Genomic DNA, 72,089 nt, shown 5'->3' with positions numbered 1-72,089 from the left:
TTCTTAGATCTACACTCATAAAAGGAAAGGCAGCTTTCGAGGGGTTAACAATCACTTTAATCAAGCACATGTATCATTCCTTTAACCAAGCACATATATAATTCCCTACTTCAGGGGAGTCAGCACCCTGAACTTCAAAGAAAATACAGAGAAATTAAAAGTCAACAGACATGGCTTCCTCTGTCTGAATTCAGCAGACAGTTCCAACTGTCTGACCATAGTTACCAGAGAGGGAAGCACTACATCTGGGTTCTCAAAGTCAGTGGGCTCCTTTAGCAGCTTCCCAGAGTTCCCATCTGGCCAAGCAAACACTTCTAGTCAGTAAGCCCCAAAGTAATCAGCAGATGTGGCTTCCTCTGCTTGACTATAATTCAACAGATAGGTACAACTGTCTGACCATCATTACTAGAGAGGGAAGCATTGACACCTGGGTTTTCAAAGCCAGGAGGCTCCTTGAAGTGGCTTCCCAGATTTCTCATCTGGCACTCAAACCTTACAAAAACTAAGCTCCAAGGTAGAACCTCAACTCAGAGTATTTATACCTTTTTTTAGAGTCAGAGGGCATCACAGCCCTTGGGAACCAGTGCCTCATTAACAAAAGGCTTGATCCTTCCCACAAATCTTCTCTAATCAAACTCTCCTTAATGGGTAGGCAAATTAATGGGTAGGGAAGATCTTTAATCACATTAAAATAATTAACATTACATATATATGTATATACTGTTTCTAATTAAAGAAACTTTTGTTTCTGTACTGTACTCTTTGTAAAGACTCAATTCATAAAGGCAAGATTCAATCACAGGCACTTGATTATAATTAAGAAAAAAACAGCAAAAGATCCTATTTTGATCGCCATCACATGATATCATAAAAAAAGCCACTCCTTTCAGAAAGTGGAATTGTAGCTGAAATTTCAGGGAATCCAGAGAAATCAGGAGCCTTAGATGAGAAGGGAGAGAATTCTAGGCATGGAGACAGCTAGTAATAATGCATGAAGTAGGTGGAGGAGGTGGAGTGTCCTGAGCAAAGAACAGCAAGGAGGTTAGTTCATTGGGATGTAGAGTAGGTGGAAGAGAGTAAGATCAAAGGAGACTGGAAACGTAGGTGGAGACCAGGTTATAAAGGGCTTTAAAAATTTCCATCCTTCATTTTTGAAAATGGTACAGAGTGTTTAGCTATGACTATTCAATCCAATGAGGGTTCAGAATGTTCTACCATAGGTTGAGCACAGATAGCCTGTTAGAATATTTGGAATGGAGATGTCTCTGAATTTGTGCAACTCACATTTCCTTTGTCATATTGCAATTTTGCTTCATCTACAGAGTACAACTCTGGCTGGTCTTGTGCCAGAATCTCCCATGTCTCACAATGGGATATTAAAGTTCTTCAGAGAGATCTTGAGATTATCCTTGTATACTTCTGACCAATTTGTGAGCATTTATCTTGTGTGAGTTCTCCATAAAATAATCTTTGAGGTAAACCAGTATTTGACATTTTGGCTATGTGGCCAGTCCATCAGACCTGCACACTCCACAGAATGAGAAGGGGTAGAAGACTTGGGATTTACATTGGAGGTAGTGTAAATAACTCCTCTGATTTACTAAGTCACAGATCCTGCAAAGTTGTAATGCAAGGAGAGTTATGTTGTGGGTTAGGGAAACAAGACCTACACATGTACTACAGGGTTGAGGGATAGGTAGCAGGAGAATAGGGACTCCTGAGGAAAAAAGAAAAATAACATTTTTTTTTTTAAATTCAAGAAGCTTATCTCTGGATCAAACAACATTAACTACCTTTAAAAGGTTTGTTAAATGTTCAAATGTAACTACTGCATGTTAACAATTGTCTCATTCCAAACCTTATGTAAATTCACAGACACAGGAAAAAAAATCACTATGGGTTTTTTACATTCAAGTGATACTAATTTATAATTGTACTAAGCATATTTTATCTTTTGCTATGCCACATAGTAAGAAAGAGCTGTCACTCAGTGAAGGTAAACAGTTTCTGGCACTTTTGCTGGCATAAGAATCTAGTATGTTTTATAAACTCCAAAAAGCCATCACTTCCACTGACAAGCCCTACTCAGCATTATTGTTAAATACTTTATTTACTATGAAATGTGCTTCAATTATAATAGATACATTTGGATCATTTGCAAGTGAATATGAAGCCCTGACTGAACCCAAACATCTGGAAATAGTTAGGCTTTGTGCTACTGCAATCCTATTCAAATATATGGCACATTTATTTTATTCTTTTAAATACAGGAAGCTACAGCCTTAGAGTTGTATAATATAAAAAACACTTTTACCAGTTTTCACTTTTATTTCCCCTAGTTAGACTACATTCTTACATATATAAGGCAGCTGGATAGTACAATGGATAGAGCGCTGGACCTGAAGTCAGGAAAATCTTAGTTAACATCTAACTTCAGATACCTACTAGCTCTGTGACTCTAGGCAAATCACTTAACTGCTAATGTGCCTCAGTTTCCTTATCTGCAAAATGGAACCTACATCCCCAAGTTGTTGTAAAGATAAAATGAGATAATATTTGTAAAGCACTTTGCAAATCTTAAAATGCTAACCATATTTATGCTAATTATTATATACATATATATTATGATGGAATTGTCATTCTTTATGACTCACATAACCTAGATTATGTTACACTAAACAAGAGAAAATTTTTGCTGCTATTGTTACTCTTTTTCTCAAAGCTCCTTTAGTATATATCTTTTTTCAGGTATTTTCACAACCTTGTTAGGTGTATCTATTACTCCTTTTCTAAGAGATGAGGAAGCAGGACTTCAGGCATTGAATGCTTTCAACAGCGAAAACATCTAGTTTAGAATATGTTGATTCAGGTTTTCAGTATCTACCTTGTGATACCACAATGATGAATATAATTCAAATGGAAAAATATACCAGAATGGAGGATGGAATCCTCCCCAAACTAATCATCATTTAAACTGATACCTTATAAATGAAAAAATGTCTCTAAGTGATCCAATTAAATGGACAAATACAGTCACTTCGTCAACTAAATTATGTAGTCATTTATTTTCATGAAAACGAAACAGCTGATTGATCAAATTTTCATGATTCAACAAAGGTATTGTATACGATGACTTGGAATTTTAAGCTTTAGAGGAATAAATACATGTAATTATTTATACTCTCTAAAGTTCATATTTAGTTTAATATGATAAAACTGTGATTAGAGATTATTCAAGAAGTAGTAATCAATCTAAAATAGATCTGGCATTTTCCCATAGTTCAATTTAAATGTAACTGTGTGTCTATACTTTCTTTTAAGCAAGATGACAGATCTATCTATGGATCTCTCTCTCTCTCTCTCTCTCTCTCTCTCTCTCTCTCTCTCTCTCTCTCTCTCTCTCTCTCTCTCTCTGTCTCTGTTTCTCTGTCTCTGTCTCTCTCTCTCTTTCTGTTCTCATCTATTTATAAGAGTCAGCATGACAGAGGGAATAGACGGCTAATCTGAGAATCAGGAATATCTGAGTTCAAGTTGTGTCTCTGATACCCTAGCAGTGTAACTAAAGGCTTTCCCTTAACTTTAACTTTAATATCACTCAACCAATAAATATTTATTAAACATGTGCTATGCTTAACACTGGGACACTGTCCTAGGCAATTCTTTAAGAATGTAAGTTACAGATGAATTGATCAAAAAGTGGTGATGATGGCGGAATGAAAGGGAGGGGATGAATTTTCACTCTAATAGTTTCACATACCAATAAAATCACAAGAATGGAGAATGCTACACACACACACACACACACACACACACACACAGAGGATCAGATACTTCTACTACTATAGCTACATAGATAAATATGTCATGTATATAGTTACACCTGCCTATCTGATTTTTATTTCAGAATATAATGTGTTCTTTCAGGCTATATCTATGTCTTTATAGCTAGGCTGTTATAGACCTGAACAGAATTTTTATAAAGCATAACTTCAAACATACCTTTGAAGTTGGCTTTTTCTCTGAGTGCTTACATATGCTGACTAGTGTTTTTTAAAGCATCAATTACATTAAATTCCACAAAAATTTACCAAGCACATTTTGTTATATATAAAGCAAGAGCTCCATATTAGAATGTAAGCTCCTTGCTGGTAGGGATTGATTTATGCACTGTATTTTTATCCCCAAGGCTAGCACAGGATTGATTAATTTGTAGGTTGATTAATCTGTTCTTTGTGCACTATCTAAGTGGGTCTCATAAGCTTCAGAAAGCATACAAAATAGAAATCAGTTAACAAATATACCTCACTTCCTATTTTTTTCCATGCTATATTTATCTTAAAGTTTTTAGTTGTCTGAATTTCAGTATTTTTCTTTCTTTGGGAGATTTGTCCTCCCTTTCTTTTGCCCCATAGTACTATTAATTTTATTAGGTCTTCTGTGGTTGTTAGTGCCATTGTTTAATCACACATACACACTTTTTTATTATGTTTTCTTATTTTAAGATTTTCTTTCTCTTTCTTTCTTTTTATTGTTATGATGCTATTGCATTGGACAAATTTCTTCCTTTTCTGAGATGATAAAAGGGAGCTTACCTTGGAGAGGATCACTTAGCCATTTTAACATCATAGGATAATGGATTGTAAGGTGAAAGAGCACTCAGAGATCATCTAGTACAGCCTTCTCATTTTAAAGAAAGCTTAGAGTAGTTAATAACTTGCCCAAGGTTACACAGGTAGTGAAAGGAGTCCATTTTTTTCTTTCAAAATACTCTTTCAGATCAAGAGATAATAAAACAAAATATAAAGAATAAAATAAAGATGAGAAGGTGAAACATCTTGTAAGAAAAACAAATGCTCTGGAGAAAAGATTAAGAAAACATAAGAACAATCAGACAACCTGAAAACTATGATAAAACAAAGAATCTTGATACAATGCTACAAGAAATAACTCAAGAAAATTGTCCTGAAGTGTTAGAACAAGAGGGGAAAGTAGAAATAGAAAAAGTCCCCCAGTCACCACCTGAAAGAAATTCTATGGGAAAATCCATGAGAATATTTAAGTCAATTTCCAAAATTCTCAGCTCAAAGATGAAATATTACAAACAACAAGAAAAAATGATTTATATATGACAGTGCCCTGACTAGAATCACACAAGACCTAGCAGTGGAGACACTAAATAAAGGACCTCAGTTCTTACAACACTATATATCAGAGAGCAAAAGTATTGGGGTTCTGACCAAAAATATCATACTCAGAAAAGCTTAGAATAATTCTGAATGAACAAAAAGGACATTTAATGAATTGTCAGACTTCCAAGACTTTGTTAAAAACAAACCTGAACTTAAGAGATTTGACATACAAGAGCCAAAAGAAACATAAGGTAAGTACCAAAGACAAATTGCAAGGGACTCAGTGAGGACAGTCAGTTTACCTTTAATGTATATAAAATGTAAAACATGTGTCTAATATAGTTTTTAGTAATTGGGTAATACATAAGAAATATTGGGGTAGATCTGAGCATGATATGACTTCAAAAAGTAAAACCATTCAGGAACAGCTAAAAAGAGTAACTATACAAATGAGGTACAAGACAAACAATCAATGCAGAGGAATAAGACGGGGGAGGAGGGCCATTAGTTCTGGAAACCTACTTTCATCAGGGATCAAGAGAGAACAAAACATATACGTCTAGAAGAGTATAAAAGTCTCCTAAATTTAGAAAGAAATAAAATGCTAAGGAGATAGGGAGGGGGGAAAGGATAAAGGAGGGATCTTTAGAAGGGAGGGTAAGGGAATTGGTCAAAGGGGTATATGAAAGGATATTTAGATTTATGAGAATGGAAGGATAAGGAAGGGATCATTGCTGGGGTAAGCTAAATAACAGGAGGACAAGGTAGTGGGCAGAAGTAAAGCAGAGGAGTCAGGAGGGATAGGAAATAAGATACACATAAACATAAAAATACAGATTAGGATTTAGGGAAAGCATACATTTATGTATATATGAGTACATATATATGGGTATGTATATATCTATTATATCCACATTGAATTGTAGTGGGGAGGGAGGGGGGAAATTAACAACGTAAAAAGTGTACAGCAGAGAAAAAAATAAAAACTACAAGGAAGCAAAGATAAGATGGACAGCTCTCAATAAGATGTGTGGTATTTATTATATAGTCTTTCTTGAAATGAAAATTCATTGCTATAAATTTTGAATCCTCTCTTACATTCTGCTGTGCACATGATATTTTTTCTTTTCTTATTTGATATTTGAGTTTTAATATTTAAATTTATAATGTCTCTTTTTATTTTTGCATTATATATTTATATAAGTTTTAGTATTTAAATCTAAAAAAAGATAAAAAACATTCTTTCAAACTTTTTATTAATCTAAATTTCTCTTCTCTTTAATCTGAATTAATGAGATTTTACAAAGGAGAAGGTCCAAGGCAGTAACCAGGTCAAAGAGAAATTTCTGATGAATGGTGAAGCCCTCTAAATGTCCCTCTTTATGTATGACATTTTACTGATTGCACCAAGCTCTAGTGTCTTGCAGACTCTGTTGGAAGAGATCAGTTTATCACTCAAATGAGATTGGTTGGCCTACCCACACACGAATACTCAAGTGGATGAAGAATGCAACGTGTACTTGTATAGACACCTTATATAGCTTGCACAGTATATTTGGGATAGAAAGTACATATGGACAGTAAACTGGAAAGGAGAATGAAAGCAGGATTACTTTCAGAAACTGCAAAGCTCTTCTACTCATTCCAAATTCCCATGAAAGCAAAAGTCTGTCTTTTTGATGTTAACATTTTATGGATATCACAATATGAATGTGAGGTGGGGACATCATTGTCTCCAAAGAACCAGTCACACAAAAGGCAATGGACAGGCACATGGTGGGTGTCAGTGGGCTGCAACATATAACTAACAAAGAACTTTGAACAAGAAAAATAAAAACAAGGGTAAGGAACATCACCAAGGAATTATATGAGAGGAAGAGAAGATGAACTGTTCACTTGGCAATAGTGAAGGATGACAGGTAAGCATTCAGAGTGTGCCTTTGATATTCTTTCTATGTCAAGAGAAAGAATGGAAGGCCTTATTTCTTGGAGAGTGGACACCCTGTGACAAATTTTGGAGATAACATGGATAAAGGTATCATACTTTGGGTAGAATGGATGAGTTGCAATCAATATCATTCATGGAGAGAATTCCTGGATCAAAGAGATCAATGATCCATTTGAGTTTTGGAGAGAGTAAAGTTTTATTGTATACAAAAGAGTTAGCTAAATCTTGATTTCGTCCATTATACAATAAATATATGTCTTCAAAGTAGGTCTACCCTAGATGAAAGTTCTATGGCCAGGTATCTGAGTAGCCTTTCTCTGCCATCTGAGGTATTAAGGGAAGTTAAATTGCTTCCAAAGATCCTCTCCCAACTTAAGTTACAGTTTTTCCCCTTTTATGTCTTCTGACTCACTATGAATGCTATAGTAAAATAGTTTCTAGGTTATTGATATATACAGGAATTTCACTAGAGCATAGCATAATGGAAAACTTTGGAGGCAGAAATCTTAGAATCATTGCTTTTAAAGTTAGAAGAGATAGGGTCATCTAGTCAAATTTACTTACTTTATAGAGGAGTACTGAGAACTGTGTGGTTTAGTGACTCAACTCAAGCCTAGTGCCAAGTGTAAGGCCACATAGTCAGTAGCAGATTTTGCATTTGAATTAAGGTCATCTGACTGTAGCAAATCAGTGAGCAAGATTTATTAAATGCCCAGTAAATGTCAAGGATCCTGCTAAGTCCAGGAATAAAAACACAAAGACACTGTGACTTCCTGCTTTGGTGACATTGGGTAAGTCCCTTCCTGCTCCTAATTCAATTTCCTGACCTATAATATGGGGGGAGAGAGGTGAGGGTTGGACCTATGAGTTAAATCCTATGAGTTTAATCTTATGTGAAAGAATTATGGGTTGACAATTATGTTCAGATTAAAGATGTATATATGGTTTCATATTATTCAAATAGTTTTAGAACATTAATTATTTTCAATTTCACCCTTTCTTTTATTCCATTCTGATGGTCAGAAATCTTATCAATTCACTTGGTGCTAGTGGAAACAGTACTTTTCTAACTAGATCCTGTATTTATCCCTTTTTAGCTTTAGCTTAAAAGTGATCTTAAAAGTGAATCAGAAACATTCCCTTGAGTTTATCTTTTTTCTGTTGTTTTTTGTTGTTGTTGTTGTTCATGCATATAAAGCTTTCTGGGTTCATTATCCTCTCTTACTTTGGGTGAAGCCATGATGGGAAATGAATTGACTTCAATGAGAGGGACATGGCAAGAGTAGGAGAGGAAAACATTTATCAGTATAAAGGACCACTAGTCAAAATAGTCAGGAACCAACCATTATACTGTGGGGAAATAGAGACACATCCTTTTGACAGGGAAAAACAGAAGGAAAAAGGCTTAGGCTAAATAATAGGTAGCACTTATATAATGATTTATGGTTTGTAAAACATTTTACACATTTTAGCTCAGAGATGGGGAACCTGTGGCCTTGAGGTCACATATGACCTTCTAGGTCCTTGGGTGTGGCCTTTTTATTGAGTCCAAATTTTATAGAACAAATTCTTTTGTTAAGGAGATTTGTTCTGTGAAGTTTGGATTCACTCAAAGCACTGCACTTGAGGACCTAGAGGGCCTCACATGGCCTCAAGGCTCAGGTTACCCATCCCTGTTAGCTCATTTGACCCTCACAATAATACTGCAATGTAGGTGTTATTATTAGCCCTATTTTATAGATGAAGGCTGAGAGGCGAACTGACTGTCCAGGATGATACAGCTGGTTGGGTGGTTGTAGGCAGTCATTCTCAAGGAGGACCTAAATGACATTGCTAAGTTGTAGTTAAGGTATAATGTATCCGAATGTGACTCATCAGATCAATATGAGCTCAGAAGGTTCTGTCACAGGTTGGACAGAAATAGTTCGTACGAACATTCAGAGTAGAGATGTCTCTAAATTTGTGCATCTCCCATTTCTTTTGAGCTACTGAAATTCTGCTTTGCTCATAGAGCACAGAACCTTTTTTGATGTGAACATACTACACCAGGTACTCCTGTGCCAGTGTCTTGCATTTCTTACAATCAATTCCAAAGTTCTTCAGAGAGACCATGGGAGTGTCCTTGGATTGTTTCTTCTGGCCTCATGTGAGCGCTTGCTTTGTGTGAGCTCTCTATAAAATAGTCTTTTAGGCAGGTGTACATTTGACATTTCAAGAACATGGCCAGCACATTGGAGTTGCACTTGCTGCAGTAGAGTTTGAGTACTTGGTGGTTCAGCTTGAGAAAGGACCTGGGGTGTCTGGAAACTTATCTTGCCAAGTGATTCTGAAAGTCTTCCTAAGGATCCTAAAATCCTAATCTTCCTAAAACAATTCAAATTGAAGCTTTTCAGTTTCCTGGCATGGTACTGGCAGACTGTCTGGGTTTCACAAACATATGACAATGAGGTCTGACAATAGCTCCATAGACCTTTATTTTGATAGGTAGTCTAATATCTCTCTCTCCCATGCTTTCCTTTGGAGCCTCCCAAACACTGAGCTAGCTCTGGCAATGTGTGCATCAACTCATCATCTATGTGTAAAAACAACCCTGGAAAACATAAATCCTGGGATACAAACACAAAGGCCCTGTCACTTCCTGCTTTTGTGACATTGGGTAACTCCCTTCCTGCTTCCAGTTCAATTTCCTGATGTATAATACGGGGGTGAGGGAGGAAGAGAAGTAGGGGGTTGAACCTACGAGTTAAATCCTACGAGTTTAATCTTATGTGAAAGAATTATGGGTTGACAATTATACGTGAAGATAAGATTAAGTGAAGGTAAGTGAACTTATTCACAGCATTCAAAATTTCTCCATTTGCTGTAACCAATGACTCCATGTATGGATGCTGTGAGGCTGGCTGCTGGAGAACCTATATTTTCTTAATGTTAATTGTTAGGCCAAAGTTAGCACAAGCAGCAGAAAATCAATCCATATTCTGGTATACCTCAGCCTCAGAGCTGTATTGAGTACATAGTGACCTGTAAAGAAAAAGTCATGCACAAACTCTTCCTTCACTTTAGTCTTAGCTTGTAGCCTTTTCAAGTTAAATAATTTACCTTTAGTGTGATAGCTAACCTTGCTGCCTTTTTTGCCCTGGTTGAAGGTGTCTGACAACTTCATTGAAAACATCGTGCTGATAAGAATGGGAGCAAGTACATAGTCCTGCCTTTCTGAAGAAGGATTTAAACTCAATTTTTCCTAATTCCAAGTCTAGTGCTATCTGTTCAACACAGGAACCAAGTTTAAACCATCAGTTCAAAATAAAGAGATGTGAAGAAAGTAAAAAAAAAAATTTAGACCTGATAACCTGGGGCCACTGGGCTTTTCTAATCTTATTTATAGTTTGTTGAGTCATTTTTCAGTTGTGTCTGACTCTGTGACCCCTTCTTGGAATTTCTTGGCAAATATACTGGAGTGGTTTGCCATTTTCTTCTCCAGATCATTTTATAGATTGGGAAATGAAGGCAAACAGGCTTAAGCAACTTGCCCAGAGTTACACAGCTAGTAAGTGTCTGACACTGTATTTGAACTCAGGAAGATGAATCTTCCTGACTGCATGCCCAGTACTCTATTCACTGTACCACCTAACTGTTCATTTTACTGATGAGGAAATAAAAGTTTGGAGAGACTAAATAACTTCCTCAAGGACATACATCTAGAAGGCAAAGCAGCAAAGGAAGAATGCAATGCTATATAGTGGAAGGATGTTGGATCTAGAGTTGGAGGAGAAGTATTTCAATTCCAGTTCTGCCACTGCTGCTTATGTGATCTCAGGCATAGCATCTAAGCTCCTCTCGTCTTAGTTTCCTTCTCTATAAAATGATGGGTTAAACTATCTGATCTCTAGGGAAGCTTTTGGCTCTAAATCTACCATCCTAAGAGGTAAAAGATTTTTAAACTTCTCTAGCAAGAATTCCCTTTGAAAGCTGATTATAGCTTGATCTTTCATTTTAGAAAATTATTTTTAAGTTTAGAAAATTATTTTTTATAAATATATCTTGACAAATATGAGATCACGGAATATCACAGATTGTTAGATTTAGAAGATCTTAGAGATCATTTGGTTCAAGCCCCCATTATTTAGATGATGAACCATAGTCTCAAAGAGGTAAAGTAATTTACCAAGGTGGCACAGTGGATAGAATGCCAGGCATGGAATCAGGAAGGCTTGAGTTTAAAACCAGCCTCAGTCATTTACTAGCTGTGTGACCCTGGGCAAGTCACTTAACCTCTTTGCCTCAGTTTCCTGTACTGTAAATGAGAGCTGGAGAAGGAAATGGCAAACCACTTTTGCCAGCAAAAAGGGGTCACAAAGAGTTAGTTACAACTGAAATGATTAAACAACAACATACAGCTAATGAAGGATTTAGTTAGAAGTTGACTCACAGGGCACCTCTCCCTTTAACATTATTTCTACTCCACTATGCCATTCTATTAATTTTCAGAAAGGGGTGATCATTTTGACTTTAAATTCCCATGTCTGGATAGTGCTTGACACATATTAGGCTTTTAATATATCCTTTTTAATCATTTAATTGATTGGTCAATAGCACCATTTATTGGAATCACTCAAATGAACACCAATAATGTCAGACAAAGAAGTAGGTAAAGTCACCACCTACTAAAATTTACTCTTGAAAAGGTTTCTGGGTAATGTAGTCCAGGTATGATGACAGTCAAGTTGATGAAGTTATTATCAAGGAGGTTTTGATATGGAGGCAGAGGTACTGCATATTCTGAATTGTAGTAGCTGGACAGATAAACAAAGAACTTACTATAGACTGTAAAAAAGTTTGAGAGAGGGATATCACTAAGCCAAATAATGTAACGAAGCTTCTGAAGAAGGAAATGGATGTACAAAGTGGTTGGTAGATGTGCAAAGGACAGAACTGGATCAGCTAACTTTGTTGGAGATAAAGATGTTTTGATCTGTTTGCTTGCTTGTTTGCACAGCTATCCAAACCAGCTTTTGTGTATCAGTTGGCCGGATCATTCCGTATGTAGAGATAATGCTGTAGCTGTATACACAACTGCAAGCCACAGATAATAGACGTTAACACTGGCAGGTTTTCCTAGTATTTAGCATATTTTCAGTAGGAGACAAAAGAGACTATGGATTGACTCAAAGGACTAACTTATAGGTACTATGAGGCATGGAAACCAAGGAAGGCATTGTAGTGACTTAGCTCAGCTAGGGTTATGATATGCTTGGCTTTTTGATAAAGATAACCATTAGGTATATATTAATGATATCACTCTCTCTCACTGTAGGCATATTAGTGATACCTTTTTCTCCTAAATTTTTTTATACAAACTATTATTAAGTCCTATGTTTTTCAAATATGCAAGACCTCTACTCTACATCCATATCAAAACCTCCTTGATAATAATTCTATCAGTTTGACTGCCATCCTACCTGAACTATATTACCCAGAAACCTTTTCAAGAGTAAATTCTGGTAGGCGGTCAACTTAGTTACTTCTATGTGATTGCATTACTTTTATTATTGTAAATTCACTCCAAATAACTTGATGAGTTTGCAGCAGGGTAAGTCTTTGCTTAGCTCTTAGACTTGCTGGAGACTTATGAATCTCCTATCCTCTTAGTAAACTTTCTTCCTGTGGAGAGTTTGAACATATCTCCAGATATCAAGTGAAGGATAAGTTTCTGTAATTTTGGATTTTTTGGTTGGTTTAGACTTCTCTAGGAAGAGAAGAGATATAGCCATTTTTTCTGACTAATAAGATGTAGTCTTAACTAGAGGCTACTATTTTTCATCACTTTTTTCTTATTTTCCATTTTATAAGACTCAGTCAAAGGCCAGAGTGAGTGTTGGTACCTGAGAGACACTTATAAAGTGTCTTAGCCCTCTAGAGATCAATTATCATTCTCATCCCCCATCAGCTATGAGTAGGCACAATTGCAGAATAGTGAATGTTTTTGAATCTTAAGTCCTAAACTCCAGGCACTTGGAAATGTAATTACATGGACACAAATGTTCCTAATTATATGACACCCATGTAAAGACAGACAATGTGATCAGAATGGTTCAATTTCCTTGACTTCAGCTTTCAAGAAGACTTCTAGATGGAAGAAGAGTGAAATTCCTAGAAACTAGAATTTGGAAAGAAGTGAGTTCTTCTCTAGGGCAAATATCAGAATTAATTCACTAGCAACCTCAACTTTGAGAGTTCTAGGACTCAGTCTCAAAGGGAGCCAGAGTTCTTGGTTCTTGCTGGCCCATTGTTATGAATAGCATTTTGTACATGTTGCCCACAAAGTTAGAGGAACATCAAGGAACCCTAAGCAGTTTGTAGTATTCAAGGTGGAGGCAGTACTGATTTGATTTGCCTTGAAAGTACTATCTCTTGTCTCTGCCCCTAAGGCAGAGTACAAGGTAGAATTTTGTTGCTTCAGCAAGGCTGAATTGCTTACTCTTGTGGGTGGCAGTTGGTCAGCAGTTGGTGGGGACAGATGTCCTCTCCTCCACAGGGTTTGTTCCCACCGACAAATAGGTGTGAGAACTGGTTTGAAAGCAGGATTAATGGTATAGTGGGCATTGCTATTTTCAGGGATGTTGGGTTCTGGATCCTGGACTATTTCCATCAGGATTTGTGAAGTAGTGGTTGAGAGAGTGGCAGAGGTTTAACTTGGCTAGAAAATGTCACCTTTTTTCTATTCCATTGGGTAGCCTGCTGAAACTTCAATATTTCTTTTTTACTTTAACACAGTTCTGAATATGAAAGTTAAAGTGAGGGAAATTTTTTAATGTTAAACACCTTAGTAACTTGGCCAGTGAAATAACAGATGAATCTAATGGGAAAAAAAATTAGATCTTTGTTTTACCCCCAAATCATATTTTCCAACTTGATGACCTCTGTTAGGCACTAGATCTGACTCTGACTTACTTTTCCTGCTTTTAAAGTCAAATCTTCTTTCAAAGAATTAAAATTTTCTGGTACTGTGCACATTAGAATATTCTTTAAAAGCTCATCTGAACTCTCCTTTTCAAAACCAATCAGAAGTCTGATAGCTAGACAGAAAGAAGGTGACTTAATCTGGCACATCTTTTGGTTTTCTATGACTCTGAATGCTGATGATATTTCCCTTTACTTTACCCCAAACCCTCACCATGGAAGAGCAAGACTCTTGACCTTGAAGATGTCTGACAATGTTCGGGGAGTACGACTAGCTAAGCATCTAAATAGAGTTCTAACCAACGTTTAATGTTAATTTTTTTTTTTTAGCACAGAGCTGAGAATCCACTGCTTTATTGATTTTGATAATGGAAACCTTAAGTGTCTGAGGCACTGCTTTGAAGAGAAAGGACACTACCAACTAGGCAAGGAAGAATGAGTATTCGTTGGTGTTACTAGCTTGAACTTCTTGCAACTCAGCACTATACATATGGAGAACAATTGCTTCATGGGCTCTATCTACTTCTCAATTTTACTTGTCCCAAAACAGAACTGTGGAAGAGGATGGGTGAGATGGGAGAAATAAATGAGTTTTCATAGGTTTCATAAACTCCATTTTGATTTTGGCAGAACAAACATGCTGGGGATTCAGAGCACAGACTATAAGTCCGAATCCCAAAGAGCAAGAGAGTGAAAGTAAGAAGGAGTTAAGGGAAAAGAGAAAGATGGAGAGAGACAACTGACAAAAACAGTTATAAACAGGAGACAGAGACAATGATGGGAGATAGGGGATTTGGAAGGACAAGCAATCCTCAGGAAGATATCCCTTCTAAATGAAATGAGAACTGGTATGGTAAAGTCCCAGAAGCTGGTGAATAAGCTGAGGCAAGCAGTCATAATTTATTTTGCCTTGAACGGCAGCGTGTGCCAGGTTTGAAAAGGAAAGACATGCTACAGAAAGGGAGTGAGTTGCTAGAGTAATTCCATGCTCACAAAGGGGAGAATAAAACAATTTCCATCAGCATAGGCAGTTAGGGCCATTGGCTCAGGGATAATTGACAGGTTTGCCTGCTTTGCTTTCTGGTAGCACCTGATCCTTATATAACGTGATGTGTTCCATTCTTTGAGGGTAACTCTAAAAAGGATCTCGAGCATTGGCTGCATCATTGGGATAAATCCTTTTAATGTGACAACCTAGACAAAGGTCAAACCCTCTCGTGGATCTGTGGGGAAAAAATCACATTAATCTGGGAGTGGGGAAGAGATAAAAAGGCTACATCAGGTTCTTTATAATATATTCTTTCTTTGTCTTTTCAATTCATAGCATGTGTAGTACAGACTAGTCTATACGTGTATTTTGTGTCTTGTCTACCTGCATCAGAAGCTTAAAAGACAAAGCCTACTGCTTTCTTCTTCATCATCTCATTGTATTAAACACACAAAGCCAATCTCTCACTAGCCAACCTGTCCCTCCAAAAAAATTCAGTCAGTTCAGAAGATTAAAGTGTAAATCCTGCCCTTTGGGAGTCTTGCTACCCTTTTACTCTTCTCAATTTCCATCCCCAAGGGCATTTAACATCCCGATTTTGCTTCAACCATTCTGGATCAAGGGTTTCATTCTCTCTCTCTTTCTCTCTCTTTTTATTTCATCCACAAATGAATAAAACAGCATGGCTCAAAATAAAAAAAAACCCACACCACCTACAGACCTCTTATTCCTGGTTTTTAAGCCAGTTATCCATACTTTGAGAGAATTTAAAAAAGCAATTTGAGAAAACAGTTTTAGATTAAAAAGTGAGCACTCTTTATAATTCTTTGAACTCATCATGCAAAGATGAATTTATATTCTTGCACAAACAATAGCAATTCCAATGTTGTCAAAACAACCACCTGAAAAAAGGGGGCTAGGCTGTCTTCAGGATTCCAGAGCAAGCAGTCTATTTAATTAAAAAGAAAATTAACCCAGGGACAAATTGATTAAATCTTTTTTTTAAAAAAATGCTGTAGCTGTTTGATTAATGGAAATTTTTATTTTGTCAACAGATTGTTTCGTACTTCAACAAGTCCAATGTCTCACTTCACTCTAGAAAGTTGAGAGTTATTTCTAGAATTTTACATCCACAGAATTTTACATCCACAGAATTTTACATTGGAAAGAGGCTTTAGAGATCATCTGCTTTAGTCTTACTTCCTGAATGCATTCCCTGAACAATAGGATATAAAAAGAGGTTAGTTGAGTCCCATCTCCTCAGTTCCAAATGCAAGATTTGATTAATTTCACCGAAATGGCTGAATGCTTTGGCCTTCTGTGGATATAGCCTAGGACTTAACTTCTCTATCATCAAAAGAAATATGAAAAAGGCGAAAAGGGAACCTTAACTAAAAGGACTTTTTATTTTTACTGTTTTCTTCCAACTTTTTCTTGCTTATAATACAATGGAAGACTGTCCATTTTTCAGAATTACCTTCCTACAAGAGAGTTTGGTCCCAAAGCCAATCTTTAGTTGGTAATCATCCATGTTAATCTTAAATATTTGCTGGGCTTTATGATGTGGACAAAGACAAAGGAAAGTCAAAGTAGCAGTTATGCTTAAAACATTTTTTTCTGGTCCTCTGAGCATTATAGCTTGATAGTGAATTTTTACTTGAGTTATAATATTATATAGCAATAATTAGGATATTCACAACTATTGGCTACTAGGGGTAAATTTATTTATCCACTAGAGATACATTTTTGGAATGCAAAGGGGAGTTAACAACCAAAATTTATCCAATTAAGAAGGTAGTTTTAGAATTCCAGCCTTCAATACTGAATTATCTATTATTTGGGGGGGGGGGTGGTAGGGAGGAATTCACAGCTATAAATCATTTATAAAAGCAATTTTAACCTCAAAATATACCTAATACTCAAAGAGTTAATATATATTTTCTCCCTAAGCATCATAATTTTAACTGTTGGAGTGAGTACAAGGAAATCTCCTTAAGGGTTACTGATAAGCTTATCCCAGTTTTGGACTGGAATGTACATTCTGACGGGAATATATGAGATTTTCATTATTTGTGTGACTTCAGCTTTTTCTTTTCCCTAAGGTTCTAAAGAAGTGGAAGAGGGTGCAACAAGGAAGAAAAATTGATTTCAAATGATCGATGACTTGATGCTTGGCAGTTACAATATGTTGGGCTTACTGAATGCTGAGTTAGCAATAACATCTATCAACAGGAATTTTTTCATAGAGAAACAATGACCAAAGTCACAATTTTATTGTGTTCCTCTTAAAAATCCCATGTAAGAACCACTACTGAGACATCCAGTCAAAAGAAGAGGAAGAATTTAGTTTGGGGGTGAAGAAACTTCAATTTCCTGAGAAAATAACTGCAGAACTTAAATGATGGATTTATTTTCAGCATAACCAAGTGGCACGTTGCCCCCTAAAATCATCTAAAATAAAATAATTCTTTTGGATTCAGGGACATAAAATTGAAATATTTTTACCATGCATGCTAAGGATGTTTGTGCAAGTGGTTGTTGAAATACAATAGGTGATGTTTCCAGTATCTAAAATAAATATATGAAGAGAGGCAGCATCAAATAGTGGAAAGAAAATTGTATTTGAAGTCAGAAGACCTGAGTTCAAATCTTGTCTCTGTTGTTTAATCCACATGCAACCTTTCATAAGTATGATAACTGCTCTGGACCTCAGCTCTCTCTTCTACAAAATGAAGACATGATCTTGGCAACCTCTTAAGAGACCTTAGTCTCTTCTGCTTTTCACTCTACGATTCTGTGAACCTTTAAGTTCAATGAGATAGAACAACTCAGAAACTTACTTTCTTTTTGGACTCAGGAGATCACAGTAATATTCTGTTTTGCAAGGCTTATATGAATATTGGTAAATTAGTACAGAGTACAATAATCTAATGAAAATGTAGAGGGAAAGAAAAAATCTATGCTTATGAAATGTGGTTAATTTTATTTTTCTTGTAAAGAAATTGATGATTAAATATGAACATCTGTTAAAGACATCACTGAGGATGTTTATGACTAGACAAGCATGTGAAATGATCCTTGTAGCAAGAGTGAGGGAGACCAGATGGAAAAGTCAAGTCCTACACTGGCACCTCAGGTACCACATCTTGTGTATGGTCTTTTCTGATTACCTAAAGGTCAAGGTGCTTCTAAACTCACTTTGCATTTTAAGTCCCAATCGCTCAACTTGTTACTCGACTTATTACATTATTAATTTTTTTATCTCAGGCTCCAAGGCAACAGAAGTACATAAGTATTATGATATTCCTCAAAAATTAGTAGAAATACATGCTCAAATTAATTAACCATTTAGCTTTGAACTCTCACTCTAATGAATTAAACCGAAGAAATCTCCTTAAGCCTATTTCATATGTTCTCTCTTTTTTAAACATCCCAGCCTTATAAATAAACATTAGTGTTATTGAACATGCAATTTTTAAACAGTATAACAAACAATAGAAAACACTGAGGTATTTCAATGATGCATCACAATAAGAAAGATTACATGTAGTTACTTCTAACCATCACTTACAACTGACTTTTATTTCCACTTTCTAAACACAGTCCTCAGAATGGAAGTTAAATTTCTTTTTTAGAAATTCTCTTTTTTTGCAAGATATCAGATAACTCAGTTTATTAGGAAGGAAGTTAATTTAGCTCTTTATTTTTGTACTTAAAATGCCTCCCTCCATTCATGATAGTCAGTAGTCTGTCCACAATGACAGTTAAATTGCCACTTTTCAAAAGAGTCTCATCTCTTAAAGATACAGCAAGAATATACTTTATTTCTGAAATGAGTTATGGAAACAGGTATTACAATTGCATATATTCTACTCTGGTTGTATAACAATAGAAATTACACAGTATAGGGCCCATCTGACCACAAATGATTAAAAGCATAAATCTAAAGATGTAACCTCAACAACAATGTTCAATATAGTAGTGGAGGAGATGCAATACAGAATTCATATTTGAGAATAATTGCCTATGGATGGTGAGCTCTTGCAATACACTGTTGTGGCTGATATTATGTTTTTTTGTGTCAAGACTCAGCATACTGTAGAACCTCCTAGAAGAGTTATTTAATCACTTTTAAGAATTTTGCATTATTATCCTAATCAGGAAAAACAAGTGAATGAAGAATATTGAATGCCAAGATTATTATGCACATTTGGATGAATCAGCTATGTTTTTTCCCCCTTGTAGCATATATTTTGGGACAGATAGTAGAGATAAACAATAAATTGGGCCTATAACTTGAAAAGAGAATATTAGATTGGATTGCCCTTGAAAAATTTCTCTTTTTTTAATTTTTATTTATTTCTTTTTAGTATTCAACATTCATTTCCACAAAATTTTGAGTTTCAAATTTTCTCCCCATTTCTCCCCTCTCCCCACCCCAAAACGCTGAGCATTCTAATTACCCTTATCACCAATCTGTCCTCCCTTCTAACACCCCTCCCTTCCCTCATCCCCATCTTCTCTCCTGTCTTGTAGGGCAAGATAAATTTCTATACCCCATAACCCATATTTCTTATTTCCCAGTTGTACACAAAAGCAATTCTCAACATTTATTACTAAAACTTTGAGTTCCAACTTCTCTTTTTTCCTCCCTCCCCACCCATCCTCACTGAGAAGGCAAGCAATTCAATATAGGCTATACATATGCCATTTTGCAAATGACTTCCATATAGTCGTGTTGTGTAAGATTAACTACATTTCCCTCCATCCTATCCCTCCCACATTTCTTCTATTCTCTCTTTTGACTTTGCTCCTCCCCAAGAGTGTTTACTTCTAATTGCTCCCTCCTCCCATTTGCTCTCCCTTCCATAATGCCCCCCACCTTTTTTATCCCCTTCTCTCCTGCTTTCCTGTAGTGTAAGATAGGTTTTCATACCAAACTGAGTGTGCATGCTATTCCTTCCTTGAGCCAAATGTGATGAGAGTAAGTTTCACTTTTTCCCCTCTCACCTCCCTGCTTTCCCCTTCCATTGAGAAAGGTTTTCCTTTCTTCTTTTATGAGAGATAATTTGCCCCATTCCATTCCTCTCTCACCACTTAATTTTATTTTTTTAGATATGATGCATTCCTATTCAATTCATCCTGTGCTCTCTGTATATATATCTATACATATATATACATATGCACACACACATACATGCATGCATACATACATACATATGCACACACATATACATATACATATATTTGTGTGTGTGTGTGTGTGTGTGTGTGTGTATAATCCCTCCAACTACCCAAATACTGAGAAAAATTTCAAGAGTTACAAATATTATCTTTCCATGTAGGAATGCAAACAGTTCAACTTTAGTAAGTCCCTTATGATTTCTCTTTCCTGTTTACCTTTCCATGCTTCTCTTGATTCTTGTGTTTGAAAGTCAAATTTTCTTTTCAGCTCTGGTTTTTTCATCAAGAATGCTTGAAAGTCCTCTATTTCATTGAATGATCATTTTCCCCCCTGAAGTATTATACTCAGTTTAACCGGATAGTTGATTCTTGGTTTTAATTCTAGTTCCTTTGACTTCTGGAATATCACATTCCATGCTCTTCATTTTCTTTGTGTAGAAGATGCTAGATCTTGTGTTATCCTGATTGTACTTCCACAATACTTGAATTATTTCTTTCTAGCTGCTTGCAATATTTCTCCTTCATTTGGGAACCCTGGGATTTGATTACAATATTACTAGGCGTTTCTCCTTTTTATCTCTTTCAGGAGTTGATTGGTGGATTCATTTAATTTTTTATTTTGCCCTCTGGTTCCAGAATATCAGGACAGTTTTCCTTGATAATTTCATGAAAGATGATGTCTGGGCTCTTTTTTGGATCATGGCTTTCAGGTAGTCCCATAATTTTATTTTATTTATTATTTATTTTATTTTTTTTAATTTAACTTTTAACATTGATTTCAACAAAATGTTGGGTTCCAAATTTTCTCCCCTTTTGTCCCCTCCCCCCACCCCCTAACACCAAGCATTCTAATTGCCCCTATCACCAATCTGCTCTCTCTTCTGTCATCCCTCTCTGCCCTTGTCTCCATCTTCTCTTTTGTCCTGTAGGGCCAGATAACTTTCTAAACCCCTTTATCTGTATTTCTTATTTCCTAGTGGCAAGAACAGCACTCAAGAGTTGTTCCTAAAACTTTGAGTTCCAACTTCTTTACCTCCCTCCCTCCCCACCCATTCCCTTTGGAAGGCAAGCAATTCAATATAGGCCAAATCTGTGTAGTTTTGCAAATGACTTCCATAATAGTTGTGTTGTATAAGACTAACTATATTTCCCTCCATCCTATCCTGTCCCCCATTACTTCTATTCTCTCTTTTGATCCTGTCCCTCCCCATGAATGTCAACCTCAAATTGCTCCATCCTCTCCATGCCCTCCCTTCCATCCTCCCCCCCACCCTGCTTATCCCCTTATCCCCCACTTTCCTGTATTGTAAGATAGGTTTTCATACCAAAATGAGTGTGCATTTTATTCCTTCCTTTAGTGGAATGTGATGAGAGTAAACTTCATGTTTTTCTCTCACCTCCCCTCTTTATCCCTCCACTAATAAGTCTTTTGCTTGCCTCTTTTATGAGAGATAATTTGCCCCATTCCATTTCTCCCTTTCTCCTCCCAATATATTTCTCTCTCACTGCTTGATTTCCTTTTTTAAAGATCTGATCCCATCCTCTTCAATTCACTCTGTGCACTCTGTCTCTATGTGTGTGTGTGTGAGTGTGGGTGTGCATGTGTGTATGTGTAATCCCACCCAGTACCCAGATACTGAAAAGTTTCAAGAGTTACAAATATTGTCTTTCCATGTAGAAATGTAAACAGTTCAACTTTTGTAAGTCCCTTATGACTTCTCTTTGCTGTTCACCTTTTCGTGCTTCTCTTCATTCTTGTGTTTGAAAGTAAAATTTTCTTTTCAGCTCTGTTCTTTGCATCAAGAATGCTTGAAAGTCCTCTATTTCATTGAAAGACCAGTTTTTCCCCTGAAGTACTATACTCAGTTTTGCTGGGTAGGTGATTCTTGGTTTTAGTCCTAGTTCCTTTGACTTCTGGAATATCCTATTCCATGCCCTTTGATCCCTTAATGTAGAAGCTGCTAGATCCTGTGTTATCCTGATTGTATTTCCACAATACTTGAATTGTTTCTTTCTAGCTGCTTTCAATATTTTCTCCTTGACCTGGGAACTCTGGAATTTGGCCACAATGTTCCTAGGAGTTTCTCTTTTTGGATCTCTTTCAGGTGGTGTTCTGTGGATTCCTTGAATATTTATTTTGCCCTCTGGTTCTAGAATGTCAGGGCAGTTTTCCTTGATAATTTCATGAAAGGTGATGTCTAGGCTCTTTTTTTGATCCTGGCTTTCAGGTAGGCCCATAATTTTTAAATTGTCTCTCCTGGATCTATTTTCCAGGTCAGTTGTTTTTCCCATGAGATATTTCACATTATCTTCCATTTCTTCATTCTTTTGGTTTTGTTTTTTGATTTCTTGGTTTCTCATAAAGTCATTAGCTTCCATCTGTTCCATTCTAATTTTGAAAGAACTATTTTCTTCAGTGAGCTTTTGAACCTCCTTTTCTATTTGGCTAATTCTGCTTTTGAAAGCATTCTTCTCCTCATTGGCTTTTTGAACCTCTTTTGCCAATTGAGTTCACCTATTTTTCAAGGTGCTATTTTCTTCAGCATTCTTTTGGGTCTCCTTTAGCAGGGTGTATATTTGTTTTTCATGCTTTGCTTGCATGTCTCTCATTTCTCTTCCCAGCTTTTCGTCCACCTCTCTAATTTTATTTTCAAAATCCTTTTTGAGCTCTTCCATGGCCTGAGTCCATTGGGTGGGCTGGGATACAGAAGCCTTGACTTCTGTGTCTTTCCCTGATGGTAAGCATTGTTCTTCCTCATCAGAAAGGAAGGGAGGAAATACCTGTTCACGAAGAAAGTAACCTTCTATAGTCTTATTTCTTTTCCCTTTTCTGGGCATTTTTGCAGCCAGTGACTTCTGAATAATCTCTTCACACCCACTTTGCCTCCAGACCCACCCAGCCAGCACTTGGGGTCTGAGATTCAAATGCTGCTCCCCAGCCTCAGGGCTTTGTGCTGGGGCAGGGCTGCTCTTCAGTGTGAGATCAAGTTCAGGTGCTCAGGTAGGGGCAGGGCCGCCACACAGGGCTCAGTTCCCTCAGGGGATTTATGCAGAGACCTTCAACAATGGATCCAGGCTCCTGCCTGCTTGGGGAGCCCTGGTCTGCTCCCGCCTCCGCTGCTGCTTCCCGAGGGGGCCTGAGTTATGGGGGCACCCCACTCCCCTCTTGACCCACCAAAGAGACCCTCTCACTGATCCCCATCACCTGTGGGTGGAGGGACCTGAACAACTGCTGGAGATTCCGTCCCTGAAGCCTGCTCAGATCTGCTCCTCTGGGTGCCGCACGGCTGAGGCAGGGCTGGGCTCAGCTCCACTGTACGTAGCGCGAAGGACCTTTGCGAGAGGTTTGCAGGGCTCTCTGAAACAGAAATCTCCTCCACTCCACTGTTCTGTGGCCTCTACTGCTCCAGAATTTGCTGGGAGTTCTTTTTTACAGATATTCTATGGGCTATGGGTTCGGAGCTAGTGTATGTGTGTCTTTCTACTCCGCCATCTTGGCCTAGTGCCATAATTTTTAAATTGTCTCTCCTGGATCTATTTTCCAGTTCAGTTGTTTTTCCAATGAGATATTTCACATTATCTTCTATTTTTTTCATTCTTTTGGTTTTGTTTTGTGATTTCTTGGTTTCTCATAAAGTCATTAGCTTCCATCTGCTCTATTCTAATTTCTAAAGAACTATTTTCTTCAATGAGCTTTTGAACCTCCTTTTCCATTTGGCTAGTTCTGCTTTTTAAAGCATTCTTCTCCTCATTGGCTTTTGGGATCTCTTTTGCCAATTGAGTTCACCTATTTTTTAAGGTGTTATTTTCTTCAGCATTTTTTTGGGTCTCCTTTAGCAAGTTGTTGACTTGCTTTTCATGATTTTATTGCATCACTCTCATTTTTCCTCCCAATTTTTCCTCCACCTCTCTTACTTGATTTTCAAAATCTTTTTTGAACTCTTCCATGGCCTGAGACTATCGCATATTTATTTTGGAGGCCTTTGATGGTAAACTTTGTTCTTTGTCATCTGAAGGACAGAAATAAATACCTGTTAACCAAGAAAGTAACCTTCTATAGTCTTATTTTTTTTCCTTTTTTGGCATTTTTCCAGCCAATTATTTGACTTTTGAGTCCTTTGCCAAGAGGAGGGTATACTCCGGGGACCTGTGAGTTCTCAGTTCCTCCAAGGTGGCACAGTCAAGAGAGAGAAGTTTACTCCTCTCCTGGCCTGTGCACTGTTCTGGGAGCAACTGAAACTTTTCTGCCCAGAATCTGAGAGTAGTAGGATTCCCTCTCCACAACCAGCTCCAGCTCTGCCATGCCAGAACTTCTCCTCACTCCCAGGCTTGGAGACTCATATCAGCTGCTCAATTTCCCCAGGGGCTTTAGGTAGAGGGCAGAGCCTCCACTCAGGGCTGAGACCAGATCAGCTGCCCAATTCCCCCAGGGGGTATAGGCTGAGGGCTTCCTAAATGGAGGCTGCTGCTGCTGCCTCCACTGACTGCCTCCTGGGGCTGGGCTAGGGGAGAACCATGCTCCCTTCTTGCCTAGTGGAAAAAAACTCTCTTGCTGACCTTTAAAGTTGCCTTTGGCATTTGTTGGTTGAGGTATCTGAGAACGGCCACTGTTGGGGATCTGAAGCCTGTTCTGGTCCTGTTTCTCCCAGAGAAGCCAAGGCTGGGCTGTGCTCTGCTCCATGTCTGGTGTGATAGACCTTTCCTGTTGGCCTTCCAGGTTACCTTGGACTGGAAATCTCTTTCACTCTGTCATTCTGTGGCTTTGGCTGGTCTAGAATTTGTTGAGAGTCATTTTTACAGATATTTTATGGGCTGTGGGAGAAGAGCTGGAGTATGTGCATCTTTCTACTTCACCATCTTGACTCCACACCCCCAAAAAATTTCAATGCTCTTTAAATGATCCTCAGCTTCCTATGAAGAGAGTGACTCATCTTTTGATACCAATGTTCTGTCAATTGTTCAATATGGAAGAGCACCATAACACAGCAGTCTCTGAACATTTAAAAATGAATACCACCTGGAGGCAATGGAAAGGGATGTAAAGGATATGAACAGTTTCCAACATCAATCAATCAATCCACAAGCATTTCTTATGCACTTACTTTGTACCAGGCATTGTGCTAATCAAAGAGGATAGAAAGAAGGAAAAGGAAATCTGTTCTCAGGCATCTTACATTCCAGTAGAGAGAAAACATATGCTTAACATCAACTACATACGGATTATATAGAGAAGATGGAAAGTTTTTAGATGGAAAGTTATTAGCTGATTGATAAGGGGGTGGGGTGGGAAAAGCATGGGAGGAGGGAAGGTCTTATAGGATGTGGTACTTCGAAGTTTAAAAGAATCTAAGGATTCTATGAGAAGAATGTTAGAAGTGAGAACATTCCAGGCATGAGGGATTGCCGTAGTAAAGGTCTGGTGTATCTCATGTGTGTGTGTGTGTGTGTGTGTGTGTGTGTGTGTGTGTGTGTGTGTGACTGCAAATAAGCTGGTATGGCTAGACTGTAGAGTGTATGGAGGAGAATAATGTGAAGGAGACTAGAAAGATAGGTAGAGAGCCACTGGAGTTTACTAGTATATGTGTGTGGGAGAAGGAGTCACATGGTCATGTGCTGTTCTCCTGAATTAACAGTGTTAACATATGATCCCCCTGGCTCATAAAGGAATTGAAAAGAAATAGAGTCCAATACATCAATTAAATGTATTGTCTGAATAAAAGGTTTGTAGGGGAGAGAGGATTCTATAAGAGAACTGAAAGTTCAAGAATCTATAAGGGAACTGAAAATTCAAGTTCAAGAGTTCAAGTCAGCTGCTTAAAGGGGAGAGAAAAGGGGTGAGAAAAATATAGTTTTTTTATAGGCTTTTGTAGGGGGAGGAGGTTTTAAGGGAGAACACATTTGTAGATATGATAAACCAGAGTAAGGTGTTTGGAAAGTCTTGAGTCTGCACCTGCTCAAGACTGGTCTGGCTTTTGTAGCTATTTCCAAGTTCACCTAGAGTTCACTTCTCAAAGGATCACTGGTATATCAAGCAGTTCTGAGGCTCAGAAATACTTCTAATTGACTGGTTTTTGTGTAACTCCACTGTTCTGCTGCCCTGTGAAGAAGGAAAGTTCTAGAAAATAGTATATATGACAATATATATGACAATAGAAATGTCGTATTTAGGAAAATAACTTTGGCAGCTCTGCAAGTAGAATGGATTGGTTGAAGAGCTCTAGTAGGTGGGTAAGATTGCAGAGAAGAGGACGGATCCAAGATGAATATGCACTAAACTCATGTTCTGGGTGTCAGTAAATCACAGCCCCCACAATCTAGATTGAGAGATGAATTTTGATCACGTTAACCTCAAAAGAAAAGATGTTGAATATGGCAGTAAAAGGAAAGTCTTAATGTGGCAATAGGGAGCAAAGGGCATTATTCCAGCTTCCCTACCATGAAGGGGGTCAGGGATTGTGAGTGAAGATGCGGCTAGTATTGAAAAGGTTGGCTAGGAAAGCAATGTAGTCTAGAAAGAATTCCAGTCTGATCCTCATTTTTCTCATCTGTAAAATAAGAGAGTTAGAAGAAATGACCTCTGAGTTTTCTTCCAGTTCTAGATTTCTGATTCTATGTCCATCCAGAGAATGTAAACGCCTCAAGGGCAGGTATTATTTAAGGCAGAAAGAACCAAGATAGAAAGTGGTACAAAATGAAAGGATGTTTGTTCATTATAAAGCATGAGTTCCAGAGGTTATAGTGAAAGGAGTGGGCAGAACTTGAAAGGAGCATACTTTGGGATGGTAGAACTAAGGGAGATAAAAATGAAGGAAGAGACCACTGGAATTGCTAAGGGGATTTGTTATTTGGCAGTTCAGGTTCAGAATCACTGAGAAAAGGAGAGTAAAGGAGCCTTATGTATGCTAGCCATTTGGGAATTAGTCCAGGTAGAGAGTATCTTAAACGCTCCCTGATGCGGGCAGATGTTTAGAAGGTTTACAGTCAACCCTCAAGATTCTGGCACAGTTTGACTAATCCTCTTGTTGTATCCTAGGAGGGGTCATGAAATTTGCTTCATGCCAAGAATGAACAAGAAGTGATGTGTTCCCAGACAAGAAGCTGTTATATTCCAGGGCCTGGAAGCCCACAAAGGAGTCAAGAGGCTCTGCGTCCCTAGTATCTGGAAGCTTATTGAGAGGGGAGGAAATGGTGTGTATTACCCAATCTGTTATCAATTAGGAGCAGAAAATAGCAGTATCATAATTCTTTGGCATCTGAAAAAAGACTGGGAAGTTAGGAAATGGTATATTCTGGCCTTCCTCTCTTTTGCCTCAAGCAAGGTCCAGCTTCATTCCTTATATAATCAACAGGTAATTTTTGAAGAACAGAAGTAAAAGATGTCACTAAGGAATTATAAGATGGGAAAAGAAAAAGTCCTATAGACTTGGTGAGAGAAAGGATTATAGGTGCACAGATAGAGTTCTCCTTGACATTGAAATGCAAGGAAAAGGTGAGGAATGTTTCCAGAATGTTAAATGGACTTCCTTGGACTAACTTATGGAAGAGCATGTCCAAGACTAACCTAGAACTGATTGGAATGGATGTGGATGGATCTCCATCAATCTTCAGATCTGACTGGGTTTCTGTTTAATGTAACCGAGGTTCTTAGTCAAGGCTCGCTAAGCAACAGGTAGAGTTGGTTTGGCTTCCCAGCTACTCAAGGCTAGCTTCACGTAATGCAATGAAATTTCTTACAATTTCCATAATTAGATAAAGTTTTCCTGTTTCCTCCTTTTCCCATTTTGTAATATTTTAAAACTATTAGCTGTATATTTTAGGAGATCTACCACTGAATCCCTGACAACCAATGGTGACATTTACTTCGTAAAATGCTCTATTAATAGAATTTAATTTCACAGTAGAAGAAGCTCCATTATAGAGTGGTCCAATGTCTCTCTATATTTGTAGTTCTTTTTGTTAAATGTGAACAAGATGGAGGGACAATGTGATGTAATGAATAGGCTGGTCTCAGAGCCAGGATGAATTCGGTTTGAGTTTGGCTTATGACATATACTTGTGTGACCCCTGTCAAGCCACTTAACCTCTCCATGCTCTGAGTGATTCTCAAAGAGTCAGTTTCAGAGAAAGTGTCCAGCTTGCACCAGCAATGCATATTTTCTCATTTAGTAATTCCCTATATCAATGAAATCACAAATCTAGTCCCTAAACCTATGAAAGGAAGGGAGGAATTGTAGGCATTCATTTTTAATAATGAGGTTGGGTTTTATTTTTTCTGCTTGTAATGGAATCAGCCAATTGGTGATTCCTTGAAGATGATTACTTACCTTGTAGGAACAACCTTTGATTACAGAACTAACCAGATTATCTAATTTAATGAGGTTGTAGTTCACAAAGAAGACTCCAATTGACAACCTTTACATTTGTGGGAAAACTGAATAATAGGAAAGGTGATTGAAATTCTCTCCTGATTGGTGACTGCCTCTCCAGAAACACTATTTCAGAAAAGCACAAGCTATGTTTCTCTCATTCTTTTCTCTAGTTGCCTCTAAAGACATGTTCCCTTTTGTGTATTTCATTCCTCTTCAGGTTTGGAACTATGAAATGGGAACAACTCAACTCTATCGTTCATGGATGGGGTACATCAATCTACTCTTCTCTGTCCCCACCAATGATCTGTGTATCTTTGAAGTGCCCCTCTCCGGTCACAACTCCTTTACATGAATGTCTCTGAGGGAATCTTAGGAAAGAACATAAGCCTCCTGAGGGGAAGGAATGTCTTTTTTTTTATATTTCTCTTTGTGTTCTCAGAACAGCTTAGTGTTCAGCACATATGCGTAATAAATACCTTTTCAGTTATTAATTTGTAGATACCTTCCTACTCCAATGAATGGTGTAACACATATGCTAGGTCATTTGCCAGAGGCTGAGGTGAAAGTGTAGAGGAAAGAAAGACAACATAAAGTGGTGAGAACACACAGAGAAAAATAATGGGAAGAGTATTAAGAAGAATCACACAGAAGATACAGAAAAAACCATAAGATCCTGGAGCTAGAGTTGGAAAGGAACTTAGACATCAGTCAGTCTAATCCCCTCATTTATCCATATGAGAAACTTGAGGCCCAGAAGAGTCAAAGGTCATAGAAGCATAAGTAGTAGAGGCAGAATTTGAGTCCAGGTATTCTAACTGTAATCCCAGAATTCTCTTCACTATAGGAAACCGCCTTATCAAATGGGTCCAAACTTCCTCTATCCTCGAGGTCACTAGACCACTGTTGACTGAGGCCAAACCAAATTGGGGAGAATGTGTGGCCCCAAATTAAATACCATAACTATCATCTCTAAAATGAGGGAGTTCACTGGAAGTCTTCTATGACTGACTACTTTTTGGAGGAAGCAATTTACCTGAGTTAAAATTGCATTGATGTTGAATATGTAATGTGTTAAATTATGCTTAACTACTGTACTTAACTACTGATATGAGACTCTTTTGAGGGTCCTGGAGTTAGCAAGAGACAAGAGCTTCAGTTCTTAGGGATACCCCTTTTGGGACCCTTCCAATAGGAGTCTCACTCTAAGAGTCCACCTAGTTGGCTTCCAGCTTTAAGACAGAAGATGAAAGAGGGCAACTCGACTTCCGGTTTCTGAAGGAAGAGACTCTGGGAATATGAGAGGAGTGGGTAGTCTTTACCATGTCCCTATTCCCAGACTGCTACTCTAGGGACTTCAGAAAGTGTCTCCTTGGGTGAGATCCAGAGCACTCTCTCGGTTGAGTTGAGTTATCTCACTCCCAATTGGAGAACTCCTGTGTATTGTCTAGTGTTTATTCTTCTATATATACTCTCTGTTTCTGCTTTGCTACAATTTGGAAATGGGTTTCTTTGCTATTCTCTACATGTATTCATTATGAAATTGGAATTAGGTGAGGAAGGGGGTCAAGCCTTGCATATAGATTTTAGAGTCTCTCTTCTCCCAACATGACAAACACACCCCAAAGTTAGATTATATCCCCTAGGTGAACAATTTTGAAGGGAGCAGATAGATATACTTCTACCTCTGTGCTCCTCTCTCTCTGAGGAGAACAAAGTGGTGAACCCTGGCCACAACCTTCTATTTCCCCTCATGACAGGAATGAAAGTCTCCCTTGGAGAAAGTCTGGGAAAGAAGAGGCTAGCGATGTCAGTTGTGTCTGTCTGAGTCACACACAAGGACAGGCCCTTACCATGGTGAGCTCCTCTCTACATGTGTGGCTTCTCTATTGCTACGTGCACAAGCCCAAATGTAGCTGTTGTACGTAGTAAAAGTCTGTCATAACATAGTTAACCTATAGGCACAATGTAAGAGCAAAATTTGTTCTTTGACACCAGTATAACAAATCACAATGTGTTTCCAAGTAATTATTACTCCTGCTGCATCCAAACTAATGGAACTGGCAGAATAGTATGCTTTCAATAAACTTTTCTGCCACTTTATCACTCCCAGTGCCATTACAGAGTAGGAGATTGAGAAAGATTTACATTTGTATATATATTCATGATGCTTAGAAAACCAGAAATGATGAAGTGATCCCAGTGTGCTATCATCAGGAAGAATATATTTTACTCTTCCTAAGTTGCTTCTGCATCTTCTAGTCAATCTCACATAAACCCCTGAAATGACTTAGTGGCTCATGGGAGAGCAACACTGAAGCTTCAGATTATAGAAATGTTTTATAGTTTTGTCCATCAATGCCACTATTTTTCCCAATAGCTGATAAAAATCTACCCATAAGAGGAAAATAAAGCTCTTAGAATGATCCATTCCATTTCCAAGTTAAAAAATAAAATAAAAGTAAAGTCAAATGGCACAGGACAAAATGCTTACCCTGTTGTCTGGAATGCTCTCCCTCCTCACTTCTACTGGCTAGTTTTTCTGGATTACTTCAAGTCAAAATCACTTTCTGTGGGAGGACTTTCTCATTTCCTCCAGCTACTATCTTTCTTCTATGAGATTAACTTCCCATTTATCCTGTATAGATCTTATACATACCTAGTTATTAACATAATATCTCCTCAACAGAATGTGAACTCCTTGGGGTCTGGACCCATGGGTTTATTGCTGCTGCTTGTGTGGTTCGGTTTTCCTTTCTTTGTTTCCTTGGCCCTTAGCACAATTCCTGGCAAATATGAAATAATTGAAACATGCTTTTCCCTTGATTGATTAACTGCTAGCATTTATACAGTACTTTAAGATTTACACAACACTGTATTGCACAACAATTATTCCACCTGATTTAATCCTCAGAAGGTTACAGTAAAGTATATATTGTCCTCCCCATTTTACAGATAAGGCAACCGAGGTTGAGAGATGTTAAGGAACTTGCCCAGGATCATATTTCTAGTTAGTGTCTGAGGCAGGATTTGAAATCCCGTTTTCCTGAATCTAAGTCTGGCTTCCTCCACTATATCATTAAACTGCCTCAAGAAGGGAAGAAGAGAAATTTAGAAAAATTAAGGGAACAATGAGTTTGGTTTTAATAAGTGGGCTCTTTGTCTTATATTACCTGATTTTTCTTATGCTAATGTCTTACCTCCATTGAATATCCCCAACTTCTCCTTTCTATTTCTTATCTGTACATTATGGTTTACATGTTGTCTCCCTCAATAGCCTGCAAACTCCTTAAATGTTGAGACTTTATTTTTCTTCTCCTTGCTTTTTCTTCTCAACACAGCACAGTACTCAGCACATAATAAATATTTAATGAATGCATGTGACTTGAGTTGACTTATCTGAATGAAACCAGGCCTTCATATTAATTGCCTACCATCTCCTCACCACACTGATTTATATTTGGACTATCACTTTTTACCCCTCAGACTCTAATCCTGGGTAGCACTGGTCAATGAATTTTCACTCCACTTCCAGGACATTTCTTTACCTGTAAACCTTGGCTCCTTCTTAACTTCCTTTTTTGTATTATATTTCTTCGTTAGCTTATAAGCTCTTTGACAACAGGGCCTAACTAGCTTTACTTGATCTGTATCTTCCATGTCTAGTACTTTGTTTGGTGAACTAGTTACTTAACAAATGCTTTATCCCTCTACGATATGTAGGCAGGGATAATACCTAAAAAAGAATGAAGTATTTTCCTTTTGGACTAGCTACATTAAAGTATACCCATAGGGGAAGAAGAAATATGTCTTTGGAAACAAGGAAAAAAGCTCAGATTCGATTCACCTCTATTGGTTTCAGTTCCTTTAGCTGCAAAAGGAAGTTTTTACCTTTTACAGTTCCCTTTAATGTCTAAAATTCCATGATAGCTAAGGTTATAAAGCCAGTTAGTAGTAGCCAGCTTAAGTTAGTGCTCTTTTTAATTTTCTTGTATAGCCTGGCACCCCACTCTTGTCAAGGGTGTCCTATTTCTACCTGTCTCTATCTCACTTCTAGTGAAGATTCCTTGGGTAGACAGAACTAACACTGCGGAGTTTGAAAAAAATTGCTAAGAGAAAAGCTAGTTTGTCTTTACTGAGTATTTTCACGATGGACTGAAGAAAACAATAGATGATAAAACGAACTTATGTTAGCAATTTTTCACATTGGAAAAATGAACCTAAGCCAAAGATTAATCATTGGCTTGTTCTTTTGTAAATAATTAGTAAATACATGAAAGCTACTGAAAGGCTAAAAGAAATAATTGGAGTTTGAATTGATTAAGTAGAATAGCAAACAAGAGATTATGTCTGAGGATGTTAGTGAGAAAAAAAGATAAAAAAAAAAGTGTTAGTTATGTAGCAGTCCACATAGATCATGGACTAGATAATTCCAAATGAGTTAGTCTATGAATAAATCAGTTGACTATTTATTAAGCATGTACTTTATCTTGAACTTTGCAAATTTCCTCCCCTCTTACATATGTTGTGTGAAGTTTATTAATATTTCTACTTAAGAGTTTTTCTTAGTTTAATAAGAAGACAAAGATCTACTCATGGTTTTATTGCAATGATTAAATTGACTGTGCCCTAGAGCTGAGCTTCTTAAACTTTTCCCACTCAATAGTGTTTCTTAAACTGTGGGTTGTGACCCCATAAGGTATCAGGACGAGGGTTCATGCTGCATAGAAAAAGTGTTGGCTATAGATTCAGAAGACCTGGGTTCAAATCCACCCCTTGACATTTAATTCCTGTGTTACCTCAGGCAAGTAATTTAATTTCCTCAGGCCTCAGTTTCTTCATTTGTAATATGAAGGTCTTAGCCTAGATGATCTCTGAGGTGTCTTCTAGCTCTAGAGACATGATCTCATAATCAAATTGTATTGCATTATTTCTGATTAAGTCACTTAGGATTACATAGAAATTGTATCATGTCTATAAAATATAGAGAAGTGGAAAAAGTATAAACAACCAATCTTTGTCTTCCATTCTTGAACAGGGTCCTCCATTTTGTGGTCAGATCCTTAAGTAGGATTTTTTTTGATTATGGGGTAAAATAATTGAATAGGTGGTGCTGGCAGTGTTGGCTACGATAATATGCATGAAGAATAATACAATTTATGGAATCCTAATAAAGCGACCCTAACTTCCATATGGGCCCCACTGAACAGCAGGCATGTCTTGATTTAACCACACAATCTGGCTTTAACCACACATCAGGCCCCTAGACTCAATATAGTCAGTGCCCCCAGCTACCCACTGCCCCCAGATCCAACTCATATATTTGAACAGGTATTTTCTTGTACTCAACCACAATCACATCATCCATTTAGCCCAAGACAGGACCACAATGCCTACCAATCCATCTTTACCAGATAGGACCATAATAGCTAGCAGAGAGCAACATGTCCAGGATGTTTGACCACTGAACCATAGAAGGGACCCCTCCCTTATTACCTAATTCCTTAACAATTCCCTCCTGCCTTTTTAATATTCATAATTTCTGTTATGTAATCAACATCAATATGCTACAAATTTGCCTGTATTGTCTTTCTAAGTTGTTGGTTCTGCTTCTCAGGGGCATCAATCTTCAATAAATGCCTGTACTTGAATTAGAGATGGTCTGACTGAATTCTTTGACATGGTCCAGCCACAAAACATTACAAAACTGCAAGGAAATGAGAATCATGATGGAAGAGAAGAAAATTTGTCCAGAAGCGTCATTCCCACTAGTGCTTGAAGTGGTACTGATTCTTCCTATCCTTGTACCAAATAGCCCGCATGGAATTGTGAGCTGGTGGAGGTATGGAGACATGGGGTTGATGGTCTCTATAGAATAATGGAGAGGAAGCATACTCTTTTGGATTTCAGTACCCTGGGGCCAAGCCGTCAATAACACCATCCTTTATGGTTTGTCAGTTATATTATTGAGCGCTTATGTGTCAGGCACTCTTCTAAGTACTCAAGATACCAAAAAAATAAAAATAAAAAAGGCAGAACCAGTCCCTGACCTCAAAGAACTCAGGTTCCAATGGGAGAGGATCATAAAAATAACTAGCCACATACAACATTTAAACTGAGTGGATGGAAGGTTATCTCAGAGAATAATACACTAATAGCTACAAGAAGCAAGAGGGGCCTCCTGCAGAAGTTAGGATTTGAACTGTGCTTTGAAAGAAATTAGGGAACCTGAGAAACAGAGGTGAAGGGTAGAGTATTTTGGATATAGGAGACAGCGACACAAGGATAAGAATACAGTATACTATGGTTTGAAGATTAAATAGGATGTATAATTATATTATAGAGTGTATGGAGGGAAGTAAAATGTAAGAAGACTGGAAATGTTGGAAGGATTGAGGTCACTAAGTATATTTAGAAATATATGCCTTTTGCAAAACCCTTTTGTTAGTGTATATACTTCCCACTCAGGATAAACCTCTGCTTTTGGAATTCCGCAACAGGTTGGTAGAGTGTTGTGGCAGGAAGACTTCCTGCCCAAGTCTTTCTGGAAGATATAGCATTTAGTAGTAACTCCATAAACACCAGAGTGGTAGGTATGTACCATCTATCTGGGGATTCTATACTTTCTAGACATAAGCTCTTATTCTTTGAGTTTCTTCTTGCCCCTGTTGCCCCTGGAAGTGACTTTTCCCAGGCTATCCTGGGAGATGAAATATCAATAAAGGCCTTAAGTCATGAGGGCACTGCTGATAATGTTTTTCTATACAAGCCTCCTGCTCGGAACAAGAACTCCTTTAGGAACAGAGAAGCACAGATCACTCAGAGACTGACAGCTATGATGTGGAGAGTCAACACATCCTCAAGGAAGAGGACTATTTACTAAGGTTTCTTCTATTCTTTTACATTTTTTTGTCTAAGGGGGCAGCTAAACACCTGAATTACACTGTGTAATACGCTGTGCATTCACACATTTGTACCTATAGCACATTACAGGGTGTGATATATATTGCATATATATTATCATATACATATTATATAGGGTAATGTATTTTGTATATATATAATGTATACACTATAGAATAAAACATGTGTATTACACATTTATATATGTTATATAGTATAAAATATGTTACATAAATTATAATATACAAATATAATATATGTAAATTATGCATGCTACATATATTACATAGTATAATATATCTGTACACAAGATATACATATATATTATGGATGGAATAAACATGAATATTTCAATATGTAAAAAGATAAGGAAAAATCTTATGATGACTCCTATTTTACCTTGTTATACTTCTTTAATTCATTATGATAGTCAAAGTTTTTACTTTTTTATTCATTTTCCATTTTCAATTTAAACAAGATGTGTTTTAATTAAGCAAGAGGTATCTAGCACAGATCTTTTAAGGGCAAGATTCAAATGTCTGTCACTGGGCAATGGTGAAAAGGCTGAATGAAGATGGAGAGTGGAATCAGAATCTTTCAAGCAAAAGAAATTGTAGATAATTAGTGTTAACTTAAAATAAAATAAAATGTCCAGAACTGTGATATCAGTACTGGGAGGTCCATCAATGCAAGCAAGCAGCTACTCTGCAATTTACAGTCATGCAGTATTATCCTGAGGGCACTGAGAGTTTAAGGAACTCGTCCAGTGTCACACAATTAATATGTGGCAGAGGTAGGAATTGATGCAACTATCTCTTAATCCAGATTATTTCTCTTTCTCTTTGAAAAAAGCCAGTGAGGGAATTTGTTTTGCTTGACCATCCATATTTATCACAAAGATTTCAGTTTTCTTCACAATTGGTTAGGGAATGAGAATGAGGAAATATATACCTAATAAAATTAATTAAAAAAGAAACATGGTTTGCTATGAATTATTTAAAAATATGTTGGCATAAGCATAACACCGATATTACAGGTCATCTAGAATTGAGACCTTGTATCTTCTTAGTTAAAATATAAATTCAAAGACTATTTTAACAATGACTAAAAATTTAAGTTTAAATTTATAGTTTTCAGATAGAGGCAGAATGCTATAGTCAGATTCTGAATAAGGTGACAATATGTTTCAATTAACCAAGACTAGTAGTATCTTCCATTAGAAAATAATAATGTGATATTTTATACTCAGAGTTCTCTATCTCTGCAAAGAAGGAAAAGGTTCATTTTCTCAATTCATTTTCCACTTGTTTTTAAGATCTATGACAATATTTTTAAGCAAACAAGGTATAGAGGTAATCATAAGAGATGAAATTTATTTTTAAAAATCACAAGCATTTGATAAATTTCATGAAATCGAAATGATTTTTTCATGAATAGAATCAATGCAGCTAAGATAAAAAGATATAGCATCTATTGGGAAAGCAATTTTTGTATTAGATATATTTTTGCTAAGGATCTGAAATCCAAAACAAAGATAGTTAATTAAATATAGAAGGCAAAGGGACATTTCCCAATGAAAAAGTAAACAAATGGCATTAATAAGCACTTCTAAAAAGAATAAAATATTAATAACCATATAAAAGATTGCTACACCTCACTAATTGTAACAAAAATGTAAATGACAACTCCCAGTAAGTACCAGGCACTGTGCTAAGCACTAGAGATATAAAGAAAAAGAAAATATAACATGAATTATCATATTAATTAATATAATTAAAATATGATATGACATCATGGTCAATAGCTAGTGAACGTCTAAGGCTAGATTTGAATTCAGGTCTTCCTGACTGCAAGTGTAAGTCTCTATCCACTGTATCACCTATAGTTGCTGAATTTAATTAATAATCTGATGGCACATAACCAGCTGATGATTGTTGCAATGGAATCTGTTCATAGATCTGGTCATTTCCATGTTAAGACATCTTACAGACCTCTAGTTAGTGGGGAAACCCATTACATTCTCATTTCCTTTATGTGTCCCTTAAATAGATCTAATTGTCTTCATGTTTGCCTCTCATCAATTTCCATTCATTTTATCCTTCTGGATGTCAAGCAGACCAATCTAATATGGTCTCCACATGGCAGTCCTTCAAATACTTCAAAGACAACTATTTTCAGTCTTCTAAGTCTTCCCTTCATTAGATGAAAAATGCCCAGTTCCTTCAGCTGAATCTTATGTAACATAGTTTTCCCCAGGCCAATATTCATATTAAAGTCTTCTGCTATCAAAGACTTACATTGATCTGGTTTAGTGAATCTTCTTAAGTTTTTATAGCATTTTGTACCATCCATGACTTCTGCTAAGGTTCATTTCTGATGTCACATTGTAGTTTGGAAGTAATTATATATTTTTTAAATATGTGCCAGATGAGTGTAAACACTGTACACAGTTCTAACAAAATGAAAAAATAACCATGAGTATGGACTGTCATCTGAGGAACAGCTTATTCACATTTGGTGATGCTTAATACTAAGTTGACTGCAAGGTTAATTCTTCACCAAGTCATTCTGGTGGAGGTTATATCCATATTAAAGAAATAATAAAGCCTTGATGTATTTAAATATTATCTTCTGCAGCAGCTGAAATGCTGTTAGATAAGCACATAGTGGGTATTTAGTAAATGTTCATTGATTGAACTTTTGGGAAGTTTATATTATAGAACCTTAAGTATTGATTCTATCCAAATCAGGAAACCTCACTAGCAAAAATAGGTGAGCAGTTGAAAAACAGAACAGATGGAAAGCAGAAGAGCTTATGCAAGCATATGTGTTTTTAATTTTTTTTTTACATTTTTATTTAAAATTTTGAGTTCAAAATTCTATCCCTCCTCTCCTTCCTCCTTCCTGAGACAGTAAGTAGATATAGGTTATACATGTGCAATTACATAAAACATTTCCATATTAGTCATTTTGTCCAAGAAGTCACAAATAAAAGAAAAAAATGAAAGAAAGTGAAAATAGCATGCTTCAATCTGTATTCAATCAATATCAGTTCTTTCTCTGGAGACAGATAATACACTTCATCATTAGTACTTTGGGATTGTCTTGGGTCATTGCATTGCTGAGAATAGCTAAGTCATTCACAGTTTTTCATCAAACAATATTGCTGTTACTGTGTACGATATTTTTCTGGTTCTGTTCACTTTACTCTGCATCAGTGCATGTAAATCTTTCCAGGTTTTTCTGAAATCATCCTTTTTATCATTTCTTAGAGCATAACATTATTATGTTACAATAATATACCACAGTTTGCCAAATATATTTTCTAAAGCAGGAAATGTGGACTAAAATAAGAGAATATTAACTATTCCTTTGGGGGATTGGGAATGGGAAGGGTGGAACTGGCCTTTTCTGTGTTACTTGTCCTTGAAGTGCAATAGCCACTCATGGTCTTGATCCCAACACTAATAGTCATTATGGATTTGACTTGCTCTCTTTTCCTGACCTAAACCGATTTCCTTTTACTTATGTAATCTGATGGTCTTCCACTCCTAGGAGTTTACCACTTTGGTACCAAACAAATCAGAAACCGTACTAACTTAGGCTCAGAACTCTGTGACTCCAGTTATTTATCAGTCACACTGTCCCCAGTATCAGAGACTACATGGAAACATACTATGGAATATTAATTATTCCTAAGAAAGAGACCATCTAGCACTCTTCATTTTCAAAACTAGGAAACAGATCTTTGAAAGGTTTGATGCCTTACCCAAGCCAATACTTGCCATTTGTGAGAAAGTCCATTTATGGGCTCTAGAACCCAGATATCTTTTTCTTCCTATTCTATTGGTCTTTAAACTATGCCACATTGCCTCCAGTATATTAAAATGAAAATATGACAGTGTTGTTATGGAGAAGAAAATATATGTGTACCATCTGGAAATTTGTAAAGCATCTAAACCCTAGTTTACAAATTCTACTCAAAGTAAAACAAACAAACAAAAATTAGTAATCACTTTTGCCATATCTTCACCAAAAATGAGAATATTTAGTATAAAGTTCATTCTTATATCAACAAAAAAGAAATCAGATTTATATCTTCAACCTTGAATTTCTAGAATTTTAATGTAAATCTAGTCAGGACGTCAAAAAGACAACTGAAAAGTTAAAAAAATAAAAAACATTTCCTCCCCACCCCCAAGATAAATAAAATCTTAGAGCAATAGAGGGAGCTGTTGCCTTATGGAAAAATACAATCAGGCAGCCTTGCAAAAATCTCTTCCTTCTTAACAGGCAAAATAAATAAATAAACAAAAATAAAATCCATGACAGTTAGAAAAGAAGAAATACGATTATACTCAGTGACTTGATTAACATGTCTGGTAATGGTTGAACTTGGGGATGGCACAGCAGGGCTGCTGTGCTGTAGACAGAGTCTGCTTTAAAATGTCAGAATAGCAGGCACTCCATAGCCAAACTACCCAAGTCCTCAACCTAATTAATTTCACATGGCTCTGCAGGGCACCCGTCTGGTTCATTCATTAGCTGTAAGGGTAAGTTAGAAGCATCCTTTCATGCTGAGGATAGAGAGTACAAAAGAAGGAGAAAGAGAGAATGAGAGAATGTGTGTGTGTGTGTGTGTGTGTGTGTGTGTGTGTGTGGAGAGAGAGAGAGAGAGAGAGAGAGAGAGAGAGAGAGAGAGAGAGAGACAGAGACAGAGACAGAGAGACAGAGAGAGACAGACAGACAGACAGACAGAAACAGAGGGGTAGAGACAGACAAACAGACATAGCAAGAGACGGAGACAGAGGGGTAAGGAGAAAGAGAGACAGAAAGACAGAGACTGCTTTGGGAATTTCTCATGTACAATTGATGACCAAAAGCAGTTCAATATCACCTAGAAGGCATCATTTATCTTCTTCAATTCAATATTTTCATCTCTCTTTCTTTTGCACATTCTGGCATCCCCTGGGTGGTAGAACTGATTTTAAAGATGTGCACCTGTTTGACAGAGAGGCACAAGTCCACTGGGATGTGAACTGGTGTCTCTTTGCCCATTTGTTATATGCTATTATAGATTATTTATTTTGGCCAAGGGTACAGAATGGAAATAAATATGGATTTCTTATTTCTATTTATTCCTTTTGTTTCTATGAATGACTTAGACACTTACAACTGGTGGAAAATGCCTTCCTGAAACCCTTGATAAATTATTGAGCTTACAAGAAACCTTACAAGCATTAATGCCGGTAAAATGAAAATATCAATTGACAGGTTTTAAAATAAGACAAAAGATTCATAGGGTCATTAACACTACATGTGGAAGCTTAGCATATTATAATAAATATTTTAACAATTTAAAAAATGTAAAAATAAAGCATTTTTTCATACACTTTATTTTCCCAGTTGGTTTATACAGTTTCTCAGATTTCCATCCTAGGAACCCTCAGGGAATAGGAGATTATTTCTCCAGGATTTCCCTTTGACATCCCAGCTGTGTAGATTTAAAAATCAAAAGGCTTTTCTTTTCTTTTGTTTTTTTCAAGGCGTTTCAATTCTTCAGTAAAACTTCTTGATACATCCAAATCTGGAGGACTGCTGAACACATCAGTGGATTCTGTCACTTCAAACACTGTTGCATTCAATTTTGTTGAATGCTAGAGGCCTGGGTGGTGTTAAATTGTGTCATTCAGTATTAAAGAAACATGGTGAGACATCCAAAGCTCTAACATATGAGTCAGTTCTTTCTTTCGGAAAAACAAAGGTGCTATACAATATTATCCATTTGAAGAAACCTGTAGTAAAGATGAGAGTAGTTCCTGATAATCAAGGAATATGGATCCCTGTGGATTTAATGAACTTGTCTATTTAGCATCAAAGTTTGCAAACTTTTCAAAAACAAGAATGAAAAACAATGGATTAATACTTATGAAATTTGATCCAAGTAAGAATAAATGAGAGAGAGAGGATTTCCTGAAGAAACTCTTCACATCAAACTCTTTTGCCTAAAGTGCAACACTTTTAACAAAGATACGTTAGAAGTGGAGATTATATCAATAGTGACATCCTGTATTCAAAGGTTAGAATGGGAGCTTCTAGCTAACATAAAATTTTTCTGATTAAAACATAGCCAACACCTCTTAATTTGTTCTTCAGTTTCACTTTTAGCATAGTCCTGATAAGTACACCCATTAAGAGACAGGTTTTAAGAGAGGTCAGTTTCACTTTAATTTGAATTGAACATTCCATGTATTTATCAATGATCTTAGAAACATATTCAGTTCATGGTTTCAGGGCATGAAGCTATTATAACTTTCATGCTTCACTCCCACCAGTACTGACTATTTGATGAGTGTTATTTGACACGATTGCTTTGGATTTTCAAGAAAGATATATTTTGAGAAAAACAGTTTCACACAGAAAACTTTGAACTTGAACATTTGATTTCTATCAGTACTAGTGTGGATAATGCCTCTGACTGCTTATTTTCACATTCCCAGGAAGTGCCTCTTATATGCTCTGTTCTCAGCTCAGTTTTGAAGTCAAAGTAGAATATGACAGCTAACTTATATTTAGAATATAAAATCCTTTAAGCATAAACTGTGTAAACCTAATTTTTTTCAGTGACTTGCTATTCTATTTAGAGACACTCAAATATTTGTTGATGGTCACAGAAGGAGCAGATCAGGAAGAAAGTGAGAAAAAATGATCAAGTCTAATCAATCAATCAAGACAATCAACTAGTATTTATTAAATGTGACTCTGCTAGGTGCTTGGAATTAAAAATACAAAATGAAAGAATCCTTTTCTACAAGGTGCTTACATTCTAATTAGAGAGGCATCATTTACATGTATAACACTGTACAAAATACACACAAGGTAATTTTGGGGTTGTTTGTTGTTTAGTTGTTTTTTCAGTCATAATTTTGGGGTTTTCTTGGCAAAGATTCTGGAGTGGTTTGCCCTTTCCTTTTCCAGCTCGTTTTACAGATAAAGAACCGAGGTAAACAGGGTGAAGTGACTTGACTAGGGTTACACAGCTAGTGAGTGTCTGAGGTTTTATCTGAACTCAGGTCCAGCACTCTATCCACTGTGCCACCTAACTGCTGCACTGAATTAAGCAGGGGAAATATTAAATCAAGGTGAAATAAGTCTTCATGTAGATGATAGAGCCTGAGTTGAGTTTTGAAGGAAATGAGTTCTAAGAAGATAAGGTGAGGAAGAAGTCTATTTCAGGCACAGGGCCAAAAAAAATACAAGTTACAAATTATCAGATAAGAAATAAGATAAGCCTAGCTGACCTTATCCCCATTATGGAGCAAGTTCTCGCCTACTCCTATCAATCCAGGAGCTGTGACCATTTTAAGCAGCATAGACACCATGGGATGGGGTGAGTGTGATCCTTTTACTTCATAAGGGCACGCATGGATCAATATAGTGAGGTTTACTTAGCAATCACATTTTCAACTGAAAATCAAAGTACTGAGCAATGGAACCACAGACTCCTAAAAGCAGAAGAAAACTAGAGATCAGCTAGTCTAACCCATTGATTTTATACATGAGAAAAGTGAGACCCAAAAGAAATTTTTATAAGGTCCCAAAATTAGTAACTTTCGTATAAACTGGATGTAGTTCTGGCTCTGATACTGGCTAGCATTCTAACAAATCCCTTAATATTTCTGAATTGCACTTTCTTCATCTGAAGTGATTGGGCTAGGTCAAGGGTGAGGAAACTGTGGCCTTAAGGCTACATGTGACCCTCTAGGTCCTCAAATGTAGTTCTTTGACTGAATCCAAACTTCAGGAATGTGCAGGTTCCCCACCCCCACCCTGCCACTAGGTTAACTCTCAGGTGATTTTCACAGCTTATCCTTAGAACTCCAAATCTATCTGTTCCCAGAAACTGTCCAAGACCTTCTTCATGTTAGGAACTATCAGGGCATTACACAGCTTCTACCAGAAGCTTGATCTAGCACTGCTTCTGGAAATCTCAAACCAATACCCCAGACTTCAATTGCCCTCATACCTGCTCTCTAGTATGATTTGTAGCCTTTGACTTTAACAAAACCCAAATTTGCTAGGTTTTTTGACCAACGTACTGACCAATCTCCAATAAACTGTAAGATAGCTGCCTTACCTGAACTACAATAAACTAGAAGATAATTATCACCTATTATTTCTATAGATACCAGCCATGTCCTAGATTGACTATGTAGTTCTTCATCTAAGTCACATAGGTTTCCAAAGTGGGCAATACTGCCCTTTGGGAAGCACTGGAACAATGGGAGTGGGAGGGGTGGGGAAGGGTGGTAATAGCCTTGGGTGCATTTGTAGGGCATTGAGTAAGAATAAGGGGGCAATGGAAGCATAAGGAAAGAAGAAGAGATAAAAAAATTTTGAAAAACTGTTCATTCATGTTTTACTTGTTGTATAACATAGCTAAAGTTGGAGTGGTTACATTATTTTCCAAATAAACACACAAATGAAAGTTCTAACTGCTCAGTGGTCAAGTCTGCTAACAGGTCTTAACAAGCAAGTGTTGGCAGGTGAGCATGTCATGCATTATTGGGACTTATTTACAATATGATATTATATAGTTACATGACATAATATTGCATCATCAAAATTTCAGTGCAGGAAAAATCCTAAATTTTAAATTTAAAAATTTTTACATTTAAGATGCTTCATTTTTTTAAAAAAAATATATTTTGCATTTTTTGAAATAATATAAATTTTCAAAAAAAGTTAAAGAGTTAAAGAAAGTAGATTCCATGGGGTGGGGGAGACTAATTTGTTTTTTGAAAAGGGTGTAGTAGGCCAAATAAATTTGGGAACCTCTGATTAAGATCTCTAATGAGTCTTCTATTTACTATAGTATTACATACTATTGATGACTGTGGGATATGGGGATTAATTCTTTACCCTTCTATGCCAATGCCTTATACCATAAAAATGGGGTTAGTTTAATTTGCTTAGAACCATTTGTCAGGTCAATGTTTATCAACTTTATCATTCTGAATTTCCACATATAATGGTTTTACCCAGAAATCCTTCCTTAGTTCACCATTTTTTCTAACATTATCTGACTTTGCAACATAAATTTGCTACCATTGAGATAAAAAGGTTAACCACAATAGCTTTCATCTGGCAAGTACTAAATAAATTCTATTGAATCAATGAATGAATGAACAAAACTACTCTGAGTTTTTTAAAAAGATATCTCGCTTTATTGATTCAATATGTTCTTCGCAATCTTGTCATAAAGCCAATTGAAAATAAAATGTTGACCATTTGTGTTTATCTATTTAGGCATGTTCAATATCAATAGTTAAAAAAATGAATAATTGGGTGAAGGTATTGGAGAAATGAAGTGGAATAGGTGTTTATTGTGTAGCATTGATTACATAATGTGGGAAAATCTGAAGTAGTGAAAACTGTATTTTTTGAATATAGAAAATGCTTACTATATCCTGAACCTTTCCTATATTATTCAATCATTTGTAAATAAATGAAGGACCTATAATTTTGTCTTCATGGAACACTTCTGATCTGGGAACTCCCTCCACCAAATGGAGATCTATGTTCATCTATGAACTTAGTATAGAAGCCCTAATATATTTCCTGGTGCAAGTAGAAGTTAAATGACTATCCCAGATTCATACAACTAGGAAGTGAAAAGGGTAAGATTTCATCCCAAGTTTTTTGGCTCCAAACTCAATGCTATCCACTAATCCACCTTGCTTGAGTTTTATTTTGCTATACAAAAATCTGCATATAGTTACATCAATCATGAGACTGGAATTTAGGTCAAAGAAAGTTTTCTTGACTTTCAGAATTTATTTATTGATATACCAAAAAGAAATCATCATAAATTTGTCCCAAATACGTATAACACAGTGTAAAGGTAGAATTCTAGGTACAGAGTAACACAAAGAAGTAGTATGTAAAACACTTAAGACATATAGGGAAATAATTTTTTTTAGAATAAAAGTGTTTATTAAGTGCCTACTAGGTTTGAGGACCTCTGCTTTTGACTGGAAATAAAACATAAAAAGGAAAACATAATTTTTTCTAGTTGCTTATACTCAGCCAAGAGCTGTAGTATACCATGTGTCCAGTCAAAATATACTTTAATAAGGGGAAGAGTTCTAACTATTGTAGGGATCAGGAAAGGCTTCACAGGTGGTACAGTACCTGAGCTGAGCACTGAATAAAGAAAAGGATTCTGAGAAATAGAAATAAGGAGCTAGCAGGGATGGCCTGTGTGAAGATTCAAGATGTATTGAGTTTATGGAATAGGCAGTGATCCAATTTGTCAAGAATATAGTCTATGAAAAGAAACAGTTAGGTAAGTAAGAAAGAATCAAGACAAGGAGAACGTATTAAACAAGCAAAGAGTTTATTTAACCCACTATGGACAGTTGTTTTACTAGCAACTCATTTCTTATTATCTTTTGGAATTTTAGAATTTTAGATTTCTCATCCAAAAAGAAAATATAAACAGGCTTCCAGACAGGTAAGTCAGTTTCTTTGGTTGTAGAATGAGGAGTTGGATAAGAGACAGAAGGAGTGGTACTATCTAGCTTGGGAGTCCATAGACTTGAGTTTGAGTTCTGGCTTCAGTACTTAATTAAAATTGTGACCTTTGGCAACTTACTTTAACTTTCTGTGCCTCTGTTTCCTTATCTGTCATGTGAAGAGGTTGGACTACATGAACTCTAAACACCCTTTTTAGCTTTCAGAGACTATGATTCCATAGATGCTTTCTAAGGTGATTTCTAGCTCTAAAGTGATTTATTAAGTAATTGCAATATTAGGGTGATGCCCCCTAAACCACTTGACTTAAGTTTTCCCATGGGGTAAGATTTATGATATTGCTTCCCTGAAAACCTTACTTAATGCTTGTTGATTACAGAACTCCATACTTAGAGTTAAATTCCTCCCCATTTGCTATAATACTTCTTTTACTTAATAGAAGGTCATGGAAAATTTAATTAAAAATAAATGGCTTTCTATGTGGAGAGAATATTACTTTGATCAGCTTACCTTTCTAGTTCTAAAACATTTATCTCTCAAGAGCAATGATAATTCCTCAGTGTTTTATTTTCTCCCGTTCATTAATCACAACATTAAAAAGGCTATCAGAAATTCTGAGCTATGCAGAACTAAACTTTATAAATTTATTAGAGTAAGTATACTAAATATATAGCTTGAGGATAATTTCTTCATCTCTGAGTGTAAAGAGGCAGCTCAGTGTATTCATCCCTGAGTGTACCCTTTGCTTACCTCCTAGAAAAATGTATCATCAGTCCCTATCCTTCACATATTTCTTAGCATTATTCTATTTGCATTATATTTCCAGATTGAAAGAAAAAGAATGAATGGATTAGTGAATGAAGTGTTTATGAAATACTATGTTTCAAGTGCTATCCTAAGCGCTGAAAATAAAAATAGGAAAATGATGTAGTCTTTGACCTTAAGGAGCTTACATTCTTAATATGGAGGCTATGTGTTTGTATATATACATACATATATACTCACATATATGTCTATATATACTGATATATACATATTTCTATGCATATATACGCATAAATATAGCACATATAAATATAGAAATATATATATCTAAATAAATACAATATACATAAATTTATGTCTATATCCATGTATCTATTTTTATATCTACATAATTTTTTTGTTTTATGGCTATATGTCTACATATAATAGAAAGAATTATGGTCTGCAAAATTACAAAAATTGTGAATGGGAAAATATGATAGTCAACTGACATGTCCTTTTTAGAGGCAGTGGTTGTCTTGACTTGAATATAGTTCTCAGAGCAAGAAGCAGGAAGGTGTAAGTGTGAGAGGGTGGGTTATGTTGTATTTGTCCTTCGTTCTAGAAGACAACTATGATATCAAGATGATGACATGATTTGTGAGGGAGGGCTGTGCAAGGTCACCAACCTCACTTTCTTCTTGAAAGCCATCTGAATTCAGTGACCTGATAGTCATCATGAGGACTGTAGATGACCTTGGATGCAATGTGAGACTCTTGCCATTTTAGGCTAAGGTCTTACTTATCACATTCTCACTTTGAGTGAGATACACCCATTCAATGAATAGGCCTCTTTAAGTAGTTACTCAAGGGATTGCCCCTTTAAAAAAAATCAAACTGGGAGAGGAAGATCCTCAGGGTCCCTGAGTAAAAAAGAAACCATCACTATTTTAGTATTTGCATCTATTTATCTATTTTTGAAAATAAAAAAAATAGAGAGGATGGGTGAGTAGAGAGCAAAATTGCCAAAATGAAGATGGTTGCAGAGTAAGTGAACTGAAAAATACTTCAGAGCTGACCTATTAGTTCAGACCTCTAGTTAGTTCAACTTAATATTCTTTCTATGTGTAATATTGATGTGTTCCCAATATTCAAGTCTCTACTAGTAACTAATAGATCTTTCATCTATGACTAATTTTCAAAGGCTAAAATTTGTATATCAATATGCAGTGACTCTTGGGGCCATGAGATTTTTAGGTTTACTGTACAAAGCAGTACTTCCTTTTATTCAGGTAAAGACAGCACTCCCAAGCTTAATCTTATAATTTTTGTATCTCAAAAAAATTGAGACATTTACAGGCGTATTAGTAAAAAAAAGTAAAAAGTTTTACTTAGCCACAGAAGAAGGAAGATATTAAACAGCGATAGATATTGAGAACCCCGTTGGTTGATTCATCTGAGTCAAGCTCCCATCACAATACACAGTCAAGTATCTCAGAGCCTCTCCAACTCCTTGTAACTGTTTTCTTGCTGTTTATCCTTTGCTTTTGAAGGAGACCAACAACACCATAAGGTGTCAGCTTAACTTGCCTGTCAGTTGAATCTAAGTGAAGGAGAATTGCACAAAGTCATCAGTTTCACTCTTTTCTAGAATCATTTAAGTTCACAGGTAAGACAAAAGTCAAGATGCCTGGGGATGACTTGGGATGCAGTGGGTGACCTCGGTGTCTTCCATGTCTGATGGAGTTCTAAAGTGCTCCATCGTGCCTGCTTCTGCTACCTTCATGGCTGTTGGGACAAATTGTTCTCATCAGTTTATTCTGCCCAGAGAAGTCTTCCCTGTGTGGGATAGACATCCCCCAACTCGCTGATGAGTTTCTGGGAGGACTAGCACCTCTAGTGGGAGGGCTTGCCAAACCCTTTTTAGCTTCCACCTTTAGTGTTCTCCTGCCCCCCCACCCTCAACTGTGACTACAAGAAACTGCACCATGGACAGTGATTTTACCAGGGTAAAACCATCTAGGCAGACGGACTAAACCAGGTTGAGCAGATAACTGCTTTGTACTTATACAATGATGAAATGTCATATATATCTATACATCTATTTAGCTATGTATACACATACATTAGTCCTCTGAATCAACCAAGTCTTGAGGGATTTTTCAATAACTGATAAAGACTAGATAAATATGCATGGGAGAGGGTTTTATATATAATTCCAACCAAATAGTACATGCAAGGCATAAGTAGTTTTCCTTATGGGATTTTCTTTTTAACTGTTGTAATAGCCTCTTAATTGTTCTGCCAGCCTCAAGTTTCTCCAGAATTTAATGGATCCTCCAATCAGATTCCAGTGTAATCTCTTTAAAGTGTATGTCTGACCCTGTTAACTTCCTCCCCTTGCCTCTCTTAAGTGCCAGTGACTCCCTATTATTTTCAGCATTAAATAAAAGCTCCTTTGTTCAGTACTTACAGCTCTTTATAACTTGTCCCCTCCCTACCTTTCTAGTCTCATATTTTACTGCCCTCCACATGCTCTGCAATGCAGCAACACTTCCCACACAGTATTCCAGCTCCTATTCCCATGCCTGCGCATTGCTCATGCTTCATTCCTGGAACATTGTCTCTTTGCTTCTGCTTTTTAGTTTGTTGGGTTCCTTTGAAAATCAATTGAAGTCCTACCTTCTTCAGGAACCCTTTCCAGGTCCTCCAAATTGCCAGGACCTTCTGTCAGATTGCATTTTATCTACTCTCTATATATCTTACAAGTACCTGGTTATTATTATGTTATCTCCCTATTATAATGTAATTTTCTTGAGAGTAAGGACTATTTTTGTATTTCTTTGTATCCCAGTGCTTAGTATAGTGACTGGAACATAGGAGGTACTTAATAAATGCTTGTTGCCTGACCAAAAGAAAGTGGTGGAGAGTGACAAGTTACACAACTTTAGAAACATATTGTGTGACTGAAATGACAAACTTGTGCTTCCTCTGAGAGGGTTTTCCAGTTTCTTCAATTCAATAAACATTTTTTAAATACCTCCTAAGTTCTAGTCACTGTACGAAGTGTTAATAAACAAATAAGAAAAAAAAGACAGTTCTTACCCTCAAGGAGCTTACAATAATGTAATAGGGGAAGACTACATTTAAAAGAAAGCAGGAAAGCGGGGTGGGAGTTGTATGTGTTATATGGGTGTTTAGTTCCATGGAGTTGATATGAAGCAGAACTGCAGATGGAGTTAGAAGTTCAATTTCTGCCTTTTGCAAAGGAAAGCTTTGGGATGAATTTACTGCTTCACCCTCCAGCCCTTCAATCAGGGAGAAGAGGAGGCCCAAGGACTGACAAAAATGTTGAATATCCATGGCTTGAAATAGCAGTATAGTGATGAGATTAGAAGTGATCAGTTCATTCTGGGAGGAACTGCAGAGAGAAAGTAGAAAACCCTGATAGAACCAGAGCCAGAATATAAGCACTTATCAGCCTGCCTGAGTAAACAAGTGAGGTAAATTGTTGAGCTTCTCATTTACAGGAATCCAAGTAATCAGATTTCCTTATTGGTCCAGTCAAATGCCACATAATGCTACTGATTGACTGTGTACTCTAAGTGGGTCTAAAAGACTGTATAAAGCAAGGCTAAATAAAGTCTTAAGAAAAAGCTGCTACCACTAGACTGTCTTCCTTACTACTCTAATGAATTTCTTTTCCTTTCAAGTTATTCATTTTATTTGACCTCCAGTGTTTGGGCCCCTGGTGAGCAAGATTCTTCCTGGGCTGTCCAGGAACTCAGTCTAAGAAATTCCCCAACAAAGTCATTATTGGTAATAGAATGAGGTCCTTGAACCCCTTGGGCATCTCTGCATTGCTTTTATATTATCTGTAATTTTGCTTCTTTTGAGAGTGTGGTGTTCTATGGCTTATAGCCATATAGCATCATTGGAAGAATATTATTGTTTAAATGATGGATTTGGGGTAAGGGAGCAGCTTGGAATCACTGAAAGCACTATACAACTTTCCAAATATGCTACTCCTCTCTCTCTTCCTCTGATTTGGTTCTGGGCCCAGAATATTATCCATCTGCACTGAATGATCGAGTTATATATACTGATATACTTGGGATGCTGCACATTCATTTGCATGGGGTCAATATGTATTTTTCAGGTATTAGACTTTTTGTGGATTTAAACTCTTTGGTGGTCCTAGTTCTAATTTGGAGGGCTCTGTACTATTCTGTGACCTGACTAGCACGCAGGAACCCCAAGAAACTTTTCATCATTCACATATCATCTATGTGATATATGAATATATCATATATTAATATGGTTTAATTAATGTTATAATGTATTAATATAGGTAATATAACATATTCATATATCATATAAGGATTTCTTCTTATATAGAGAGTTCAAATTTTAAAGAATCTACATGGTAGAACAAACATTCATCTCCTCATGCTTGAAGTGCTACACATATAAAAGTGCCAACATATTGCCAGTTCCTTACACTTTTTTGTACTCTACTTCCATTATCTTCCTCAGTATTTATCTTATCTTTCTAATGGGATTATTAATTCCCTGACGTTTAGGGTATTGTTCCATATTCTGTTTGTGTCCTTAACCATTTAGCATATCGTCAACACTCAGTAAAATATTTATCGAGTTGATTGGATTGAAGAGGTTGACATTAATAAGATATACCTTGGCTGTTCTCTGGGGATCTGAGATCTTATTATTCTATCAGGGAAATGATTTTACCATCTCTACTTTGTTGTCTTTAGCAAACATGAAATTTCCTTTCAAGATCCTGTGAACTGATTTCTTTTCTGCCTTCATTCTATACAGTGTGTCTGATTTATAGTTGGATGACTCATATGTAGCCAGCTTGCCTAATATGTGAAGATAGAATGATGCTTAAGTAATGGGGCTGTCTTTGTGCAAGTGGTCCTCATGCCTGGAGAGCACTTCCTCCCTAATTCTGACTCCTAGAATCCCTGGCTTCCTTCAAAACCCAGCTCAGGTGATACTTCCTAAATGAGGTCTTTCCTGAGCCCTTCAGTTATTGATATTCCCTTTTGAAGTTGCTTTGTATTACTTTGGAAGCCTGGTGAAATAGATAGAGCTGGTATTGGAGCCAGAAAGATTTGAGTTTAAATCCTGTCTTTGTCGAATTTGATAGTAGGGAGCTCATTTAAGCACTCAGTGATTAGAGAGGCAAAACTCAGTGATCAGAGGCAACTCTCCAACTTTTAAATTTCAAAGAAGGTGCTGACTTATTTTGTCTAAGGGAATTTCCTTATCAAGTAGTTCCCTATAGAATAAAAACCACAGAAACAGTATATAACGCCAGTTTTTTTTTACTCCTTTATTATTTCTTATTAATGTACACATACATTATGTCTCCTCAGTAGAGTGTAAGTTTCTAAAAGACAGAATAGTTCATTTTTGTCTGTTTCTCTATCACTTAGCATGGCGATTTGCATATGACAATTACTTGAAAGCTTTTAAATTGAGTCAAGCCCTTGATTGTTTCTATTAAAGTTCAATAAATTCATTCAGTAAAAGTCAATTGGGGTCTAAGAAATATTTTGGCTGCTTTTCATAAATTTGTTGGAAATTATTTACTTAAAAGCATAAAGCAAGCTTTTCCAAAATGTAGATGCATTAAAAAAAAAAATAAAACAAGGACCACAATGTTTGAAACTAAAATGACTACATATTTTGCAAAGCAAGTTCTTCTATCTCCATTACAGCTTTTGAATTATTGTTATGTCTTCTCATGAAGACAATTGAATATGTGAACCTAGTATTAATATTTTCTTTCAAATTCAAACTATAAGAACCATATGTATAACTATGAACAATCTTTTTATCAGATGAATTCTAGATCACAGTTAGTAGAAGTTTTTGAAATGTAGGTTAAAAGTTATTCTTATGAAATATAACTGATATTTGAAATGTATGCAAAACCATTGTGAAATAACACATTTAACAAATAATATTTATAGCTTTTGTTGTGTAAAGATGAGATATATAGAGATCTATGAAGGTTGAATTTGTGATTTAATCAGTATAAACACCTCACCATATGAAAATTATGGACCTGGAAGTTTGATTAAAAAAGGCAAACAGGCTAAATTCATTTTTGTTTATAGCTAGCAGTTACATGATCATTGGGTCAGAAACTTCTGACTGTCTGATAGAAGAATGACCCAGGCTTAAATACACTTTACCAGGAGAAAGGAATTTTCTTAGTTTTATAGGTTGTAAACACAGTGAGACAAGACAATTGGCAAGGTAGAGTCAGTGGGAAATTAAGATCTTAGAATGTCTGTTTTCCTCCATCTCTATATGTATCAAGATAATAAAAAGCCCACCATTCTGGTTGTAGGCATCCTGTTATAAACAGGTCTTTGAAACTGCTGACATAGGAAAGGGCATTTTTAGAGTAAAAGAAAGTGGTCTGATTGATTAGTTCAGGCTTTGACCCTTATTTAAAGTCCCAAAATGATATTAAATGTTATCAAAACCATCCCCTCTTATTCAGATTAGCAACTTGTAGATAATTGCAGTCTTAGAGAATTTGCTGGGTGCTGTTTCAGTCTTTTCAGATTGCTCTTGATCCCATGTAAGGTTTTCTTGGCAAAGATACTAGTGGTTTGCTATCTTATTCTCCAGCTTATTTAACAGATGAGGAAACTGAGGCAAACAGAATTAAGTGACTTGTCCAGATTCGTACATCTAATAAGTGTCTAAAGTTGAATTTGAACTCACAGCTTTCTGACTCCAGGCCTAGACTGCACCAGCTAGCTGCTGCTTGGATGCTGATGCTAAGTGGCTTGCCTATGGTTAGACAACTAGTTGCATAAGAAATAGGAGTTAAACCAGTCAAGAATCGCCACTGATTTACTCTACGACGCTATTGTTTACACTGCTTAAAAATTATGAAAAAATATTCAGAGATATCATAATATCTGTTTTTCCTAATCCTTACCTTGTGGAAGGTTCAAACAATATCAGAATAAAAAAAATATTTAGTGTAGAAAGTGCATGCTTCATATGTAAGATTTGAGACAACTGTGGTTTAAGATAATACATCAGGATTAATACAGAATCTTAGAATCATTACGGTGATAAAACAAACAAACAAACAAACTCTGAGGTCACCTAGTTCCATTTACTTCTCAGTTAAGGAATCCACTCCAAGAATCACCTGAAGTCAGTGCTCAGTGGTTTTGCTCCCCTCTCCCTTTTTTTGGGAGAGGTGGGGTTACAAAATTGGCTCAGTCTAGTTTCTACCAATAATTTCATTTCCCCTGTTTCCAGGACACGCTTCTTACTTTCTATTTTTCCCCTTTTTTTAAGTATTAGAAATGACCAAGAAAGATTCTGACTAATTTGATGAATCCCCTAATCAATTTAATAAGATTATAGGGCACAGACCTTACTTTGCCTGAAGGACATTTCCCATAGAGGTTAATATGTGCCCTGACTCCTGGTTGAGAGGGCATAGGAAACTGTTATTACTGGTTTCCTTTGTCTGTGACTATCTCCAAGATCCTTGATGATAGTCATAGGGGATAGACTCTTTCCAGCAGAGTAGCTTGTATGTTATCTATAAAAGTGAATTGTAAAACTGCTCAGCTCTTCTTTTTATATGTTCTTTCTACCTTGAACCTTGAGTTGAGCTAGAGGAATCAAGGGATTTTCTTCCTTCTGATCTCCACCTGTAGCATAAGATGGAATCTTGATCTATGTTGTGTCTAGATCAGGCTACACAAAATGCAACCCAAGGGCCTCTTGCAGTAAAAGGATTTCCAACAGTCCATGAAAAATATAGAGGATGTTAAAGAAAGTAAAGATATAATGAGAATTTGACCATGTCAAGCCTTCCACTGTTTACCATTGTGTCTGTAATGTAACTTGGCAGGTAGTTTGCCACTGTGCTCTCCCTCTTGTTTGCCATGTCAACTGCAGCAACCAATCATCATCAGTCTCTGGTCTGAGAGGAGCAAGAGATGTATCTTTTCTCTGTGTTTTCCATCATTATTGGCATTGAACAGGGACAAAGTAGGTCCAGCCACATGCCATGCTGCTATCCAATAAGCCCAACAATGTGAGGGCTTCTTCTGCATGGCTGCCCTCTGAGTTACATGAGCATCTGGCACTCTCTCCAAGGTCAGACACTCAGTTCAGTGTTTCTTTGTATGTGAGCAGTTGCCAATTTTTTGGTTCTAGCATTACAGTTTTTGGGGTGACTTTGTAAAATGGATGATAAGGAGAAATGGAAGATCAAATCAGAACATAAGAGCGTTTAATCCAGATTGTACAAATAGATACTTGTTTACTTACACAAGAGACAAAATATGGCTCCTTGTTTGCTGAGAAGTAACAGGGGTTCCAAAGGAATATAATCTTTGTTGCCATTTCGAAACATCCTGACTTAAGCAAACTGTACACCAATGAAAAAACAAATTAAAGCATCCAAATTATTGAAAAATCTCAGTGGGGAACAACAGGTTTTTCAAGAAAGTAAACTGCAAAAATGAGGCAGATACTAAGATTAGTTTTCAGATTTCTAAAGAAATTGCTGATGCTGGGAAGTCTTTTACTGAAGGTAACTTTAATAAAGAAGTATTTCCCTATCTATAGTTTCTGAATTATGTCTGGATAAAAAAAAAGTATTTTTGAGAAACAGTTTAATCATTAATTATACCTTTACTTGGAAAGTCAATCGCTAAAACTTATCTGTGGCCTGAAGAAATTTAGCCTATTTTAATTTTGGCCCGAGCTAATGCCAAGTTGTGCAGGTCTGTTCTAGTAAGATGTTTTTTTTTTTTTTTTTTTTTTAATTTCTGCAAGTCTTTCATCCACTGGATTTTCTGTGGTGGTTTAACTAAAGATCATACCTTACCTAAAATCTTTAATACATTGAATGACTATGGAAGAGATGGAGATTATATTACTCATTTGGGAAAATCTAAACCCAAGCCACAATAAACTTTATTGTATGTTGCATAGGACAACTAGATCTGAGTTTGAATCCTACATCAGGCACTTAGCTATGTGACCCTGGAGAAGTCTGAACTTTTCTCAGTTTCCTCATTTGTACAATGTGGATAATAACAGAACTTATCTTGTTGTGTTTTACTGAGTTGTGAGGGTCAAATGACATAATATTTGTAAATTCTAACTCTGTTTTGTTATTGTTATTATCATGGCTCTTGAGATTTCCTTGGAGTCAAATTCTGGGGATGAAGAGCAAAAGAAAGAAACACAGTATTTTGGGTCAGGTCTCTAAGGATCAAAGTTGGTCCTCATGAAATGTGCCTCAGGGTTCACTCATATTTTAGGAAATCTCTCTCTGTCTCTGTCTCTCTGTCTCTGTCTCTGTCTCTCTGTCTCTGTCTCTCTGTCTCTCTGTCTCTGTCTCTGTCTCTGTCTCTGTCTCTGTCTCTGTCTCTGTCTCTGTCTCTCTCTCTCTCTCTCTCTCTCTCTCTCTCTGTCTGTTTCTCTCTCCATCTCTCTTTTCCTACAAAAAAACATAATCAATTGGCTAATTAAAAGTTTTTGTAAATTTCCTTGCTTTCCTCAAAGGGGGAAAAAAAAGAATTCCTATAGAAGTAAAAGCAAACATAATTATGCATATCAGTGGTCTGAATCAGAATTATTAAAAGTACTCAAATAGAGGGTACAGTGTTTTCTGTTATTTTTCTCCAGTCCCTATCAAGCATTACTGCCAGACAGATTAAAGATCCAAAAATCCTTCAAGTATGTGAATTCCATTAAAGCTTGCAATCTTAGTTTGTGGGTCTAAATACGGAATATGTAAGAAATTGCAGAAATAATTTTCAGAAATTGTTAGAATATATTCTAGTAGTAAAAAAGTAAATTGCCACATTATGTCAACTGTATAGACTTTAATATTATTATTTACAGCAGAAATAACAATAAAATGATAATTGCAATGATAATATATTTTCTTTTAGGAAATGAAGATGCTTAGACTGCCCCTGCTTTTTTCCCCATGGTCACCAACTACTGGTACGCTGCATAATGATGGAATTTCTCTGCTTTACCAGACCATATATCTTATCATTAAATTACAGTTCACATCATTCTGTGGTCTGCTGACCTGTTATGACTACCTTTCACTTCCAGCTTGTAAAATTTGATGTTTGTAAATGGCAAGACCATCGTCATTTCCTATCAAAGTGTGTCCAGTAAAACTGCCATTAATTATAAGGTTCTTGGTCATCCTGTGATACTGGACTGAAATATCCAAGGGGAAATATTGCAGCCCAATCTTCTTTCTGTTCCTCTAGAAACAGATTTGCAATGTGTACTTGAAAAATGGTGTGGATTATGACTCTGTTTGTGACTTGGCAACTTTTATTTTAATAATGGATGATGATTATTACCTGCTCCTCAACTAATCTCTAAAGGTGGGAATACAAAGTGGTACCCAGAGATGAGAGGCCAGGGAAGTAATTGCTCTTTATTTATGACTGCACAACACAACTCTCTTCACACATGCCTGCTTTTAGTGATGATGCTATTACATTTTGGAAGGAACAAATCACATGCATTTAATCTGTGGCAAATTTGGCATGACAAAAATCATTGTTTAATAAAGACTTTTTTGTGGTTTAAGAGAACTTTAATTTTTTTTTATCCTAAAATAGTCTGATGTACCCTTTCAAAGGTCCCCTCTTTCATTGCACTGTTTAACAGAGATGACCACTAGCTTTCTTATGTCATTATTAATGAAATGGTTATATTGTGTGTGTTCAATCAAGGGAATTTGAAAAGCACTATTAAACACTGCGTAGTGAGCACTGCTGTAAGAGCTGAAAATATGAATATAAGCAGAAAAAAAGACAATCCCTACCCTCAAGGACTTTACATTCTAATGAAGACAACACTTAAAGAAAAGTTGGAAAGGGTGGGTGGAAGGGAGAATGACTGTACCTTGGGAGAGAAAATCTAGAAGGAAAAAGTCCAGTACAGTATGGAGAGAAATTAAGACATAGATAGTCTGGGAATCCTTTTTAAAGAGGAGATTTGGGGAGAAATCAGCCAATTAGAGGGAGAGGCAGAAGGACTGGATAGAGGGATGGAAGACTAGGGCTATATAGTCAGAAGTGCAGCCTAGAAAAGAAAGTGTGTGGGGTGTTGTGTTTTGTTTTTCTCCTGACTCAAAAATGTTTTCAGGATCTTCATCAGCATCAAAAAAGATTAAAAAAATCAAATGAGAATTGAGGTAAAAAAGAAGAATAATTAGTTTGAATCTTATCCTCTTATTATATTTGAAATATGGAACCTACAGCATCAGTACTGTATTTCTGTCAGAATTATTGTTAATTTCTTATTCCCTTTAGTTCCACTGCTCAAAGCTTATGGCCTCCATTTCTCCTTTAATGAACTCATCAAAATTACATCCAAACTGTTTCACTACTGCAGTAAATAAGCCAAGTCTTGTTTAATTGCATCTTCTCTGATTACATATCTGAACAGATAGTTGGATAAAAAGGATCCACAGCAGGAGAACTATTTAGATACTGAACAGAGTAATACAGGTAATTTAGCATCAATTTAAGGTAACAACCAGATTGCTAGCAGTCTTGGACATTTAATGTGGTTACATGGTTTTAAATTATTTCCCTCAAATTTATAGGTATTCACCTTTTCGAATACATGTTGAGATCTAAAAGATATTTTTCCCAATATAGTCACTTCTCCATTATCCATGCCAACAGAGCTGGGCTTTGTGTAATCACAAAGGCTGAAAGATTAAAAAGTTCTTTAAAAAATTCCATTTAACATGTTATGATGGTTTTTTTCTAGCAAATTTTGTCATCATCTTACTAATGGCATGCACATACACAGAGGATCTCTTGTGGAAACTTCTAGTAATTCAGACTGTAACTCATTTATGACAGTAGGTATGTCCTAGGGAGTAGTCTCAAGCATATAGAAGTCAACTTATTTGTTCTATAAAAGACTTTTCTCAGAATTATACTGTAATATAGAGAGTAAAACATTATTACCACCTCCGCTTTATAGAAAACACAGAAATATATCCATTTATAAGAAAAATAATTGATAGAAAATTTAGGCTTATACAGCTTGCAAATGTTGATTTTGAAATTACAGAAATATAACTTCTGTCCATTGGTAGGAATAAGAGAGTTGTCTATATTAAAAACACATTTTGGATCTTGGAATATAAAAAAAAATGAATACTTGTTCATGTAGGAAAAATAATTAAAAATTATTCAATCCCATTAAATATCTAAGGTTACTTATTAATTTAGTTCATTCATAATACATTCATAATTCATTCATAATAAATAGCTAATAAATAGCAAATAAATAGCAAAGACAAGGTTTGAACCCAGCTTCTTTTGGAATAAATCCAGTGCTATTTCCTCTATGCCGTGATAGCCTTAATTAGATTTCTTTTTGGTTATTACAAAGGTGTTTTTGTTTCTTAAATACACAAAAGTTCTCATCAAATTTTGGAAGCTTAGAATCCAGCTGGTTGATGGGGGCGGGGGCGGGGGGCATTTGGGGATTAAAAGTTACCAGGGCAAAATTGTGTACCAATGATCAAGAGTTTGGCTATCTGTAAATTGAACTTGGGGGAGGGATGGAATGGTAGAAAAAAAACCAGAGTGTTTCAGGGTGAACCTAGTTGTTTCCAGAGTGAGAGAAAATCTTTGTTTTGCTGTTGAACCCTCAGAGAGTATAACCTGGAATTTTCTTCAGTTTTATTTTGTTCCAATTAATAGGGATATGAATAGGCCCTAAGGACATTAGGATTACTGGATCCACCTGCCAGTGTTAGATACCTATGAGGTATTACTCCAAAGTATCACACCTGATATTCAGGTGTGCCATATGGAAATCTCTCTCATTTTTCTACAATAAAACTGTCTACTGGAGCTAAGTAAATGCTTGGCTTAACTCAGCAGGACTTTAGCTGGGAAGTCTTTCCATCAATCTCTGACTGCCACGAAGCACAGGGACAAGTGGCTTCCTCCAGCTGGTATTCATCGTCTTCTCATTATTAAATCAATCCATCAACAAACTAGTATTGACTGAACACATACTATGTGTAAGACATTGTGCTAGGTGATGTAAAGTAAACTAAATTCAATGAAACCGGGTCATAATTTGACCCAAGAGAAATCAAACATTTATCCCTTCCCATCTTGACCTAAGGGAAAGAGTGGAAACTTCATTTCTAATCAGCAAATGTCATAAGGGGCAGGATGATTTAGGAGTCAACGCATACCAACTACTTTAAATGGTGAATGAATTTGAAAATAATGCAAAATGATCGATCTTTCAACATATAGAGACCTATAGCTTTGAAAGTCTGCCTGTGTTAGTAGAACAAACACTACTCTTGAAGTTAGAAGACCTGGATTTTATAACAGAGTCTTGGATTTGGCACATTAGCTATGTGACCTTAGGTATGTAATTTAACTTCTCTAAGCTTCAGACACCTCATCATGGAACAAATATGGCTAATGCTTGTGCTAACTACCTTATTGGGTTGGTAAGAACAAAGTTATTTAAAGTACTATGGATGCGAGCTAATACTCACATATCCCTATCATTTGAAGGAAAAGTTTTTCTTTGTTTTTGACATAGAAAGACATTTTCATGTTTTCCTGATTAGGCAAGATGATTATATCCAAAAAATTTCAAAGGCAAGTAGTTGAAAAATGAATTGTTTAATTAACCACCGATTTTTTGATCTACATTATTTCTTTATTGATCGAGGAATGATGCTGACCTTGGAGAAGAGAGGAAGGACTCAAAAGGGACATGGAAGTTATTTTCTAATACACAGAAGAAAGGTATATAGATGACTTGTTCTATTTGCTTCCAGAAGGCAGAACAATGAGTGATGGGTGGAAGTTGTAAAGGATTTGATATTTGCTAGCTGGACTCTTCAGTTAACTAAATAATCATTTGATTATGGGTTTCATTCAATATGCATATTAGGCACCACTTACAAGGAAGGCACTTGAGGATGACTCTTAGCTCATAAGGTGACCAAGTTGTGCTCATTTTATGGGAAGAAATGCTCAAGACTCTTCTAGGATGGGCAGGGATATAGATGGATTCTCTTTTGGAGAGTTGAACCCTTGGTGAGAATATTTATATTGATGAAGTCATAAACATCCTTCAGAGTACTAATTCATGTGCAAGACTTGGTGCAGTGCATTGAAAAGCAATGGCAAAAAGGAAAATTATGGCCTCAAAGATTTTATATTCTTACAGGGGAGAGAACATGAGCATAATAATTGTAATGGAAGTATGTGTGACAGAAATGGGAAAATTTGAAGGGGGAGATTTTGCAGGTCAAAATAATGAGATCAGTTCTGGAGATGTTGAAGTTGAAAAGTCTGTAGTTGGAAATGTCTGATAATTGCTGATGTGGGAATTGCTCAGGAGGAAATTTTGGGCAAGATATTTTTGTGAATCATTTTGAGAGAGATGATAATTAAGTTCATTAGAGCTGATGAGGTTACCAAGAGAGAGTATAGCAGAGAGGGAGAAGAAAAGAAAACTGATGACAGAATTATGGGGACCACCTGGGATTAGAAACTGTGATAGGGATGATGAGCCTGCTAAGATGACTAAGAAAGATCATTCAGAGAGAAGAGAGCCAGAAAGAGCGGTATGCCACAAAAACCTAAAATTGAGAGAATATATAAGAGTAAGGGATGGCCAACAGTGTCCAATGAAGCAATTAGGTTGAATTTGAAAACAAAAGGCCCTGTAGAGGTATAACCTTGGCTAAGTCTGTTCTCAGATGACTCAATAGCAAATTGCAAATGATAATATTTTACATTTCTCAAAATAGACTTGCATAGAAAATCTCTGGACAACCCTTTATAGCAATGTAATTCTATAAAATGACTAATTATATTTCAGGCTAAAATAAGGTTATCAGCTAGTCATGGTGTTTTGTCTTTATAACTCATTTGAGACCTGGATATTTAGAAATATTTCAAATGAAGGCAGGCAGACAGTAAGCATTTATTAAGCACTTACTATATACGAGGCACTGTGCTTAGTACCAGAGACACAAATAGGAGCAAAAAGAAAGATAATACTTGTTTTCAAGAAACTTAAGTTCAAATGGCAGAAGATAGCACATAATAGTGATCTGAAAAGTGCATGCATGTGTGTGTGTGTGTGTGTGTGTGTGTGTGTGTGTGTGTGTGTGTGTGTGTGCGCTGAGGTAGAAAGGGTTGGAATGTGCACATCAATGATTACGGTGTCAACTCTCATGCTGGGGCAAGTCAGACACAGAGCCAAAAGGTGAATCAAGATTGATCAGTCTGTGTCCTTCCCCAAAACGGATATCAGAGGAGGAATTCACCAACGGGAGAAGGGTTCTGGCATAGTGAAGTGATGTTCCAGGGTGAGAAGGCTGCATGCATTCTACCAAGAGAAGGCCCCAACCACTGAGAAAAATTAGAGGGTGAAACTGGAGCAGTAGTATAGTAGCAAAATCCAGAAAGTCAGAGATAGAGTCAGGAGAAGAATTTAATTCAATTAATTTCAATTCAGCAAATATTTGAATGCCTAACATGTGAGAGAGAAAACACTGTGTAATGAATCGTGGGGGAGGCTATATAATAAGGAAAATCTCAAGTTTGAGTCCTGCTTCTGATATATACTAACTATTCAATCATTGGCAAGTCCACATGAGTTGCCAATCTGTACAGGTAGAATGAGGAGATCACTGATCTGTTTTCAACCAAAATAATACATATGGCACACATTTGTTTTTCAATACTATGTTTTAATGTAAACATGTTTGCTCACTTTTTTTTTCTTTTTAGCTCTACCTGCCAACCATATTCTAATAAAGAAAGTCGGATTTTCTGAGCTGAAGCAAATGACATATTGTAGATCTAGTCTTCACTTACAAATTGAACTTCATTTAATTATTCTTATTGATCCTGTCCTCTATTTCACCTCGTGGATAAAGCTACATTACTCCCTTTATTTCTCTGTCCCTAATAAGATATTGTTTGAATATGAACAGAATGTACTTCTGTTGCATTAGTTCTGCTTCATTTGAGTACAGCTTAATTGAAAACAGGTTCCATCCAAAATTCAAATTTAGCTCAGGGAAAATATTTTGTATATGAAGACAGATTTCTGTAATTTTCATGATTAAATAATTAACAGAGAGACAATAAAAAGACAAGAAGTTCTGGTGACTACTACTTATGGAAATTCATTTTAAGTAAGTTAAGGACTCTGCTGGCCTACAGGATGATGGTGATTAGTATCAGTCAATAGCCATTACTTCAGGGCCTTCTGTGTTGGAATTTTCCTTTTTTTCCTCAATTCCTGCTAGCTTTATTAAAAATAGATTTTATTGATATTACTTGCTTTTACATTAGTTATTCTCTCCACCGTGTCTACTCCATCCTGAATAGAATGACTTTTTTAGAACAAGAGAAAAAAAACTCAAAAAGAAACAAATCTAAAGTGACTACACATGAAAATGTTGGCAACTTTCAGCCTCCATAGTACCCTACCTTTCTATCAAGAAGTTGAAGCCATATTTGGTTATATGTTCTCTAGAAGCAATAGCAATTTTCATAATTACAAGATTTAGTTTATTTTTAGTGTTTTCGTTGTCTTCATTATTGTAATCATTACATGTATTTTTTAATTTCTACTTATTTCATGCTACATCAATTTATTCACATTTTCCCATATTTATCTGTATTCTTCATATTCATAACTTTTTCCTGCAATATAATATTTCATTACATTTATATACATGATTTGTTTTGCCATTTACTAATCAATGAGCCCCCATTTTTTCCCAATGTTGTGCTATCACACAAAATCCTGATATGAATATTTGAGACCTTTCTGTCTTAGACATTTTGGTAATATTGAGCCATTGGTCTTGCTTAGTTGAATGGAATAAACACTTTAGTTATCTCTACTTATTTTCAATCTCTTCCTGTATGTTGGTTAGTTCTCTGATTCTACAAACATGTCCATTACTTTCCATTCCTAGAAAAACAAAATTAGAAGTAAACAAAAAGATCTCTCCACTTGATCTTTTTATCCCTGTTTTTCCCTATATTTCTTCTGCCTTTGTTGTTTAACTCCTTGAAAATGTAGTCTAAAATAAGTGCTTCAACTTTCTCCTCTTTCATTCTCCTACCTCTTTACAAACCAGCTTCCAATCTTATCATTCCACCAAAACTACTCTCCCTGAAGTTACCAGTGATCTCCTAGTTGCCAAATATGATGACCTTTTCTAAATCCTCAGTCTTCTTGACCTCTCTAGAGTCTTTGCTGCTGTGTGTACCCTCTCCTTGATGATCTCTTCTCTTCAGATTTTCATGACACCACTTTCACTTTGTTCTTGTCCTACCTTTCTGAGTGTTCTTTCTCAGTCTCCTTTCCTGGAAGTTCATCCAGATCTCTCCCTTTAACTCTACTGTTGCAATATCTTGCTGGTGTACCTGACTGTCTCAAGACTCTTCCAATTTTGATTCATCTTCTACTAGTCACTAACATGATTTTTCTTTTAAAACATAAGTCCAACCATGTCACTGCTCTACTCAATAAATTCCAATGGCTCCCTATCGCCTCATGGTCAAATATAAAAAAAACAAAACAAAACAAAACTCTGGTGTTCAAAGACACGCACAAGCGAGCCCTAACCTACTTTTCAAGCCTTTTTATACCTTATTTCTAGCTAAGAACTCCATGATTCAATGATACAAACCTCCTGGCTCTTCCACAAATAAGATACTCCGTCTCTCAGCTGTGGAAAAGACTTTCATTTCTAGAATGGTCTCCCTCCTCAACTCTGCCTATTAATTGACTTCCTCAGTTTTCTCTAAGTCTCAATCAAAATCCTATTTTTTACTGATAGCCTTTACAAAATGCTCTTATTTCTAGTGCCTTGTCTCTGGTAATTATTTCTTATTTTTCCTATACATAACTTCTTTTGTATATATTTGCTTGCATGTTGCCTCTCCTACTAGATCGTAAATTCCTTTTGCCTCTATACATGCCCAGTGCTTAGCACAATGTTTAGGACAAAGTTGATTCTTAAGTATTTATTGATTGATTTTCTTACATGATTTCAGATCCATTTTGTGAACAATTAGACTTATTCACATTTCTTTCCACAGTAAACTAGTGGATTTTTAAAATAACCTTCCAACATTGCCTCTTTCTATATTTTAGTTATGTTTGCAAATTAGATTACTAAGGTAAAATGTTAAAGTGGTTTTCATTTAATTTTTTTATTATAAGTAATTTGTGGTATGTTTTTTGGGGGCCATTTATAATTTTTAAATATTTTGAACATGATTCATATTGTTTTATCATGTGTCCATTAGACAATTATTCATGATTTTATGTCTTGGCTTTTTTCCAATCATTTCAATCAGTAAACATTTCCACTCTACAATTTTACTTCTTGTCCTAAATACATTGATTTTATTTGGGTAAAAGCCTTTTGTTATGATACATTACAATTAACTACTTAGGACTTTTATGACTCTTAACTCTCAGCTGGTTAACAATTTTCTTACTAGACAAGATATGAAGCTATCTATATACTATAATAAAATAAAAACTAATATTTAGTAATTATAGAGAACTTTGATCTTTTCAAGATATTTTGATCTTTTGATCATTTGACTTTTTAAAAACTCCTGTGAGATAGATGAGGTAGATCATCTTCCTTTTAACAATGAAGAACCTGAGGCAGAGAGATTAAGTGACTTGCTCATGATCACACAGCTAGTATGTTTCTGATGCTGAATTTGAACTCAGCTGTTCCCGAATCTAGGCCCCAAACTCTGTCCACAGCTGCCTCTCTATTGATTCAACTTAATTCAGAAAATATTTATTGTCTAAAACATGCAAGAATTCATCCCACTCATCAAGATGATAAAGAAAAAAACTGAACTTTAAATGCCAGATACAGTAATTTCTTGAATGTGTTTGAAAGGCTGTCTTATGAAAGTAATGATTGCAGATAACATAGCATGATGTAATAGCTTAATTACAGAAATTGGCAGTGATATCAGAGGTTACTTAATCAAACTTGGATCTAAAATATGAATTCCATCTAGCATGAACCAATTGTTCATCTAACTTCCACTTAAGTGACAGGGCTCTCAACCATCCTTCAAGTGGTCCACTTCCGGATAGACCTATTTGTTGAACAGTTTTTCCTTAGACTGAGGTCAAATCTGCTTCCTGAAATTTTTCAAGGAAAGAATGTTTTAAATTTTTTTTGTATTGTGCTGAAAATTCTTTTCCTCCATGGGTAAAAAACATTAATTAATTTTTGCATTTTCCTTATTATGTTCTTTAGGGCCAAGCAGAACCCCATAAGTCTTGCTTTCATCTCACAACCTTTAGAATCTACGTAAATAATGTTATTCATTAATATTTAATAATATATAAAAATAGCTGTCACAATAGAATCAGATATAGAATGGAATGATTGGTCAAATGTACTAAGATGAAATTTAATAGGAATAAATGTGAAATATTTCATCTGAGTCAAAGAAATATATTACATAACTGTGAGAATGCTAAGATGTGACAAGATAGTGGTTTTCATGTGAAAAGAATTTTTAAAAGACCCATGAACTTTAAGGTCTTTAATCAAAGGATTTTAAGATCAATGCATCTCAACAATATGATGTCAAAAATATTTTGGATATTATGATACATTAATATAACATAATAACTAGAACTAGGGAGTTGATACTCCCTTGTGCATTCTCTATCCTCATCAGACCACATTAGCAGTCTCATGGAAAACACATTTCAGGGCAGATACTTGCAAGCTAAAATATGTAGAGGAAAAGAGTCAAAACCAAGATATATAAAGATTTAGTGAAGAATATGGAAACTCTTCACCAGAGGTGAAAACTTAGGGAAATATAGCTCCCTTTAAGTATTTGAAGAATTTTTATGAAGGGGAAGGATACTGTTTATTTTGCTTTATCTCAGAGGTCACAACTAGAAGAAATGGATAGAAATTGTAGAGAGACAGATTTTGGCTTGATATAAGGGAAACTATTTGGATAAAATAGCATAAAGCTGCAGTGGGCTTCCTTAGAAGGTAGAGAATCCTCCACCTTTATATATATTTAAAGACAGGATACTGTGGTTACCATTTGGGGATGATGCAATAGAGGTTTCTGATCAAGTGTGCGTTTGACAGAATGACCTCTGAGGCAGCTTCCAACTCTGAGATCCCTTCCTTAAAAAAAAAAAAAAAGCCTTCTCTTAATATCAGTCATCCTCATTGACTTCAACCTATTTTCATATGACGTGGTGATGAGTCTCCTTACAGTAGTTATACTCATATTGGAGGCACTCTAACTTCTAAAATGTGGTGCCCAGAATTATAGATTACATTCTAGGTGTGATATGCCCAGGTCAGATGAAATAATACAAATATCCCTGGTACTATGATTTTTATTCCAGAAGAAATAAATATTCAAAGTAGTCTACTCACAATTTAAAGAATATATATTTCTACTCTAAGATATATACCTCAAATCTACCACTTTAAAGTACAAAAAAAATCCAATTTTCAAATATTTATTTTATTTTATTTTCATTTTAATTTTCATTTTTAACACAGTTTATAACAGATAAAACAATTCAAACTTTTCGTAAGGTGATACTCCTTTTTAAAGCATTTACAAAATGGACCACAAAAGAATTTTTTTTTAAACATTAACCAACTGAGACACAAATAATATTTATGTTGCTAATTTTACAAGCTCTTGACCTAATTATCTCCATAGTATTACTAAGAATTAAAGGACCCTAACCTTATTGTTGTTGGTCTAAAGTACTATGCCTAATAGCTTAATTTTAGACTTAGCCTCGGATGTTCCCCTACCAATAATCTATAATTTAATACATCTGGTATTAAGCTGACAAACCTTTTAACTATAGGAAATTGCTGCCAAGAGTAGGGACATTGCAGGGATACAATATCTCCTCAACTTCATGTCAGTTCCAGGCAGGATTAGATTGTCCACTTGCATTCAGTCAGGCTTAAAGTCTGGCAGGTGTCAATGGGGAAATTGAGTCAGGAGAATCCTACCTCAGCCCAGGCTGAACAGCCACTCTCCCACCCTTCCCATGAGATCACCTTTTGCAGTTCATACCAGCATCTCACAGGATTTCTGGAATCATGGATTGGAGGCTCAGACCACCTTTCTTGCTATCCATACCTAGAGTTAGACTCAGAAGAACAGTCACTTAATAGTCCAAAAGCATCTAAAAATGGCAAGTTCCAATAACCAGGTTTAAAATATGATTATAATTTCACTTTGGCTAAGGAACATCTTTGGAGGCAAGTCTTAAGTGGCTTACATGCCTTTCTATACATGTTCTAGTTCCTGATTAAATAGCAATCATAAAATCAAATTTACCATTAAAACCTTAACTTTTCCATCTATGCCAAATCTTACCCAAGGTTACCTTCCTCTAAGAAATTTACAGTAAAATTCTTTCCCCCAAACTAAAGATGTCATTGATTTATTCTCAGTAATTAATTCAGTCAATTGTTTTAAAACTAATTGCTTTTAACTCACTTTGTAACATGTCCAATTTTTCTCCTCATCACTCCCCTCTCCCTGCTTCCTAATACCTTGCATTCTGATTAGCCTTTCCCTAAATGTACCCTCTCTTCTATCACCCCCCCCACCTTTCCCTTATCCCCATCTTCTCTCTTTTTTTGTAGGGCAAGATAAATTTCTATACTCCATTCCCTGTATTTCTTATTTCCTGATTACATGCAATAAAAATTCTCAACATTCATTGCTAATACTTTGAATTCCAACTTCTCTCCCTTCCCCCCTCTCTCCCCACCCATCTCCCCTGAGAAGGCAAGCAATTCAATTCAGACTAAATATGTGTTGTTTTGCAAAAGACTTCTGTATTAATCATGTTATGTAATGCTTATTTTATTGCCCTCTGTCCTACTCTATCTCCCCTTATATTTTCCCCCACAATTGACCTTATCCCTTCTCAAAAGTGTTTATTTCTAGTGACTCCCTTCTCCCATTTGCCCTCCCTTCTATCATTCCCCTCACCCCATTTGTCACCTCTTCTCCTGCTTTTCTGTGTTGTGATATAAATTTTCATAACAAATTTAGTGAGCATGTTATTCCCTCTTTCAGCCACATGTGGAGAGAGTAACTTCATTTTTTCCCTCTCCCCTTCTCCCTTTTTTCCTCCATTGAACAAGATTTTTCTCATCTCTTTTATGAGTTATAGCCTGCCCCGTTCCATTTCTCCCTTTCTCTTCCAGATATTTTCCTCTTTCATCTCTTAATTTTTATTTTTTTTTTGTGTGTGGATATCATCTCTTCAGATTCAACACACCCTGTACTCTCTATCTATATATGTGTATGTGTGTGTGTGTATGTACAATCTCTCCATCTACCCAAATACTGAGAAAGTATTCAAGAGTTATAAATGTTTTCTTTCCATATAGTAATGTAAACAATTCAGTTTTAGAGAGTCTTTTATGATTTTTATTTCCTGTTTACCTTTTCATCCTTATCTTGATTCTTGTATTGGGAAGTCAAATTTTCTATACAGATCTGGTCTTTTCCTCAATATGAATGATTGAAACTCCTCTATATCATTTAATGACAATTTATTTTCTTGAAGGGTTATACTCAGATTTGCTGGGTGGGTGATTCTTGGTTTCAATCCCAGTTTTTTTGACCTCTGAAATGTCCCATTCCAAGCCCTTCAATCCCTTAATGTTGAAGCTGCCAGATCCTGTGTTATCCTGATTGTATTTCCACAATACTCAAATTGTTTTTTTCTAGCTACTTGTAGTGTTTTCTCCTTGATCTGGGAACTCTCAAATTTGGCCACAATATTCCTAGGAGTTTCTCTCTTCAGGGCTCTTTCAGGAGGTGATCTGTGGATTTTTTCAATATTTATTTTGCCCTCTGGTTCCAGAATATCAGGACAGTTTTCCTTGATAATTTCATGAAAGATGATGTCTAGGCTCTTTTTTGATCATGGCTTCAGGTAGTCCCATAATTTTTAACTTGTTTCTCCTGGATCTATTTTCCAGGTCAGTTGTTTTTCCAATGAAATGTTTCACATTATCTTCTATTTTTTCAAACTTTTGGTTTTGTTTACTGACTGCTTGGTTTAACTCATAGTCATTCATTTCCCGGAATCAATTCTCTCTTTCAATGAATTATTTTGCTCAGTGAGCTTTTGAACCTTCTTTTCCATTTGGCTAATTCTGCTTTTTAAAGTCTCCTTCTCCTCATTGGCTTTTTGGACCTCTTTTTCCAATTGTTAGCCTCTTTTTAAAGGTGTTATTTCCTCAGCATTTTTGGGCTCTCCTTTAGTAAGGTGCTAACTTTTTTTTAACGTCTTCTATTGCCTGAGCCTAGTTTAAGTTCCCTTTGGAGGCCCTGGAGGCAGAGACCTTGACTTCCTGTGACAGTATGCCTTGTTCTTCCTCATCTGAAAGGATGGGGGGAGACACTTGTTGCCCAAGAAAGTAACTTTCTATGGTCTTATTTTCTTCCCTTTTGGGGGCATTTTCCTGGCCAGTTTCTTGACTTCTGAGTTTCCTCTCCACAACCACCTCTTCTCCAGTTCTGCCAAGTCAGCATTGGGGGCTGAGATTCATATGAGATGCTCCAAAACCTCAGGAGCTTTAGTTGGGGCCAGTTCTGTTATTCAGTGTGAGATTAAGATGAGCGGCTCAGGAGGAGGCAAGCCCACCACACAGGGCTCATTTCCCTCAGGGGGTTTACAAAGAGACCTTCAACAATGGATGTGGGCTACTGCCTGCTTGGGAGTCCCATTTACTGCTGCCTCTACTGCTGCCACCTGAGGAGGCCTGAGTTATGGGGACACCCTACTCCCTTCTTGGTCAATTGAAAAGACCCTCTCACTGACCTTTGGTGCCTGTGGGTTCAGGGGTCTGTGGTGCTGCTGGAGATTCTGTCCCTGAAGCCTGCTCAGATCTGCTCCTTTTGGTACCACGTGGCCAAAGCAGGGCTGGGCTCTGGTTTGCATCTGGTGCATGACAGACCTTTCCCATAGGTCTTTCAGGTCACTCTGGGATAGAACCAGCCTCCACTCTGTTGTTCTGTGGCTTCTGCTGCTCTAGAATTTGTTGAGAGTTCTTCTTTACAGATATTTTATGATTTGTGGGGTAAGAGCTAGCATATGTGAGTCTTTCTACTCTGCCGTCTTCCAATTTTCAAATATTTAAAGAAAATTTAAACCCTAGTCTATACTCCAAAAGATTGAGAGCACCAGAAATGTTCTCATTATTTCTAACAGAAATGATTTCATGATCTTCTCCCAAACTAGACTGGGAAAAAAGAAGGAAGGATTATAAGGGGACAGAGATCTGATAGATTTTCCCCACTATCTTGCTCTATGTATAGCTAGAGCCTGAGTCTTCTGTGGTGCTTAAGGACCCGTGAAAAGGTAAATCCTGAAAACTTTTAGGGGCAGAAAATGCAAAGTATGATTCTATGGTCTATTTGTCTAGTGTATCTACAAATTGAACTTAAACTTTGATCTGTGATAGTCCTCATTTGTATTGATTATCAGGTAACTTCCATGAAATTTCCGTGGATAACATCCTGAAAATTAGCTGCTGTTGGATTATTAGGTCTTTTGCACCCTTTGTGAATACATTCTTAGTTACTAGGTGGCTACCACATGTGAAGCATGACATCTGGGTCTATCTGGAGTAAGTTATGTGCCCTGACATGAACTCCAGCTGTTTATGACTGTGACTTTTTTCTCTGTTCAGAATAAATACGTTTGTATTAAACTAATTTGGGATAAAGGAACATGCCAGGTTTTTCTAGATCAGATGTTTCTTGAAAAGCTTAATTTTCATATCAGTATTTCTTAGTTTTCCCATCTACCTCCTTAAAGTGTAGATTTTTATATATGTCTGTTTCATATGTCATTGATAAAACTAAGTTACTGGATCACCTACAGTCTCTGGGCGAAAAAGTGGTTATCTAAGAAGAAAATAGCAAAACATTTCTCTAAATAGAATGATGAGGTTAAAAAATGCTTACAATTTATTGATATGTCAACTGGGGGACTTGGTCAATGAGAGACCAGTCAATGCAGAACACAGACATTCCTTACTTGATTCCAATTCAATATATGGAATTTGAGGGAGTTGTGTTTTAGCTATGATAGCCAAGAACTGGTGCTATGTAATTCAATGAAAGCCTGTTAATTGGCTTCAGAGTCAAAGGACT

The sequence above is a fragment of the Notamacropus eugenii genome, chromosome 5, assembly GCF_028372415.1.
Source record: "Notamacropus eugenii isolate mMacEug1 chromosome 5, mMacEug1.pri_v2, whole genome shotgun sequence".
Taxonomy (NCBI): Eukaryota; Metazoa; Chordata; class Mammalia; order Diprotodontia; family Macropodidae; genus Notamacropus; species Notamacropus eugenii.
The sequence above is the reverse complement of the archived record's forward strand: the minus strand, read 5'-3'. Positions refer to the sequence as shown.